Source organism: Mirounga angustirostris, unplaced genomic scaffold (genome assembly GCF_029215605.1).
Source record: "Mirounga angustirostris isolate CCGP_5_RB_7025 unplaced genomic scaffold, mMirAng1.0.hap1 SCAF_7, whole genome shotgun sequence".
Classification (NCBI taxonomy): domain Eukaryota; kingdom Metazoa; phylum Chordata; class Mammalia; order Carnivora; family Phocidae; genus Mirounga; species Mirounga angustirostris.
In genome coordinates, this window is record NW_026991715.1 from 282806 (window position 1) to 354894 (window position 72089).

General features: G+C 37.4%; 3 pseudogenes; all 3 read right to left on the reverse strand.

Annotated features, from left to right (window-relative positions):
- Nucleotides 1-15204: 15204 nt before the first annotated feature.
- On the reverse strand, nucleotides 15205-15770 carry LOC135365280 (akirin-1-like; annotated as a pseudogene).
- A 5078-nt stretch (nucleotides 15771-20848) lies between these two features.
- Nucleotides 20849-21810, reverse strand: LOC123842658 (olfactory receptor 2AJ1-like; annotated as a pseudogene).
- Nucleotides 21811-29337: 7527 nt separating this feature from the next.
- On the reverse strand, nucleotides 29338-36804 carry LOC135365273 (olfactory receptor 2T8-like; annotated as a pseudogene).
- Nucleotides 36805-72089: the final 35285 nt, after the last annotated feature.

The window sequence follows — 72089 nt, forward strand, 5'->3', positions numbered from 1 at the left end:
AAGACAGTTTGATAGGATCACAGTGTGATCCACTTCCCCCTCAAATCCAAGTGACCTGGACTCCACCAGTCTCCCCACTGGCTCCTGAAAGCAGCAGCCCTCCTATAAGATCAGACACCATCCATTTTAGAGATACTAACCTCTCTCCTCCCAAGTCCCCCTCATTTTAACCTTCCCTAAGAGAGCTTTTTCATGGCTCTAATCAGTTCAAGCTGAGGTGATATGAGCACAGTGCCTTGAGCTCCCCCAAGGGGCCATGGCTCTAGGCTCTCTTACCTCCACTACAGTCACAGGCAGACCCCAGCTCATGAGCATCCACAAGGCACTTGAGCTCCCACATCCTGTGTTGAGGTTAAGGGATAATCTCTAGGGAGAAGACAAACCTGGAACCTTGCTTTCCTCCTTCCTTCTGTCCAATGAATGGCAGAAACTCAGCTCTGCCTATTAGAGGTAGACACCTTCCTCCATATCCACAGACACCTGAGTGTTCCATGCGCACCTGTTCCCACCTGTTCCTACCTGTCTCCTTCTCTTCTTTATTCTGTCCATCCACCCCTCCACATGGAGCAGCAAGTAGTAATCTGTGTCTCCCCCAACTTCTGCAGTGCTTCTGTGACTCAGAGCAGAAAGCCCACACTCCAGGCTCCTCACTCCAGTCTGTACGTACCTCACCCACAGGAAATCATCCAGAAGCAGGGAATGGTCCCCTGCTTCTGGCCTCCCTCCAGCCTGGTTCCGTCATCTTGTCACATTTACTCTTCAGAGGTCCGCATCACACAGGGACATGCAGTCAGGAAATACTAGCTCTGGTGACCAGAGTTTGGAAACTTCATGCCAGGGTCCAAACTCAGATTTGCCAGAGCATGTGTGATGGGTCTAGGGACATAAATCATTTTTGCAGAAATACCTAGATATGGACATTACAGCTTATTTTTTCCTTCCTTCGGAATGGGGATGACCTCAGCAGCTGACCTTGATTTCTACAAAACAGGATGTCTGAAAGTGTTGATGGGGATCGGAAGGTTGTGCTCAGGGTCAGCTCTGCATAATTAACTGACACTTTCTCAGAGCTGTGGAGGCCCCTGCCCACCAACTGGAGAATGTGATGACTTATAAGGCACAGTAGTGACGGTAACCCAGGCTGTACATCACAGTCACCCAGGGGTTGTTTCCTGGACTCATTATGAAATAATGGTTTTAAGTTATTTAGGCCTCTGAAAAATATTAAAACTCTCACTCCTGGAGATGACCAAACTTTTACAAGCTCCGCATTTATGTCATCTTGATTGGGAGAGTGCAGGGACATCACCACTTGGATGACGTTGCCTGGGAGGCAAAACTTCCAGCAAGTCATTGATGTACCCCAAAAATCTCTCCACCTCATAGACCTGAGCCTGCTTCTCTCCCCACTACTTGACTTGTTTTTCTAAGGTATCCACCTCTCCTTCCAGGATGGAGCACCTCTCCTTCATCTGGAGGATTTTTGCCAATGAGTCCTCTGTACTCAGGGCCTGGGGTCTCTTCTACAATCCCCTCCAGTGCCCGCACCTCATCTCCTGCTATGGGTTCTATTTGAAACTCTCCAAACTTTTGGTTTGACTCCGCTTTTTGGCTTGGTATCCTTTTCTCTCTCTCTCTCTCTCTCTCTTTTTTAAAGATTTTATTTATTTATTTGAGAGAGACTGAGAGAAAGGGCACATGAGAGGGGGGAGGGTCGGAAGGGTCAGAGGGAGAAGCAGACTCCCTGCCAAACAGGGAGCCCAATGTGGGACTCGATCCAGGGACTCCAGGATCATGACCTGAGCCGAAGGCAGTCGCTTAGCCAACTGAACCACCAGGCACCTGGTATCCTTTTCTCTTGAGGATAATTCTCAAAAAGATGAGGGCTACTCAGGTGACAAGCCACAAGGACTTTAAGCTGAAGTGTATCCCTGGGCACTGGTGACTCACTTGTCCTCGGGTCGCCTTAGTTAAAAGGCTTCCAGTCAGTTTAGTGTTCTAGAGACTTCTTGGCCCAGTGTAGAGCTGAGTTGGAGGAGTCATGACCAGAGGGCTCCCAGCCAACCTGTGTTCTGGGGACCCAATTGTCCTGTGCTCTGTGGGGTTGGAGGGTTTTGGGTCAGAGTTCTCATGCTCAGCCTGATGTCTGAGAGACTCAGCCCAGTGCCAAGCTGAAAGAGAAGGCTTGGGGTCCCAGATCTCCCAGTGGGCCTGGTGTTCTAGGGACTCAATTGCCAGCTATCTCCTTAGTTGAAGAGCCCTCATTTGGAGGGAGTCCAGTCATCCTGTTTCCAAGTGAGTCCTTTGCCCACTGCCAAGCTGAGTTGGAGAGTGTGAAGTTTCCTGTTTGGCCCAGTGTTTTGAGGACTCAATTGCCCTCGGCTTTCTTGGGCTGAAGAGCTCCCAGATAGAGGACTCCCCCTCAACCCAGTGTCCAGGACACTCCTTTGCCCAGTGTGCCACTGGGTTGGTGGTGTCATGCTCTCAGGGCATCTATTGGGGCTGGTGTTCTGGGGACTTTGTTGCCATTTTTTGTACAGCAGTCGAAGACTCCCCTTCTTTGTCCCAGGTTCCAGGTGGCTCCTTTCCCTGGTGCTGAGTTGGGTTGGAGCGCTTTTGGACTTAAGGCTCCTGCTGGGCCCACTGTCCAGATAATATATTTTTCCACTGACAGGTCTGGTTGGAGGGGTTTTGCTCAGAGGGCTCCTCAAAATCCTGTGTTTGAGAACCTGATTGCCATATGCTCTTCTGGGTTGGATAGCTTTTCTTCTGAGGGCTCCTTTGCAGTCTATGGTCCAGGTGATTTATTTATCCATGCCAGACTGTGTTGGAAAGCTCCTAGCCTAAGTGCTCCTGGTGTCCTGGGGACCTGATTACCCCTGTGGTTGGCAGGGATGGTGTCCTCGTGATCTCAGGGTGCTTCTGTTCAGCCTGGTGTCCAGGGGATTCTTGTGCCCAGTGCTTGGCTGTGTTGGAGGGCTCCTGTTCAGACGATTCTACCTCAGCCTGGTGTCAAGGGTCCTCATTTGGGCAGTGCAGAGCTCGGTTGGAGGTTTCATATTCTCGAGACTCCCAGGAGGCCTGATTTTCTGAGGATTCAGTTGTGCTGTTCTTTGTTTCATCGGTGCTCATGCACTTGGCCCAGGGTCTTGGTGATTCCTTTGCCTTGTACAAAGCTGAGATGGAGGGCCCATGGTCCTAAGGCTCCTGGTCACCCTTCTATGCAGATGACATATTTGCCTTGTGCCAAGCTTGGTCGGAGGGGGTTTGGTCAAAAGGCTCCTGGCAAGTCTGGTTTTCTGGGGATTTGACTGCCCTATGGATCTCCCACAATTAGACAACAAAAAGAAATAAAATGCAGCCAAACGAGGAAGAAGTAAAATTTTCACTGTTTGCAGATGACATGATACTCTATACAGAAAACCCTGACGATCCCAGCAAAAATCTACCAGAACTGATCAATGGATTCAGTAAAGTCCCAGGGTATAATATCAAGGTGCAGAACTCTCTTGCATTTGTGTACAGTATAAATGATGCAGGAGAATGAAAAACTAAGAAAACAATGCTGTTTGCCATTGCACTCAAAATAATAAGATACGTAAGAATAAACCTAACCAAAGAAGGGAAAGACCTGTACTCTGAAAACTACAAAATAGGAATGAAATAAATTGAAGATGACAGGAAGAAATGGAAAGATTTTCATGCTCATGGGTTGGAAGAACAGAATGTGAAAATGTTTATACTCCCCAAAGCAATCCACACATTTAATGCAATCCCTATCAAAATACCAACAGCACTTTTCACAGAGCTAGAACAAGCAATCCTAAAATTTGTATGGAACCAGAAAACATCCCTAATAGCCAAAGCAATACTGAAAAAAAAAAAAAAAAAAAAGGAAATGGGAGGCAGCACGATTCCAATCTTCAAATTATATCAAAATGTTTAGTAATCAAAATAGTACGGTACTGTCATAAAAACAGACACAGAAGGGAGGGGCGGAGAAAGATGGTGGAGGAATAGGAGACCTGGATTTTGTCTGGTCCCAGAAATTCAGCTGGATAGGGATCAAACCATTCTGAACACCTACAAACTCGACAGGAGATCAAAGAAAAGAATAGCAACAACTCTCTGAACAGAAAAGCAACCACTTTCTAGAAGGTAGGATGTGTGGAGAAGTGAATCAGAGGCGATATTTGGGAGGATAGATGGTGGGGGAGGGGGCCTCCATTGGCCGCTTCTGGCAAGTGATAGAGCCTTGGAGCACAAAATCGGAACTTTTAAAAGTCTGCTCCACTGAGGGACATAGCTCCCGTGGCTAAGCAGGGGATGGAACCCTCGCTGGGACAGTATGGTCTCAGGACCCTCAGGGTCACACAAAGACCGGGGGTGCCCGAGTGCAGCAGAGCTCCCAGGTATCGGAGCGGGGAAGCCAGCTGCAGAGATGGAGCTGGGGATTGGGCTCTCAGCTCGGGGTTGCCATAAACCATGATCCGCAGCACAGTCGGACCATTGCTTCTCCAGCAGGGACCCAACAAGCGGCAGATCCGGGGAGACTCCCCTTCCTCCTCCGGGAGGAGTGGCGCGGGAGCGCACCGGAGGGATCTGCTGGGTTTGGAGCCTCCACATGGGGTCGGGTGCCAGAGAAATGCTCGGTCACAGGCCAGGTGAGCACAGTGTGCACCCGGACCGGGGAGAAGGGAGTGATTGACCGCTTTTCTCTGGGGGCTCACTGAGGAGTGGGGCCCGGAGTTCTCGGCTCCTATGGGGCAGAGATTGGGAGGCCACCATTTCACTCTCGTCCTCCCAGGCTCTACGGGAAGCTTGCAGGAAACAAATGGTACCAGAGAGCAAACTCAAGCAGATGACTTATCCCAGACTGGTAAGGGCGGGGCACTTCCACCACTGGCAAAGGCATTTGGGAACCATGGCAACAGGCCCCTCCCCCAGAAGATCAGCGAGAACAGCCAGCCAAGACCAAGTTTACCGATCAATGAGAACGGCAGAACTCCAGCGCTAGGGGAATACTGCAGATAGAATTCATGACTTTCTTACTATGATTCTTTAGCCTTTCAAAGTTAATTGTTTTAACTTTTTTTTTTAATTTTTCTTTTTCCTTTTTTCAAACAACATCCTTTCAATCCCTTTTTTAAAACAAATATTTTTTATTTTTCATTTTTAGAGTCATATTCTATCCCTTCAGAGTAGGTACCCTTATTTTTGGTATATATATAAGTTGTTCTCTCTTTAAAATTTTGAGATACAGTTTCTTCTAACAGACCAAAATATACCCTAAATCTCTAATGTATGGCTTTGTTCTAATCTACTGCCTGATCACATTCTCTCCCCCCGTTTTTTTTAAATCCTCTTCTTTATTTTTTTCAAACAACTTCTTATCTTATCAATTCCTCTTATACAATCGTTTAAAATTTTCGTCTTTACACTCATACCCCATCCCTTCATAGTATTAATCATTATTTGTGTACATATACAAGTTTTTCTTTCATTAAAATGTTGGGAGGCACTTTCTTCTAACAGAGCAAAACACTCCCAAAATGTAATGTGCCACTGATCTATGCACCATCCATATCATATTTGATCATATTATGTTTTTGTTTTGTTTTGTTTTTGTTTGTTTTTATCTTTTTCTTTTCTTTTTTTTTTTTTTTTTCCTTTCCCTTTCTTTTCCCCGGTTTCAGGTCTTTTCTGATCTGTTCAGTGTATATTTTCTGGGGACATTGTTACCCCGTTAGCATTTTGTTCTCTCATTCATCTATTCTCCTCTGGACAATATGACAAGATGGAAAAAATCACCTCAACAAAAAGAACAAGAGACAGTGCCGACTGCTAGGGACCTAATCAATACATACATTAGTATGACGTCAGAACTAGAGTTCAGAATAATGATTTTCAAGATGCTAGCTGTGCTTGAAAAAAACGTGGCAGATATTAGAGAAACCCATTCTGGAGAAATAAAAGAACTAAAATCTAACCAAGTCGAAATCAAAAAGGCTGTTAATGAGGTAATCCAAAATGGAGGCTCTAACTGCTAGGATAAATGAGACAGATGAGAGAATTAGTGATATAGAAGAACAAATGATGGAAAATAAAGAAGTTGAGAAAAAGATAAAGAACTACTGGATCACGAGGGCAGAATTTGAGAGATAAGTGATACCATAAGATGAAACATTAGAATAATTGGGATCCCAGAAGAAAAAGAAAGAGAGAGGGGGGCAAATTAGAGCAGAGAACTTCCGTAATTTGGGGAAGGAAAAAGGCATCAAAATCCAGGAGGCACAGAGAACCCCTCTCAAAATCAATAAAAATAGGTCAACACCCTGACATCTAATAATAAAACTTAGGAGTCTCAGAGACAAAGAGAAAATCCTGAAAGCAGCTCGGGAGAAGAGATCTGTAACCTACAATGGTTGAAACATTAGATTGGCAACAGACCTATCCACAGAGACCTGGCAGGCCAGAAAGGACAGACATGATATATTCAGAGCACTAAATGAGAAAAATATGCAGCCAAGAATACTATATCCACCTAAGCTGCCATTAAAAATAGAGGAGAGTTAAAAAGCTTCCAGGACAAACAAAAACTAAAGGAATTAGCAAACACAAAACCAGCCCTACAAAAAACTGAAAGGGGTCCTCTAAGCAAAGAGAGAGCCTAAAAGCAACATAGACTGGAAAGGAACACAGACAATTACAGTAACAGTCACCTTACAGGCAGTACAATGGCACTAAATTCCTATCCTTCAATAGTTACCCTGAATGTAAATGGGCTAAATGCCCCAATCAAAAGACACAGGCTATCAGATTGGATTAAAAAAAACAAAAACAAAAACAAGACCCATCAATATGCTGTCTACAGGAGGCTTATTTTAGACGCAAACACCATCAGACAGAATGTGATGGGTGGAGAACCACTTGTCATGCTAGTGGACATGAGAAGAAAGGTGGAGTAGCCATCCTTATATCAGACATACTAGATAGTAAACCAGAGTATAATAATGATAAAGAAGGACAGTATATCATAATAAAGGGGTCTAGGCCACAAAAAAATCTAACAATTTTAAATATTGATGCCCCTAACTTGGGAACACCCAAATATATAAACCAATTAATAACAAAATTAAAGAAAAACTTTGAAAATAATACAATAATTGGAAGGGACGTTAACACCCCAATCACAGCAATGCACAGATCATCTAAGCAGAGCACCAAGGAAACAGGGCTTTGCATGTCATACTGGACCAGATGGCCTTAACAGAAATGTTGAGAGCACTTCATCCTAAAACAATTAGTAGTAGTAGTAGTAGTAGTAGTAGTAGTAGTAGTAGTAGTAGTAGTAGTAGTTCAGCTGCTGAGCTAGGTCAGACAGCTTTTGGTCTGAGGGCATGTGTTTCAAGGACTGGCACTGTATCCAATGATGTAGCGAGTCCATCTCCCAGTACTTACTTGTTTCATAAAACTCCCTCTCTGCCAGGAGTCTGGAGTCATTGTACACATTTTGCACATCGGGTCAGATGGATATTCAATCATTCATGGTCCCTGTGCTGAGCTGGGTGGGAGGGCTCCAAAGTAGTAGGGTGCTCAGTGCACCGTCAGGATGTGGACTCAGCTTTCTTGTGCTGAGCCGTGTTCTGAACCCAGAGGTGTGGGGCCCAGGTGGCGGAGAATCCTCGGTGCTCTGATTTCCAGTGTCCCGCTCCCATATGAGAAATGGGAATGTGCCCCTGAGTAGCCAGGCCATACTCACAGTGAGAAACTGGTCTAGGAGTTGCCAGGTGCATGGCAGGAGGTGTGGGCAGGTGGCTTGCCATGGGCAGGGACAGAGAAGTGGGCAGATAATTTGAGGAATAGCAGGAAGAGCTGTGGCTGAGGGCCATTTCTCTCCTTAGTGCAGCTTCAGTCTTTCTGAGGCTTTTATAACAGCCCTGGGGTATCACAATGCCTTCTTGTGATGTCACAACTATGTCCTGGCCAATCACCAGGACATTCTCAGGTTGTCCCCATTCGGGTGGCCAGTCATCAGGAAGCTCAGATTGCCAACGATCTATGGATTTCTCAGTGTCCCTGCTGACATCATTGTCTGGAAGCCATGTTTTAAAAGAAAGCAGATTAACTTTCCTTCAAGATGAAAAAATCATATTTGGGATGTATTCATAGTGAAGTTCATGGTGAGGGAGAAAGGACTTCACCAGTAGAAAGCTAAATGTGTCACTCACTGGCACCATTCACTAAAATGCAGACACCGATATTAATGAAGACATGGGCTATTAAGACCTCAGGAAACGTCACACTTCAGGGGTAAGTTGATAACATGGCAGTCGAGTAGATGCTACTCTCCGTTCTTCCATCAAAGCTTAAGTAAAAGTGTAGAAAATGGTAGATATTATGTTTGGTATATCTTCAAACAATAAACCTAAAACTAGAAAGGATAAAGCTTTGTCAGAAGTCATTACCTGCTTGACAAAACAACATTCAGCTCTCATAGAAGGGGGGTGACAAAATCCAGCCTGTCAGGAAGTTCACAGTCTTCATGTCCAGAATCCAACGAGAAAGATCAAGCGGGAGGAGTTAAGATTTATCTCCTCCCTCGAATACAGCTACAGTGTTATCAGATCATTCTGAACACCCAGGACATCAATCAAGTATCTGAGAAAACAAGTGCTGCAGGTCTACAAGTAGAAAAGTGACTACCGTTTGGAAGGTAGGAGGTGTGGAGACGTGAATCTGGTGTGACATAGCTGAGGATACAGGGGTGGGGAGGGGGGCTTGAGGAGGATACAGCAAAGTTTTATAAGCAGTGGAGAACAAAATGGTAACATTTAGAAGTTTGCTCTTTTGGGGGTGTTCCTGGCTTAAACGTGCTTAGTTGGGGAAGCCAGGTTGAATCCTGGGTGTGACAGAGTGGTCTCAGGATCCCTGGAGTCTCATGAAAATGGCAGGTGCCTGAGTATGACAGAGTTCCCAGACTTCTAAAAGTTAAAAATAGAGCTACCTTACGACCCAGCTTTAGGAACGGGAACCCTGCCTGAGAACAGTGAGTCTAGCTGCCAGCTTTCTGCTTTGTATTGCCATAAACTGCTAACCGATTCATGGTTGTGCGATTGCTTTCCTGACATAGGGTGGCCAAAGGCAGCAGCATGGGAGATCCTCCACGAGAGGAACCACACGAATCCATGCTGAACATTTGGAGATTTGGAACTCAGTCCCATGCCTGAGCTAAAAATGCTTGGACACAGGCAGGGTGAACATATGGTTTTGATGGTAACCGGGAAAACAGAGAGATGGATCACAAAGAATGAGAGTTGGACTTCTTCTTTGCTGATTTGGATGCCTTATATTTCTTTTTGTTGTCTGATTGCTGAGGCTAGGACTTCCTGTACTACATTGAACAGCAGTGGTGAGAGTGGACATGCCTGCCGTGTTCTTGCACAGAGGGGAAAATCTCTGTTTTTCCCTTTTGAGGGTGACATTTACTTTGGGTCTTTCCTATATGGCCTTTATGATGTTATGTTCCCCTCTCTCTACATGGTGGAGTTTTTTTCATGAAACGATGCTGTATTTTGTGGAATGCTCTTTCTGCATCTATTGAGAGGCTCCTGTGGTTCTTGTCCTTTCTTTTTATGTGGTGTTTCATATTGATTTTCAGAGGTTGAACCACCCTTGCAGCCCAGGAATAAATCCCACTTGGTCGTGGTAAATAATCCTTTAACTGTGTTGGATCCTATTGGCAGTATCTTGGTGAGAATATATGCATCCTTGTTCAACAGGGATACTGGTCTGTAATTGTCCTTTTAATGGTGGTCCTTGTCTGGTTTTGGGATCAAGGTAATGCTGGCCTCATAGAATGAGTCTGGTATTTTCCTTCCATTTCTATTTTTTGTAATAGTTTCAGAAATATAAGTATTAATTCTTCTTTAACTGTTTGGTAGAATTCCCCTAGGAAGCCATCTGGCCCTGGACACTCGTGTGTTGGGAGATTTTTGATTATTAATTGAATACTTTGTACTGGTTTGGGGTCTGTTCAGGTTTTCTATAACTTCCTGATTCAGTTTTGGTAGTTTATGTTTCTAGGAATGTATCCATGTCTTCCAGATTGCCCAATTTGTTGAGATATAATTGGTCATATTTTCTTATATCTGTTTGCATTTATTGGGTGTTCGTTGTAGGCTCTCCTCTTTCATTCAGGTGTTTACTTATTCGGGTCCTTTCCCTTTCCTTTTGATAAGTCTTAGCAATGTTATTAATTCTTTCAAAGAACCAGCTCCTAATTTCATTGATCTGTTCTACTGTTTTTTTGTTTTGTTTTGTTTATTTTCTTTATCATTGATTTCTGCTCTAATCTTTATTATTTTTCATTTCCTGCTGGATTTAGACTTTATTTTTTTTTCTCCACGTTCTCTAGGTGTAAGCTTAGGTTATGCATTTGATACTTTTCTTGTTTCTTGAGGGTGTCCTGTATTGCTATATACTTCCCTCAAAGCACTGTCATTGCTGCATCCCAATTATTCTCGACTGTCATGTTTTCATTTTCATGTTCTTCCATGTATTTTTAAAATTCATTATGTGCGTTTGACCCATTAATTCTGCAGTAGGACGTTTTTAACCTCCATGTGTTTGTGGTCCTTCTATTTTTTCTTGTCTTTGACTTCAAGTTTCATCACCTTGTTGTCTGAAAATATGCATGGCACGATCTCAAACTTTTTCAAGAAGTTGATGCCTGACTTATGACCAAGTATGTAATCCATTCTGGAGAATGTTCCATGTGTACACAAGAAGAATGTAATTTCTGCTGCTTTAGGATGAAATGCTCTGAATATATCTATTAAGTGCAGCTGGTCCAGTGTGTCATTCAAAGCCCTTGTATCCTTGGTTATCTTCTGCTTAGATAATTCATCCTTTGCTATGAGTAGAGTGTTAATGTCCACCACTATTATTGTATTATCATCAGTGAGATTCTTTAAGGTGATTATTAAATAATTTATACATTTGACTGCTCCTAAGTTATAGGCATCGATATTTACATTTGTTAGATTTTCTGGTTGGATGACCCTTTTATGATGATATATTGTCCTTCTACATATCTTTTAATCTTTGTTTTAAAATCTGTTTCTTCTGGCATAAGATTCCAGCTTTCTTTTGATGGCCATTAGCATGATAATTGGTTCTTACCCCCTCATTTTTAAATCTAGAGGTGTCTTTGTATGTAAAATGAATCTCTTATAGGCAGTATATTGATGAGTCTTTTTTTTTTTGTATAACATTTTTTTAATCCAATCTGACACGTTCTGTCTTTTGATTGGACCATTTTATTCATTTATATTTATAGTAATTATTGAAAAATATGAATTTAGTGCCATCGTGTTACTTGTAATGTTGATGTACCTGTGGATTTTCTCTGTTCCTTTCTGGTCTTTGTTACTTTCGGGATCTCTTTCTGGTCTATGTGTCCCCTTTAATATTTCTTGCAGGACTGGGTTGGTGTACATGAATTCCTTTAATTTTATTTATCTGAAAAACAGCCTAGCTGGATATAGTATTCTTGGCTGCATATTTTTCCATCATAGCACATTGAATATGCCAGTCCTTTCTGCCCTACCAGGTCTCGGTGGACAGGTCTGCTACCAGTCTTATCTGTCAACCTTTGTAGTTTCAGAACTTTTTGTCCCAAGCTGCTTTTAGGATTTTCTCTTTATCTTTTAAATTTGCAAGTTTCACTATAGTATGTCGTGGTGTTGACTTCTTTTTGTTGATTTTGAGGGGAGTTCTCTGTGCCTCTAGGCTTGAATGCCTGTTTCTTTTCTTGCTTTAAGGAAGTTCTGAACTTTAATTTGTTCGAATAAACCTTCTGCCCCCTTTGCCTACTCCTCTTCTGGGACTCCTTCAATACAGATATTATTTCACTTATGGAGTTGCTGAGTTCCCTATGTCTACCTTCATGATCTAATAGTTGTCTTTCCTATTTCAGTCGTGATAGTATGCATGTTCAGCTTCCTTATTTTCCATAACTTTGCTGTATCACTGATTTCCTCTTCTGTTTCATTCATCCTCATTTTTATGGCCTGCACATGAGACTGCATCTCAGTAATAGCATTTTTATTTTCGGCCTGACTAGATTTTAGAATTTTATGTCTACAGTCAGGGATTCTCTTGCGTCTTCTATGCTTTTTTCAAATCCAGCTAGTATTTTTATAATCTTGGTTTAGAGTTCTAGTTCAGATATGTTATATCTGTATTGACTAAATCTGTGGCTACGAGTACTACCTCCTTTCTCTTGTGTTAAATTCCTCCATCTCCTCAAATTCACAACCTAAACTTATATCTAAAGGACATAGAAAAGGAACAGCACATAAAGCCTATAGCAAGCAGAAGAAGGGAAAGGTTTGGATCACAGATATATGATATATAGAAGAAGAAAAGAAAATAGTAGAACAGATCATGAAACTAAGCTGGTTCTTTCAAAGAATTAATAAAACAGATAAACACCAAGGCAGAATTCTCAAAATGAAAGAGAAAGGAATCAAATAACCAAAATCATGAATGAAAGAGGAGAGATCACAAACACCACCACAGAAACACAAACAATTTTAAGAGAATGTTATGAACATTTATATGCCAACAAACTGGTCAACCTGGAAGAAATGAATAAATTCTTAGAAACATGCATACTATGAAGACTGAAAGAGGAAGAAATAGGCAATTTGAACAATCCTAAACCCACAAAGAAGTTGATTCAGTAATCAGAAATGTCCCAAAAAACAAAAGTCAAGGGCCAAATGGCTTCCTAGGGGAATTCTACCAGACATTTATAGAATAAGTTAATACCTTATTCTTCTCAAACTGTTCCAAAAAGTAGACACGGAAGGAAAACTTCCAAATTCATTCTATGAGTGCAGCATTACCCTGACACCAAAACTAATAGACTAAACTAAAAAAAGAACAGGTCATTACCCCTGATGACTATGCATGCAGATATTCTCAATAAGATACTAGCAAATCAAACCCAACAGTCCATTAAAAGAATTATTCACCATGAGCAAGTGAGACTTATTCCTGGGCTGCAAGGGTGGTCAATATTCAGAAATCTATCAAAGTGATACAGCAAATTAATAAAAGAAAGGGTAAGAACCATATGATCCTTTCAGTAGGTGCAGAAAACAAAACAAAACAAAACAAAACATTTGAAAAAGTAGAGCATCCATTCTATGTAAAAGGCTTCAACAAAGTTGGGATAGATGGAACAAAAGTCAACACAGCAAAAGCCATATATAAAGACCCATGGCCAATATCATCCCCAGAATGGGAAAACTGAGAGCTTTTCCATTACAGTCAGGAATAAGACAGGGAAGTCCACTGTCACCAATATTATTTAACATTGTACTGGAGATCCTAGACTTAACAATCAGGCAACAAAAAGAAAATTACAAAACATAATACAAAACATCCAAATTGGCAAGAAACATGTTCAACTTTCAGTATATGCAGATGACATGATAGTCTATGTATAAAACTTAAAAGGCCCTACCATCAAATTGCTGGGCTGATAAATATGTTCAGCAGTGCTGCAGGATATAAAACCAATATACAGAAATCTGTTGCATTTCCAGTAATGAAGCAGCAGAAAGAGAAATCAAGGAATCAGCCTCATTTACAATAGCACCAAACCCAAGATACCTAGGAATAAACCTAACCAAAGAGGTAGAGATTTCTACACTGAAAACTATAGAACACTTAAAGAAATTGAAGAGGACAAAAAGAAATGGAAAACCACTCCATGCTAATGGATTGGAAGAATATTGTTAAAATGTCTATACTACCATTACCAATCTACACATTCACTGCAGTCCCTTTCAAAAATGAGCAGCATTTTTCACAGAACTAGAACAAGTAATCCTAAAATTTGTATAGAACCACAAAAGAGTCTGACAGCCAAAATAATTCTGAAAGAGAAAAACAAAACTGGAAGAATTAGGTTTCCAGATTTTAAGCTCTATTACAAAGCTGTAGTCATTGAGATAGTATTGTACTGGTGCTTAAACAGACACATAGATTAATGGGACAGAATAGAGAACCAAGAAATGGACCCTGGACCAATCTTCAACACATCGTGGGAAAAAAAAAATCTGGTGGAAAAAGAAGACAGTCTCTTCCACAAATGATGTTGGGACAACTGGATTGCATGATGGCAGAAGAATGAAACTGGACCATTTTCCTAAACCATAAGCCCTAATTAATAAAACTGTTCTCTATTCAAACTAGGACAATTTTAATAGAACTTTCCTTTCCAGAAACAATAATAAAGGAAACGAGGTATTTTGTAAAATAGGGTCCTGAACAAGTCACAGTAAATAATAAATGTATACTTAACTTCCACCTCCTCAGAACAGAGGCTACTTTCTGTTGCACAGCCTTGGAAACAAGGTGAAGAACAGTCCGAAAGCAACTTTGGGCAGGGGGTTGCCAAAACAAAGCTCAAGCAGTTGAACATGCTCACTTCTCAGAAGAATTTGGGGGAGCCTGACCAAAGGGTCCAAATTCTGTTTTTAATAACTGATACAAAGGCAGAGGGGCTCCTCCCAAGTAGCAGTGCCACCAGGGGCTGACCCAGCCCCACGCTCACCTGTGTCATGCTCCCAAGCAAACCCTGATGCTCCTGCTGCAGGGAGACCTTTTCTTTTTAGCGGTTCTGTGTCCAGGAGCTCTCTATGTGAATGAGGTGAGCACAGACTCCACATGGGTATTTGAAGGCTTGGAATCAAAGTATTTTTCAACATGGCTAGGCAGAGTCCATGTGTCAAACGGCCCGTCTCCAGTTTGTCCTAATTCCTCACACACACACAAACATATAGACACACAGTCACACACACTTCTTACAGAACCGTGCTTGGGATACCCCATTTGTTGAGTGCCACTGAGGGCATATTTTGCTAAACTGCTGCTCCAGGTATTTTTGTTTGGAAAATCTATCACAGTAGGGCACGGCTGTTTATTGGATGAGCAGAAAAAACGATATGTTTGTGGCAACCAGAAAATTTAAAGGTCTTCCAAGTTGTATGAAATGCAGCTGAAGAAACGTTTACATGTTCACAGGATGCCAAGTTGGAGCTAAAATGTGGTAACACACCAGTTGCAAAAACTGTACAGCAGCCATCTCTTGAGGTCAAACCTGGTACCCACATATGCAAGAAAGCTTCAGGACACATAGCTTGTTGTCCTTGTCCCATATCGTCACATAATCTGATCATGTGTGCATTTCACAAGAGGTTCATATTCTGCTAGTTTGGTATTGAGGATTTGCTCATACTCCTCCCGAATTTTATGTTCATAGTCTTTAAAAGATGCTCACATATTATTCTGACTTGTTGGAGGGGAAAAGAGGGCTGGTCCTTCTTCATCGTGGAGGAACCTGGAGAACTAGGGGCTGTGAGTGCTGAGGAATGAGGCTGACTTTCCAAAGTACAAGCTTCACTCTGATTCAGAACAGCTTCTAAATGTCTCCACCTCTGATAAGGACTATATTCTTGTCTTATGTTCTGAAAAGTTTGTTCTAGTGTTGGAAGGCATGGATTGTTGTGGGGCAGGGTGGGGTGCTGCAGAGTCGGTGGTGGGGTCTGCTCTGGAGAAGCGGTGGCGTCTCTGTGTCCGGGGGGCCTGACCCGGAGTGGGGCCGGGCAGAGGGGTGCAGCTCCGCCACTTTGGGGACCAGGACTCCACAGCCCGGCCTTGAACTCCCTGGGCTGTTTCAATGTCGCCCCACACACCGTGCCTCAAGGGCCAGGGACCAGGGACAGACGTGGAGGTAACTGCAGCCCCACCTCCGGCTCCTCAGTGGAGCTCACAAGCCAGGCCGGCTCCAATCCCGAGGCATGCGCTATTTGTAAAAAAAAAAAAAAAATCGATAAGCTGCAATTTATTAAAATGAAAATCTTATGATCTCTGAAAGGAAAAACTCAAAAATAAACAGCAAGCTCCAGACTCAGAAAATCTTGAAAAAAAGGATCTCTTTCCAAAAGATACATGTGAAAAACAATTGTGTTCTAAATATACAAACAACACTTGAAATCAACAATGAAGAAAATAACTTATTTAAGAAAACAGACTGAGTCCCATAATAAACCATTCACCAAATAAGATAGATTTTAGGGGAGGAGCAAGATGGCGGAGGAGTAGGAGATCTAAATTTTGTCTGGTCCTAGGAATTAAGCTAGATAGGGATCAAACCATTTTGAACATCTACGAACTCAACAAGATATCGAAGAGAAGAATAGCAGCAACTCTCTGAACAGAAAAGCGACCACTTTCTGGAAGGTAGGACGTGTGGAGAAGTGAATCCGAGGTGATATTTGGGAAGACAGACGGTGGGGGAGGGGGCCTCCGTCAGCCGTTTCTGGCAAGTGATAGAGGAGCCGAGCACAAAATTGGAACTTTGAGAAGTCGGCTCCACTGAGGGACGTTGCTCCAGTGGCTAAGCGGGGGGTGGAACCCTTGTGGGACAGTGTGGTCTCAAGACCCTTGGAGTCACAGAAAGACCAGGGGTTCCTGAGTGTGGCCAAGCTCCCAGGTAGTGGAGCGGGGAAGCCGGCTGCAGAGACAGAGCTGAGGAGTCAGCGCTCAGCTCAGGGTTGCCATAAACTGTGATCCGGGGCACAGTCGGGCCACTGCTCCTCCAGCAGGGACCCAACAAGTGGCAGATCCGGGGAAATTCCCCTTCCTCCCCTGGGAGGAGTGGCACAGGAGCCACCTCAGGAACCTGCTGGGTTCAGAGAATCCACACGGGATCGTGTGCCAGAGATAGAAATGCTCCGTCACAGGCCGAGTGATCACGGGGTGCAGCCAGAAACTGGGGAGATGGGAGTGATTGACTGCTTTTTTCTGGGGGCTCACTGAGGAGTGGGGCCCCGAGTTCTTGGCTCCTCTGGGGCGGAGATTGGGAGGGTGCCATTTTCACTCTCTGCCTCCAAAGCTGTACAGAAAGCTTGCAGGGAACAAAAGCTCCTGAGAGCAAACCCAAGCAGATTACTTAGTGCTGCCCCCAGCAAGGGCAGGGTAATTACTCCTTGGGAAAAGACATTTGAGAACCTCGGCAACAGGACCCTTCACCAAAAGATCAGCAAGAACAGCCAGCCGAGGGGCACCTGGGTGGCTCAGTCGTTAGGCGTTTGCCTTCGGCTCAGGTCATGATCCCAGGGTCCCGCATCAGGTTCCCTGCTCCTCCGGAAGCCTGCTTCTCCCTCTCCCACTCCGCCTGCTTGTGTTCCCTCTCTCACTGTGTCTCTCTCTGTCAAATAAATAAATAAAATCTTAAAAAAAAAAAAATCAGTCAGCCATGACCAAGTTTACCAGTCAATCAGAATGGCAGATCTCCAGCACTAGGGGAATACAGCACATGGATTTCATGGCTTTTTTTCCATGATTCTTTGGTCTTTCAAAGTGAATATTTTTAATTTTCTTTTTTTTTTTTTTTGCTTTTTTTTTTTTAATTTTTCTTTTTCCCTTTTTCAACCAACAACTTATCATTCCCTTTTAAAAAAAAATATTTTTCATGTAAGAGTCATATTCTATCCCTTCATAGTAGTTTAACGTTATTTTTTGTATCTCTAGTATATGGCTTTGTTCTAGTCTCCTTCCTGATCACATTCTCACCCTCCTGTTTTTTCTTTATTCCTCTTCTTTCTTTTTTCAAACAACTTATCAATTCTTTTATAATTTTCATCTTTCCAGTCATATTCCATCCCTTCATCGTATTTAACCTTATTTTTGTACATATGTAAGTTTTTCTTTCTTTAAACTTGTGGGAGGCAGTTTCTCCTAACAGACCAAAATACACCCAAAATCTAGTGTGTGGCACTGACGTATGAACCAGCCTGATCATATTTGATCATATCCTGTTTTTTTTTAATCTTTTTAATCTTTTTCTTTTTTTATTTCCCTTTCTTTTCCCCCAGTTTCAGGTCTTTTCTGATTTGTTTAGTGTATATGTTTCTGGGGTCATTGTTACCCTCTTAGCATTTTGTTCTCTCATTCATCTATTGTGCTCTGCACAAAATGACAAGATGAAAAAAATCACCTACTCAATACGGACATTAGTACGATGTTAGACCTAGAGTTCAGAATCATGATTTTAAAGATACTAGCTGGGTTTGAAAAAAGCATGGGAGATATTAGAGAAACCCTTTCTGGAGAAATAAAAGAACTAAAATCTAACCAAGTTGAAATCAAAAAGGCTATTAATCAGGTGCAATCAAAAATGGAGCTCTAACTGCTAGGATAAATGAGGCAGAAGAAAAAATTAGTGATATAGAAGACCAAATGTTGGAAAATAAAGAAGCTGAGAAAAAGAGAGATAACCAACTACTGGATCACGAGGGCAGAATTCGAGAGATAAGTGATACCATAAGACGAAACAATATTAGAATAATTGGGATCCCAGAAGAAGAACAAAGAGGGAGAGGGGCAGAAGGTATATTGGAGCAAATTACAGCAGAGAACTTCCCTAATTTGGGGAAGGAAACAGGCATCAAAATCCAGGAGGGCACAGAGAACCCCCTTCAAAATCAATAAAAATAGGTCAACACTCCAACATCTAATAGTAAAACTTATGAGTCTCAAAGACAAAGAGAAAATCCTGAAGGCAGCTTGGGACAAGAGGTCTGTAACTTACAATGGTAGAAACATTAGATTGGCAACAGACCTATCCACAGAGACCTGGCAGGCCAGAAAGGACTGGCATGATATATTCAGAGCACTAAATGAGAAAAATATGCAGCCAAGAATACTCTATCCAGGTAGGCTGTCATTGAAAATTGAAGGAGAGATAAAAAGCTTCTAGGACAAAGAAAAACTAAAGGAATTTGCAAACGCAAAACCAGCCCTAAAGAAATCTTTAAAGGGGTCCTCTAAGCAAAGAGAGAGCCTAAAAGCAACATAGACCAGAAAGGAACACAGACAATATACGGTAACAGTCACCTTACAGGCAATACAATGGCACTAAATTCATATCTTTCAGTAGTTACCCTGAATGTAAATGGGCTAAATGCCCCAATCAAAAGACATAGGCTATCAGATTGGATTAAAAAACAAGACCCATCTATATGCTGTCTGCAAGAGACTCATTTTAGACCCAAAGAGACCCCGAGATCAAAAGTGAGGGGGTGGAAAACCATTTCCAATGCTAATGGACACCAAAAGAAAGCTGGGGTGGCAATCCTTATATCAGACAAATTAGATTTTAAACCAAAGATTATAAGAGATGAGGAAGGACACTCTATCCTACTTAACGGGTCTATCCAACATGAAGATCTAACAATTGTAAATATCTATGCCTCTAACATGGGAGCAACTACTTCTATAAGGCAATTAATAACAAAGTCTTAAAAAATATTTTTTTTCTTTGCACTAATTTTTAGGATAAAATGCTAAAAATGTTACAAAATGTAACCCTATATGTGTACCTAAAACAAGAAACAATTTTAATACACACATTAAATATGTTGTGTTTGCTTCTAGAAAGGATGAGTACTTTCATTGTACCACAACTAATGTATATATGTAAGTGTATGTATATATATTTCTCACTTCAGTAACAAAGGTTTCAAAACAAACTATTCAATGAACAATGGATATTTCAAGTGGAGTTCCGAAAAGTTTTGTTTTGTTTTTCGAAACTTCCAGATGAGGGCAGAGTGATGCATGTCGTTGTGCTGGTTTGTGATTTAATGTAGTTCTGACATTTTGTTTCCCAAATTCCCTCTCAATTAAGTTTGAAAGGGAGCAAAAACAGAAATTGCTTGTGCCTGCTAGATTGTTTTTGGCCCCTCTACCTCACTTTCTCTATACAGAGGTGTAGCCCTCTCACTCAGACATTCACAATACAAAAAAGATCCAGGGGTACCAGGAGAGGGATGCAATTGATGTATGGAGGTTCTTGCATGCAATATTTGTTTACATCATTGTGCAAGAAAACAGGGATTGTGGATTTCAAATGGAAGTGTTTTCATGATTTAGAACTCATATTAATAGAAACTGAATGTTAGTTCTTAAATAACTCTTAATAAATGTTATTCTTACTAAATAATATTTAATGCATTGAGTATATCAAATAAGTTACATAATGTATTAGTATATTAAAATACATAATAATATATGATTTATTAAATACTAAAATACATTGGTTTATGTTTCTGTTTTATTGAGGTATAATTGATATAATTCTACTGTTCTTAGGTGTACTGCATAAAAATTTGATATATCTATATATTATAAAATAATTACCAAAATAAGTTTAGTTATCATCTGTCACCACCCAGAGCTACAATTCATTTTGTTATGATGAGAACTACTAAAACCTACACTCTCAGCCACTTTCTTATATACAACAGACCATTGTTAACTACAGTCACCATGCTCTACATTACATCACAGGACTTACTTATTTTTAACTTATGTATCATATAACTAGAATTTTTACCTCTTGAACACCTGCACCCTTTTTGCCTATAATTTTTTTATGAATTTTTGATAACTGCTTGTAACCTTGGAATTATAATTTTACTGTTTCATGAAATACAAAAGTTATATGGATAGATCCCATATAACGTGATTGTATTATAAAAGTCAATTTTTATAAGTTCTTAGAATTTTTCATGGGAGGGAACAGTACATTTCTGGATGTATGTATTTATAAAACAAATACCTGTAAAAGTTTTTTTTATTTTCATTGGAGGTTTGGAAAAATCCACTTTCCACTCTTGATGGATAGAAACTTTGATTTTCTTTCTAAAGATATGACTAATGGATAGTCTCTAAGCATTGAATATTGATATAGAAAACACATGCTTCAAGCATTTTTATTACTATCTTTAATGGAGAAAGTGACTTTGAGCATATTTTTCATTGCCTTCAGAACATCTCTTTATTCCTAAAACTGTAGATGATAGGGTTCAGTGTGGGTGTGAGGATGGTATAGAATATTGCCAAATATTTGTCCTGGCCCGGAGTGTGGTATGATTTGGGTCTCATGTATGTGAAAATAAATGGCCCATAGTACATTGTGACCACAATCATGTGGAAGGAACAGGTAGAAAAAGACTTTTTCCGTGCTTCTGATGATTTCATTTGAAGAACAGTAAGGAGAATTTGGACATAAGAAGCAAGGATTAGGGAGGAAGGGACAAGGAGAAAAATTAAGCCACTTACATAAACTCCTCATTCATAGAGTGTTGTGTCCACACAGGACAACTTCAACATGGCAGGGACTTCACATAAAAAGTGATCAATGGCTCTTGGGTCACAGAAGGGAAACTGGAGTGCATAAGCTGTGTGGACTATGAAGTTGACGGTCCCAACAATCCAGTACCCTCTAGCCATGAGAATGCGGACATAGTCATTCATAAGAATGGGATAGTGCAGTGGGTGACAGATGGCTACATAGTGATCATAAGACATTGCCGCCAGGAGAAGACACTCACCACCCAGGAGGGTGAGGCATAGAAATATCTGGAAGCCACAACCTGTGAATGAAATAGTTCTGCTGCCTGACACAAAGTCAGTGACCATTTTGGGAACAATGTTGGAAATATGCAAGATGTCCATGAAAGACAGATGGCTGAGCAGGAAATACATTGGAGTATGGAGTCTTGAGTCCCTGAGGTTAAGGAGGATCATGATTGTGTTTTCTGTTATAGTCATAATAAAAATGATGAATATAAAGGAGATGAAAACTAGACTTGATTGAGAAGAAGAAAAGAGTCCTAAAAGAATGAAATCACTGGTGAAACTGTGATTCTCATGCCGCATCATGAACTCCACTCTTTTCCTAAAATAGAAAAAAATAGAGCTAAAATGCAGTGGCGTAAATCTCAAACTCATTTACATTTAGAAGCATAATAAAATGAGAGTGATGCAGATTTTGCAGTTCAAGTCAACAGACTCTCAACCAGCTTTGGAAGTGGGCTTGGTTTACAACATGGCCATTTATTTGTTTGAATCAACTGATGATATTGGTCTATTGAGAAAGCTGTTAGCTCCATGTAGTCTTAATTCCGTATTCTTAAATGCACTTCAATCTTTTGTCAAAGGTCACTTTTTAAATGAGACCCACCCTGAACAGTGTACTTAAAATCTCAGTAACCCCCGACTTGCCTATTTCTCCTTACTGTGCTGTCCTTTGATGTATTTTTCAAATCACTTTTCATCTTTTACATATTCAATAAACTTATGAACTTCATTTATTTTTTATGGTCATTCTAACTCATCAGAACTTAAACTTCCCAATGTGAAATCGTTGTTTTGCCCTCTGTATAAACTCAATGGCTACACAATGCCTGGTATATAGTAGTTGCTCAATAATATCCTTTATACCTGAATAAATGAATAGCATATGGAACTCAATTTTCTGTCTCATTTTTTATTTGGATAAAGCTTAAAGAAAATGAAATGTATTATTTATACATCTTTCTAAAATAATAAATAATGATATACTATAAAAACTAGCTTAATCTGTATTTATAATTTAATCTGTAATTTGTAAATATCAGCTTTTAAATGTAAAAAATGAAAATTTTATTCAGTTAAAATGAGAATATATTTTAATTTGGCCAGTTTTATTAACTCCTCAAAATTGAATTATATTTCATTAATTCTTTATATAGAGAATCATATTGTTTCCTAAATAATGAAATTGTTTAGATGTGGGTAGTGACTTAAGTGTTCCCTTTACTATATGTGCACAAATTCACTATGTATGATCTATCCCTCAATAAATAGATATACATGCATACATACTTATACACACAGCGAGAATTTAAGGAAACACTGCTGCAAATCATGAAAAATAAATAACATATAAAACAAGTTATTTGCCTTCTTCAAGAACTATTCATAAGTTTGGGGTTCCTGTCTGGCTTAGTCAGTAGAGCATGTGACTCTTGATCTCAGGGTTGTAAGTTCAAGCACCATGAATCTTAAAAACAACAAAAATCTCTTTTAAGTTTGAATGGAATGTGTTTTGGTTTTCCCTTTGGGAAGCAAATGTACAAATATGTCCCTGATAAAATATAAATAATATGTATTTTTCTGTTTTATTGTAGTGATTATTGAGATTCTTCATTATGAAATAAACCTCTACACTCTATTTTGATGGCCTGGAATGTGACCACTGTTTTGCTATAACGTTAGGTATATGAAAAGATTAACCTTTGAATGACGTTGCAGATATATACATGTTTAAGTAGGTCTTGCTGTTTTGACTGGTTTGACCAACAGCTCAGTAAAATTCGGTAAGGACATGGATTGAGATTTAAGGGCATCGATGCCTTCCATGAACTGGTGGATCATAAGTTACTCTTTAAAATCTATGAATAAAAAAAATCAATGAATATTATTGACAACTCAAATTCAATATATCATTATCCAAAGTTGTTGACTTTTTCTCACTGCCAAAAATAATTTTGTCATTCTGGTTTTCCATTTTCCATTAATGATTTCAATTGTTATGCTCATTCTCATTAAAAATCCATACTCGATTTTAGTGTTGAGAAGTGTGGGGGCATCTGAGAGACACAGTCAGTTAAATGCCCACCTCTTGGTTTTGCCTCAGGTTGTCATATCAGGGTCATGAGATCAAGCCCCAGGTCAGGCTGTGCACACAGGTACAGAGTCTGCTTAACACTTTCCCTCCCTTTCCCTGTCTCTCTTTCTCTAAAATAAATAAATCTTAAAAAAAAAAAAAGAAAACAAAAGTATATGTAATGTCTATTTTCTGCAGAACCCCATCACATAGTAGTCCCTGGCCTATTGTAGGTTCTCAGTAAATGTTTGTTCAAGGTATTTTTGACTATGGACTCTGATATCCAAAGTTATCCACAATATATCAATTATATTTACATTTTTAAAGAGTTTGTGCTGCCTCTACAAGAATATTTTGTCTACATTTTGTCTTCAGATATTAGAAGTACTCCATAATAAATTCAACAACTATTTCATCTTCTAGGTTCTGCTACTTTCTTTCCACTTCCATGGGGCACCTGAAGTTCAAGAGCTGAGCTGAGATCGAGTCCAGTGCTTAACCAACTAAGCCCCCCAGGTGTACAACCATCTTTTAAGAATCTTTGCCTAACTGGTCAATCAGGCATCTGGAATATCCTTCCATGATGCTAGAATGATAGATAAAATGATACCTTCTATGCCATCCAGAATGTTGAATGAAATCTGTTCTTGAATCCGAAGAGGTATACTCTAATGGTGAGCTTCCTAACACTATGTTTAAAATTGGGAAGACAAATGTTACATATCCTGTAAAATCTTCCAAATCTGCACTACCCTTATAAAGTTATAGTCTCTTTCTCTCTATGTGACATTAAATATTCTCTGTCTAATAATACTAAATGTAAGTAAAGAGACGTAACATGCAATTTACACCATCCTAACCTCTAGAAGTTTGGAGACTAATTATAGAAGATGCTGTCATCATTAGATACCAAGTCTTTAGCTATAAACACAGTCATATCCCAAACTTGCCTCCCAGGTAAAAGAAAGGCTTCCATGCAGTTTACCTAGTGAATGCAATATGCTCAAATATTTTTTACCCTTTACATTTGTCAAGATTTTGAAAATTCATTATGCAGCACTAATTTGACTTAACTAGTTTGAAAAATACTCTTTTCATTTTTCTGTCACATCTCTCAGGACATGAATAAAACATTCAGAATATCTCCTTAAATTTAAACAGAAGGGAAATTACATTTAAATAGAAGGAAACTATTCAATAAAATTAGTAAGACTACACATCTATTCAATTATTTATATGTTCCTACATTACATCTTTATATTAAAATTTTGACTGTAAGATGAAAGACAAAAATAATAGATCATTACTTCCTGAGTAATATTTATCTTGAGGTGTTTAATGTAGAAATCCTGGGAATATTAAGTCTGATATACATGCTTATATTTATACTAAAAGATAATGCTACTTTGAATATCTTTTATTTTTTCCTTGCTTAATTGTTCTGGCTAGAACTCTCAGTACTATATGGAATAGAAATTTTAAGATGATCATTCTTGTGTTGTTTCTGATCTTAGAGAAACAAAGTTTTCAGCATTTTTAGTATTGATTTATTATGTGGTTTTTTTTTCTATAACTAATGTGTGGAGTGTTTTTATCAAGACAATATGTTGCATTTTATCAGATGTTTTTTCCTGCACCTATTGAGATGATCATATGATTTTTATATCATTTTGTTAAATATATGGTTTATCGTGTTTACTGATTTGTATATGTTGAATCATGTTTATATCCCAGGGATAAATCCCACTTGGTCATTGTGTATGATTCTTTTTAATGTGCTCTTGAATTGGGTTTGCTAGTATTTAATTGAGGCTTTTTTGCAACTATCTTCATTAGGGATATTTGTCTGTAGTTTTGTTTTTGTGGTGTCATTTTCTGGCCTTGGTTTAACAGTAACAGTTCCCTGGTAAGATTGGTAAGATTATTTGCAAGTGTTCCCTGCTCTTCTTTGATTACTGTTTCAGTCTTCCTGTTCTTTCTTCATTTAGATTTTTTATTTCTTTATGATTCAATCTTTGTAGGTTGGATATTTCTAGGAATTTTTTTTTTCTTTTTCTGTTAACAAATTTTTGTAGAGTAACTCTTAATAGAAGTTTCTTATGATTCCTTGTAACTTTGTATTATCTGTTGCTATGTCTCCTCTTTCATTTTTAATTTTGTTTATTTGATTTTTGTCCTTGTGTATCTAACAACAACAAAAAATTTATCTTTTCAAAACCAGCTGTTAGTTTACTGATGTTTTCTATTGCATTTGTATTCTTGATTGCATTTCTTTCTTTCTTTATTTTTTTTTTTAAGATTTTTATTTATTTGACAGAGAGACACAGTGAGAGAGGGAACACAAGCACGGGGAGTGGGAGAGGGAGAAGCAGACTCTTTGCGGAGCAGGGAGCCCAGTGTGGGGCTTGATCCCAGGACCCTGAGGTCATGACCTGAGCCAAAGTATTAGTTTTGGGTCCATGCCTCTTCCAGGAATGAAAATATGCTGTAGTTAATATTGTTGTATAGCAAGAAGTGCAAATGGCAGTGGTTCAAAATAACAATACTAAGTTATTTTCCTCCTAAAGCTTGTTAGGCGAAATTTGACAGACACCTCATTTTTGTGTCAGTTGGGGCATCTCAAGTGGGATCTGGAGATTCATCTCCAAGATAAGTTATATATACTTTATATATAAATATAAATGCATATATATACATCTATAACAACTTATCTGCATAAACTGTTTCATGAACTCATATATTCCAATATGTGAGTAATTCAGCTACACTACCACAAATAATTTTCAAATGATTGCAGCCTAAAGCATATAATTTTACATGGCCTGGAATTGGGTATCTATTTTTACACTGTATTCTTTTAGAATGAATTATGTTTGAGACTGATGTGTGCTGTCATAGTTGGCATATCATTCTCCAGTAATTTAATTTGTTAATTTTAATTGAGAGAATGATGATGGAACAAAGAATTTTATTCTAACATTTCAGTTTCAAGGACCTGGCATTCTCTTTGGGACAAAATCTTGTACTTATCAATATGGAACAGCACTTTTAAAAAAAAAAAAAACCTTGAATATATATAGATATGTTCTTTTGTTTGAGATGATGTGAGATAACTACAGAAATAGACTCAGTAGTTCATTCAGATGTTAAAATTCATATTTTAAGAATTTTGGCAAGAGACCATTTAAATTTGATATTCTTCATTTTAAATGTGCCACTTCCTTAGAATCAAAATATGTAGGGTATAGGTCCTTCTTTTTAAAAATTTTTTTTGTATCCTGCCACATTACTGAATCGCTGGATGAGTTCTAGTAATTTGGGGGTGGAGTCTTCTGGGTTTTCCACATAAAGTATCATGTCATCTGCGAAAAAGAGAGCTTGACTTCTTCTTTGCCAATTTGAATACCTTTTATTTCTTTTTGTTGTCTGATTGCTGTTGCTAGGACTTCTAGTACTATGTTGAACAATACTGGTGAGAGTGGGCACCCTTGATGTGTTCTTGATCTTAAGGGAAAGGCTCTCAGCTTTTCCCCATTGAGGATCATATTCGCTGTGGGCTTTTCATAGATGGATTTTATGAACTTGAGGAATGTTCCCTCTTTCCCTATACTCTGAAGAAAGGGGAATCCTCTCACACTGTTGGTGGGAATGCAAGTTGGTACAGCCACTTTAGAAAACAGTGTGGAGGTGCCTCAAAAATTTAAAACTAGAGCTACCCTAAGACCCAGCAATTGCACTAGTGGGTATTTACCCCAAAGACACAGATGTAGTGAAAAGAAGGTCCATATGCACACCAATGTTCATAACAGCAATGTCCGCAATAGCCAAACTGTGGAAAGAGCCGAGATGCCCTTCAACAGATGAATGGATAAAGAAGACGTGGTCCATATACACAATGGAATATTACTCAGCCATCAGAAAGGATGAATGCCCAACTTTTACATCAACATGGATGGGACTGGAGGAGATTATGCTAAGTGAAATAAGTCAAGCAGGGAAAGTCAATTATCATATGGTTTCACTTATTTGTGGAACATAAGGAATAGCATGGAGGACATTATTAGGAGCAAGGGAAAAATGAAGGGGGTGAAATCAGAGGGAGATGAACCATTAGAGACTATGGACTCTGAGAAACAAACCGAGGGTTTTAGAGGGGAAGGGGTGGGGGGATGGGTTAGCCCGGTGATGGGTATCAAGGAGGGCATGTACTGCATGGAGCACTGGGTGTTACACAAAAACAGTGAATTGTGGATCGCCACAACAAAAACTAATGATGTATTGTATGGTGACTAACATAATAAAATAAAATTTAAAAAAAAGACAAAAAAAATTTTTTTTGAAAATTAATTATCCTAAAACTTGCAACTCAACAGTTGCAGAAAGATTATAAGACTTCTCCCAAGCCATTCGATTTATGTCCCTTATTGAAACACAAAGATGAAGCCTTCAGCCCTAGGACATTCATTGGGAACAAAGATGATTTCTTATCTATATAAGTCAATAGAAAATATTTATTTTAATCTGTGGGAAAAGGGACTTTTTTTATCTTAATTACTATTATGAATAAATCTATTGTCTGTGTTGATTTATGTGGTTAATTCTATCATGTGTGAATTATTTTTTAATTAGTGTTACTTATTTTCAGAGAGAGATGTTCACTTCCACTCTTCATGATTACTGTATGTTTTTTTAAGTAAGTTGTATGTCCATTATGGGTCTTGAACTCATGACCTTGAGATCAACAGTCATATATTTTACTGATTAAGCCAGCCAATGATTGCTACATATTTAAATGTACACAGGTCAATCTGCTTACCTTGTACATAATGATTTTTAACTCACATATACCCTCAGAAAATCCTCTTCTAGCAAAAATTATGACAATATTTCCTACAAGATTTTTATATATTTTTCATATTCATTTAACTTTATTTGAAATTTATTTTATCAAAATTATATAAAACTGAGCTATACATTGCTTTTTTCAAATAAATTATTCACTCTTTAAATAATCCATCCTCAAAATTGCACACACACACACAGAGTTGGTGTTGTTGACACAAAATGAACAAACTTTTTAGAATCTCTAAAAGAAAGGGGTTTTTTTTTTAGTTTTTGTTCTGTTTTTGGTTTTGTTTTTTCCAGCCCAGGTTAGGACAACTTCCTGGGATACCGTCTTTACTAAGGACATAAAACATGAAATGTTCAAATCATTAGGTGAAAGGTATTTCAGAAAGTTATAGACCTTATCTTAGGACTGTAAACTTAGGACTTAGTTTATCTGCAGGACTGTCTGACTTCAGTCTCATGGGAACCAGGGAGGTTCTACACTTAGCCATATGCTTGGAATATGCTCCATTTTAGGTTATTTATAAATGACTCAGATGTACAATTGGTGCCAAGGTCAGAAATTGAATTTGCTGACTCTGGTAATGGTTAAAGTTTGGTTTCCTTGAGATCCAATGAGCAGGGCCCATGCACATTAAAAGTTGAAAATCTCCTTTATTTTATCAATGTCTAGCATATCTTTTACTTACAGTGCCTCAGTCATTTACTCTTATTGCTGAGGTCCAAAGTCCAGAACAAAAATACCATAAGGATGTATGGAATCACGACAAATGTAAATTTTAATGTACTAAGTATAAAATAAATATATTTTTCAATAGTGAAAACTGGCCAAGTGAGAACAAAATATATTGATATAACAAATTTCATAATGGATCCCGTTTGGCTGCTGCCAGTTTATCCAATTCCTCTCGCTATAGACGTCCCAGAAAATGTTTCTCTAGCCATTTTCTCAAAGCCCCCTTGACGTCTTTGTTCCTCACACTGTAGATAAGGGGGTTCAACACAGGTGTGAAGATGGTGTAAGAAGCAGAGACCACCTTGTCATGGGCCACTGAGCGGTAGGATTTGGGCCACACGTAGATGAGTAGGAGAGGGCCACAGAAGAGCCCCACCACAGCCAGGTGAGAGGAGCAGGTGACAAACGCTTTCTTCTGAGCTACAGTGGACCGCATGCGGAGCCCAGCAGCCAAGTGAGACTGTAGGAAGCCAAAAGGAGAGACAGGGATCAAGAGCATCAGGAGGCAACACACATACGTGAAAAACTTTAAAAAGGTAGTGTGGGTACAGGCAAGGTGCGTGAGTGTGGGTGCTTCACAAAAGAAGTGGGTGATTTCTCGAGAATGGCACCAGGCTGCATCAGCCCATCCACCCCTCCCGGAAACCAGGAGCCTGTGGTCACGTGCAAGCAGAGCTTCTGATTCATGAGGATGGGGTAGTGCAGGGGGTGACGTATGGCCACCTAGCGGTCATAGGCCATGGCTGCTAAGAGGAAGCACTCACTCTCTCCCAGCATGGGAAACAGTAAACTCTGGGCTCCACAGCCAGCAGGAGAGATGGACTTGGTGCCCATTAGGTAGTTGGTTGCCATCTGGGGGACTATGGTGGAGACCAGCATCATGTCCACAAGGGAGAGCTGGCTAAGCAGGAAGTACATGGGTGTGTGCCGCTGGGGTCCTCATGGATGAGCACAATCATGAGGGCACTGCCCATCAGGGAGATGAGGAAGATCATGGGAAACAGTAAACTCCGGGCTCCACAGCCAGCAGGAGAGATGGACCTGGTGCCCAGCAGGTAGTTGGTTGCCATTTGGGGGACTATGGTGGAGACCAGCATCATCTCCATGAGGGAGAGCTGGCTAAGCAGGAAGTACATGGGTGTGTGCCGCTGGGGTCCTCGTGGTTGAGCACAATCATAAGGGCATTGCCCATCAGGGAGATGAGGAAGACCATGAGCACCATTGAAAAGAGGAACAGATGGGTCTGAGTGCAGTTAAAGACCCCTAAAAGAATTAAGTATACTGTGTGTTGTCATTTGCATCTTCCATGGTTCCATTCATACCTGGAAGACAAGGAATGAGAGTTGCTTGGAGCTAAGTTTAGGCATTTACTTAAGAAGAGGTGGTCAAATGACATAGAAAGAAAAATGAGACTTGGAGGAATAATTACATCTTTAATCTTTCACTTTGTGACAGGATATTTGCCTTAGCATCCTATCACACTGCTCTGCTGTTATTACACAGTATTTTTTAACCCTAAGATAGTTGCATAACAAGTATCTATCGCAGTACACATTACATTTCTATTATTTCTCTATGTCTTGTTAGTATGCCTCACATAATTTACTCATGATGTTAGGAAATATTACGAAATTCCTGTTTTCTAAAGTTTGTGTACTTCTGTGTTGAAAGAGCCTCATAGTCCCACATTTTAGTCCATATTGATGTGATATATCTCTTAATTATGACTTTTCCATGTTTCTCATATGCTCAAAGTAGTTTCTCAAGATTTCCTTCAGTGCCATGAGGAATTGTTTTAATATCAAAAATACACAAAACTAAATGTAAAACTACTATAACTCAGATTGCAGGTGAGGTACACAAAATGGGTATATTTCTCTATTTTACATGTGCATTCAGCATATGGTTTCAATATACCAGGCTCCCAGCTACCACAGATACTGCTCTGGAGCACCTATCACCATATGGGCCATGTCATCATGGTGTGTACTTGTGATTACAGGGAATTTGTCTCAGTTTAGAGACCTTGCAAGAATTAATTTTTATACCTAATATGTACTCACAGAATGCTGATTTTAATTAAATGTGTGCATTGTAAAAATAAATTTCATAAATGAATATAAACCTAGGGAACATAAAAAAATGTTTTAATTTGCAGCCTTAAACACTTTGTTACCAGTAATCACACATCTTTAAAGATAGGAGATAAATTTATTTATTAACAGATTAAATTAATTAGCAAATTGATTACATTTTAATTATCTGGTTAGTTGGTTAATGATCTAAATGGTTAATTAAGACATGTTCAAATAAGTTTTTGCCCCAAATTACTTTGAAGTACAGCATCACCTGTGAATAAAATAGGAAACATCTCCTTTAATTATAGGGATTAATTGTCTTTTCCCTAAAGCCTCAAACTTTAATTTTTCTTATCTATAAGTATCTATGGTAGTAGAATTAGATGTACATGCAAATGACTTTCTCTTTTATATTTATGTGACATTTGTCTTTTCCTTACAAATTCACTCTTTCAAAGACAGCAATAGATTAATGATTACCAAGATGATTATGTTTGGGATTTATTCATAATCTATACAATATCGACTCCTTATTTCGTTTTTATGTAAATTAATTGGTAAGCAGGGCAAAAAATTTAAGTGGGAAGTATCTTTTGTAAATATTAGCACTGTTTTCAGTGTCTAGCATATATGACCACTAACCATTATATCACTAAATGATATAGAGGTTCTTTTCATCAAAATAGCTATAAATAAGACATTATAATAAGCTTATGAGTTTAGTAAGTTATTAGTTAACTGCTCCATTTTATTACACAATTTATGTATAGCATAACATATTAATGAGTAGGATATTTCTAATTTTCTGTTAATATAATTTATGGCCTCATGCATGCAGCAAGACTTTAGTAAATAAAATAAAGGTAGTACATTTTGGCTCTGAGATAACTGAATCCATAACTTTATAAGTCTCAACAACTGTTGATTTTTGTTTCAGTTCTTCCATGGGATACTATTAGTTATTTTAGGGGCAATAATTAGAGTCAATCACAAAAAGGTGAAAATTAATTTTGTTTAAATTTCAAGTTTATTAATGGTACTGAGCAGAAACTCTTTTAAACTTTTGGATTAATTCTGCAAACTCACTGTTCAGAGGGATCACAACCAACACCAAGGAAATACAAATAATTATAAGAACATATACAAGCAGCTGTATGCCAACAAATTAGGCAATCTGGAAGGAATGGATGCATTCCTAAAAACATATAAACTACCAACACTAAAACAGAAGGAAAGAGAAAACCTGAACAGACCCAAAAGCAGCAAAGAAATTGAAGCAGTAATTAAAAATCTCCCAACAAACAAGAGTCCAGGGCTAGATGGCTTGCAGGGGAATTCTACCAAACATTTAAAGAAGAACTTATATCTCTTCTTCTGAAGATGATTCCAAAAATAGAAATGGAAGGAAAACTTGCAAACTTACTCTATGAGGCCAGCATTATCTTGATCCCAAAACCAGGCAGAAACCCCAACAACAAGGAGAAATACAGACTAATATCCCTCACGAGCATGGATGCCAAAATACTCATCAAGATACTAGCCAATAGGATCCAACAAGATCTTAAAAGGATTATTCACCATGATCAAGTGGGATTTATTCCTGGGTTGCAAGGGTGGTTCAACATTTGCAAATCAAGAAACATGATATATCACATTAACAAAAGAAAAGATAAGAACCCTATGATCCTTTCAAGTAATGCAGAAAAAGCATTTGAAAAATACAGCATCCTTTCTTGATTAAAACTCTCCACAGGGTAGGGATAGAGGGAACATGCCACCATATCACAAAAGCTATATGCCAAAAGCCCACAGCAAATATTATTCTCAATGGGGAAAAACTGAGAGCCTTACCCCTAAAGTTGGGAACATGGCAGGGATGCCCACTCTCACCGCTGTTGCTCACCATAGTACTAGAAGTCCAAGCCTCAGCAATCAGAAAACAAAAAGAAATAAAAGGAATTCAAATTGGAAAAGAAGAAGTCAAACTCTCACTCTTAGCAGATGACATGATATTTTATGTGGAAGACCCCAAAGACTCCACCCCAAAATTGCTAGAACCCATACAGGAATTCAGCAATGTGGCAGGATATAAAATCAACACAAACAAATCATTTTCATTTCTATATACTAATAACGAGACTGAAGAAAGAGAAATTATGGAATTGATGCAATGTACAATTGCACCAAAAACCACAAGATAACTAGGAATAAACCTAGCCAAAGAGGTAAAGGATCTGTACTCTAAAAACTACAAAATACTTATGAAAGAAATGAGGAAGACACAAAGAAATGGAAAAACTTCCCATGCTCATGGGTTGGAAGAATATGCGTTGTTAAAAAGTCTATGCTACCCAGAGCAGTCTACACATTCAATGGATTCCTTTTGAAAATACCACCAACACTTTTCACGGAGCTGGAATAATTAATCCTAGATTTTGGATGGAACTGGTAAAGACCCCAAATAGCCAGAGGAATGTTGAAAAAGAAAATGAAAGGTGGTGGCATCACAATACCTGATTCAAGCTATATTACAAAGCTGTAATCAGCAGAACAGTATGGTTCTGAAACAAAAACAGACTCATAGATCAGTGGAACAGAATAGAGAGCCCAGAAATGGATCCTCAACTCTATAGTCAACTAACCTTCACAAAGCAAGAACCGATATATAATGGGAAAAAGACCGTCTCTTCAACAAATGGTGTTGGGAAAATTGGACATCCCCATGCAGAGGAATGAAATTGGAGCATTTTCTTATACCATACATAAAGATAAATTAAAAATGGATGAAAGAGCTAAATGTGAGACAGGAATCCATCAAAATCCGAGAGGAGAACACGGGCAGCAACCTCTTTGACCTCGGCTGCAGCAACTTCTTTCAAGACATGTCTCCAAAAGCAGGAGAAGGGAAAGCAAAAATGAACTATTGGGACTTCTTCAAAATAAAAATCTTTTGCACAACAAAGGTAAGAGTCCACAAAACTAAAAGGCAACCTACAGAATGGTAGAAGATATTTGCAAATGATATGTCAGATAAGGGTCTCGTATACAAGTTGTATAAGGAACTTACCACTCTCAACACCCAGAAAACAAGGAGTCCAGTCAAGAACTGGGCAGAAGACATGAGCAGACATTTCTCCAAAGGAGACATACAAATGGCCAACAGACACATGAAAAAATGTTCCACATCACTTGTCATCAGGGACATAGAAATCAAAACCACAGTGAAATACCACCTTACACCAGTCAGAATGGCTAAAATTAACAAGTGAGGAAATAACAAATGTTGGCGAGGATGTAATGAAAGGGGAAACCTCTTACAGTGTTGGTGAAAATGCAAGCTGGTGCAGCCACTCTGGAAAACAGTATAGAGGTTCCTCAAGAAGTTAAAAAGAGAGCTTCCCTACAACCCAGCAATTGTGATACTAGGTATTTACCCCAAACACGCAAATGTAGTGATCCGAAGGGGCACCTGCACCCCAATGTTTATAGTAACAGTGTCGACAATAATCAAACTATGGAAATAGTCGAGATGTCCATTGATGGATGAATGGATAAAGACGATGTGATATATATAAACAATAGAATATTACTCAGCCATTGGAAAAGATGTGTACTTACCATTTACATCGGCATGGATGGAACTGGAATGTGCTATGCTAAATGAAATACTTTAATCAGAGAAAGACAATTATCATATGGTTTCATTCATTTGTGGAATATAAGAAACAGTGCAGAGGATCATAGGGGACGGGATGGAATAACAGAACGGGAAGAAATCAGAGAGGAAGACAAACAATGAGAGACTAACTATGGGAGAGAAACTGACAGTTGCTGGAGGAGAGGTGGGTCGGGGGATGGGGTAATTGGGTGATGGGCATTAAGGAGGGCACATGATATGATGAGCACTGGGTGTTATATGCAACTGATGAATTACTGATCTCTACATCTGAAGATGTTGGCTAATTGATTTTAAATTTTAAAACCCTTATATTCATATTTTATTAGATTGTTTGAATTTTTCTTAAAGATTTAAGTAATTTCTTTGCATTTTGTTATTTATGTACATTGTCCTAAATTTTTGTTTATATACTTTGCAAATATATTCCTCAGCCTATTTAAACTACACAGGTAAAAAATTCTGTTATGTCATTTTTGCGTTGATGTTTACGTTTTATATTACATATATTTGGGATGCTTATAAGTTATTATTCATTTCTTGTTAATGGGCTGGATTGCAGAGATTGATTTTCTCACAATAAGTCATCTGTATATTATTCCGATAAAACTACTAGTTTTGATACATAAATTGTTTGAAACTGTGACCATGGTAAGATTGGTATTGTAATTAAACAATCTTTCATCTCTGTCATCAAATATGTGAACCCTACAATATGCATTCTAGAGTTCTCCTCTTTATTTTTTGGTGTGAATAGACAGATCTGCGCCTTTATGGATTTGCTGAATGACAGGAAAGTGATATAAACATTCTTCAATTCAGCCACCCCAGAGTCAGGACATTTTGGAGAAGAGATATGAATTACAAATTGCTTCAATAACAAGAATAAGGAGATAAAACACTAGTCTTCTAACTTACTTGGTATGCAATAGTAAGATTTGGACATGTTATCATCACTCTGAAGTCAGTCTCCTTGTTTCTAGATTCAGGTAATTCATAGTTTGCTAGACAGTTTTCTAGCACTAGCTTCGTTTGTACTGTTGTGGTTCATTTTTTTTTTCAATTTTTTATAAGAACATGATATTTAATTTCTTTCGTAGACTGCTTCCTTGTATGTACTTAGGCTAACACTAAGTGAACTGCTAATCTCCACACATTCACATTTCCTGGAAGAAAGAAGCCATTAAGTGTTGTCACTTAGTGGCAGATGCAGAGCTGGGAATAAAGAGCTGGGACTGAAAATTCAAAACATAGTTATCAAGAGTAGGGACTCTGGTTTTCTGTTTTTGACACTTTCCCCCCCCCCCCAATTACCTTAGCTGTATCCACAGGGTTTGATATTCACAGACGTTTATGAAATAAATGATTATACATATAATTACAAGTGCCAATTGGCACACACACGTTAAAAACTGATGTCCAGTAAGTTTTATCAGCTCTTAAGTTATCTCACGATGATGCGATCAAACCTTTTCATGGCAAGTTCTGATCAATAACCAGCTCATGGGTGCCCAACACATCGGTGGCAAAGCCCAAACTGAACTCCATCCTCTGACTTCATTTGAGCTTTGCTTCCAACAAATTCCACTGAAGTAAGGCCAGAGCAGGTCTTAGTTTCAAACTCACACGTCAGTCCCCATACCCCTTATCTGCCCCTTGTGTCTTCCTCCATTGAATGAGGTCAGTTTCAAAAGGAGTATATGTGGGTAAACAACAGTAAGTCCTGAATGTGAAGAATCCAGCTGAGGGTCTTCGACCAGGGGAATGGGTTATTACCATGGGATTCTTGGGTGGACTTTGAAGGAGAATATAAGGTGGAGGGACACCACTGAGTCTTCCAGGTGTCCCAAACTCCACCAAAGCGAATCTCTCCCAGGTCAAATCCCATCGTGCTGACTGCTCATTTCAAGAGATTTGTGGAGATTAAAATGCAAAGTAGAAAAAGAAGGGGACAGTCTCGGAGTTTGCTGAATGAGGTGAGGGCCAATATATATGTGATGTGAAGGGGCAAAAAGAGGCGTCAGGAAGGGTTGCAGGGATTCAGAGCAAAGGGGATAGTTGCTGCCATCCATGGGCCAATATAAAGCACTGTGGTTCACTTTGTGCTCTATTCTTGTATTTGAAACTATCAGCTAATGCCCATGCTTAAAACTACCTTTAAATATATTTTTTCAGATGATAAGTTACTTTAATTATGATTTTGAAGGCCCTGTGTCGATTTATGATTGAAGAAGAAATGACTTTAAGCTAACAGCATTTTAAATAAAAATTGTGATAACGTCAGACATTTCATTCATTCTATCTTATGTTTCCAAATGAAAAGTCATGTTAAACGTCTTTACAACAAACACTTCCCCAGCAGGAAATTAAAGCTCAGAAAGTTATGTGACTTATTTAATAATGCACATTTTGAAAATTAGAGAACTGTTAGCACTATTGTTCTCCCTGATCCTTCACTCAATACAATGGTTTTCTCAAACTTTATGAGTATAGAAGTACAGATTTGAGGACTAGACTTCTTGTGCTTGAATACCTATTCTACTGATTAGTAGTTGTGTAAGTTTAGATAATTTAAATTTAAATCTGTTTTAATCTCAGCCTTATTATGTGCAAAATGGAATGCAATATAGAATCCTTCTCTTTAAGAGATAATACCATAGCACGACACAATACAATATCTCTACAAAGATTAGCCTTAATATTTTTCTTACTATTATATTTATTAGCTATAAGTAGATATTTCCCACCCAAACATTTTCAAGTAAAATGAATATTTATTTGAAAACTAACATGTCATTTAATTATACATTTTTTTAAAGTCTAGGAATAGTTTCAGTGACATAATATTTACAGTACGTCTGGATTGGAAAATGCATTCAATCCACCATTTATGAATTTCTTAAAACCTAGAACACACACATAACTATGGTAATTCTAATAATTCTAAGGCAATAGGTTCTTGATTATTAATTTTGAAAGTTTCTTCTGTTTTAATATAACATTTTTTAAAAATTGTACTATAACATGGAATTTGATACAAAAAACAATGCCTCCCATTTTAAAAAAAGTAAGCACAAATATTAAAAGATAAAAACTTACTCTTTGGTATTTCCTGTCAACAATTTAATTCAATTGTGAAGGTAGATTTACAATTCAAGAGTATATCTAATCATATGTGTTGTTTTATTGCACATTAAAACAGGAGGGGAGGTGGGTAGGGGGATGGTATAACCGGGTGATGGGCATTAAGGAGGGCACTTGATGTAATGAACACTGGGTATTGTTTGCAGTTGATGAATTGCTAATTTCTACCTCTGAAACTAATAATAAAACAGGATAAAAATCATGTTATTTTATATTCTGTTTGTATAAAATCTATGATTACACAGAATCCAATATCCTTTTAGATTCATTCTTTTATTTCTATCCACGCTTCAATGTGGTTTTCTCAGAAATAGCAAAGCTTCCCCATTCCCATCTGTATGTTCTATGTTAAATGCCTCATGGACCAATATTTCGGGCTGGTCCTTTTCTCAATTAGATCCGAAACATTAAAGCTGAATGACCCTGATTCTCACGTACATGCTACATGTGTAGCAAGTCAGACACAATGAGGACGATAAAAAGTTGTAGAAGATAGTATTCCAGACTATGAGAAACCCTTAATATGCAATGTCTCATCCAATATAACAACAACTAAAATGAGTAGACACTAGTATTATTTTGGAATTGCACATGAAGTAGCTGAAACGTGAGAAGATGATTTGTATCTGGAAAATCAAGGGGGAGAAACCAGGTACCAAGGAGGTAACATCAATCCCAAACCCTGTTTCTGGAAGTTAACTTCCAAAGTTCATATTAGTTCTCTCAGTTTTTTATCCTAACTATAATATTGATAGTGAGAAGGTTGACATATTAACAAACAAAATAAAATACATAATGGACTCTCAAAGTCATAGGCTACACTAAATGGTTATCTTTCATGTAACTGATAAATGGATTCAAAAAAGTGAACTATTTTTTATGCTTTTCTGGATGGATCCATTCCCAGGCTTGGTTCGCCTACAAAATAGATCTCATTACAAATGGGAAATACAGAATAAGTATATTTTTTAATAAATCTGTGAGTGCATTAAAACACATAAAATAACTGTAGGAATGTTGACTGAACCAAGGGAACACATGAACTCCTGTCCTCTCTACAGTTCAAGCTACATTAAGGACCCTCTCCGTAGGTTCCAGGTCATCCACAATTCCAGCAGGGAGAAGTGAGGTGGTGAAGTGCCATGAGCTTGTGCTTCAGTCAGAGCACAATTCTAAGATGTATTCCAACAACTGCAAGTTCTGTGAAGTAAAGCACATTCTTACATCCTCTGGGTCTCAAGTTTGTGTTTTAAAAGTATGTCCTTAAAAATGCATAAAAATAAATAAAAACGAGTCATTAATTATATGGTTAATGCAAGAAGAAAGTAAGATCGTGTATAGTGAGTACTTAATTGAGCACTTGAAATTAGCAGGTATCAGTAAATAGTAGCTACGACTGCTTTCATGTACTCAAATAATTTTTCCTAGGGGAAACGGATGAATAGAGGAGGTAAATGATGAAATCAAATACATCCACCTAATTTGGGGTTCGAGCAGGAACCAAATTTCAAGTTTCTTGGAAAATTCATCATATATTCTGCATAATTCATATTTGGTAGAGAGATTTACATAATTATAGAAAATGTACATTCTCAGAGGAAATTAAAGAAACAGATTAAACAAAATAATTATTTTGATATCTTTATGACTGGATTTATTTTTTCTTTGTAACATAAATTACCAGTTAGAATATGGTAATAAATAATTGTAGGATAATAATGAAAATTGTCTGTATTTCAGTTTGAAAATTTTAAGTGAGAACAGTAAGACTACCATTGTCCCTTGGAATCACTGATATATGTTCTTCCAGATATCATTCTAAAATATAACCCAAAAGAAAATGAAAAACACCCTATTTCCACAAAATATTTTTCACATTTTTTTCAATGAGTAAGAAGAAGTTATATCATGAAAGTGTTAAAATTACCACTATGCAACATAATATAACAGCAAAATGGCATTAAATTGAGAGAAGCAAATCCATGTTTAAAAATTTATAAAATCTTTTTGACAAAGAGTAAAAGAGAATAGTTATGGGGTCATTGAGTGAAATCCTCATATTTGAATTTCTCTGTTTTTCTATGGATGCTTTTCCATGGATTATTACTCCTTAAAATTACAGAACTAAATAGACAAAACCAGAAGCACTAGAGAACATGTTTTATGCACCCAGTTTCAAAGTCCTGGAACTCACCTGTTTCAGCGGAAGCCACCATAAAGAGGTGTCTAATGGTCCATAGCTCCGGCACCCAAATCACTATTAGGAATTCAGAAAGTGCTTCCGTTCTCATATAAAGTGTGTGTCACCTGGCTAAAACCTAAGGAGTTCTGAGTTCCAGGCTCTGGAAATGCCTGTAGGAAGGTATTTAAAGTAATACAGATGACCAAACACCTTCTCCATTTATTATCTCCATGTGGCTTATTTTAAAATCTCAGGATAGTTGATCCCTGAAGAAATGTCCTGTTTGACTCACATAATGCTAAAACCAGGATATGACGAACCTAAAAGTGGCAGCTGCTGCATAATAGTCTTAAAGGAGGGGACGTATGCAAACTAACCAGGAATGCCTTCAATCCTGCCAGCCTATATTTTAGCAATAACCAATGCGTCAAGAAAATCTGGTAATTACATAGGGGACAGAGTGAAATATATCCGCCCCTTAAAAAAAATCTTCCAAAAAGGGAAGACTAAATTCAACCTTTATGTTCTTCAAACTTTCAGATATATGATTTGGGATAAGTTACATGTGCAACCTAAGCTCCAGCTTAATCATCTATAAAAGGGGGATAATAATGTCTCTTTATAGTGTTATTTATTGAGTTAAATTATACAGTGAATAGGAAGCACTATATATATCAAATATACATTTGCTTTCTTCTTTCTTTTTGCTCAAGCAGAGATTTGTTTTTTTTTTTTTTTAATTTGATTGATAGATAGTAATAAGGGAAGGAAATAAAAAAAAATATACCTGGCAACAAATGCTTTCATAAAAGTTGGAGATCATCAAAATGGTTTACTAATGACCAAAACATAACTATTCAGTATTACCTTAAGTTAATTAAATTAAATTCATTAATTTTAGAATTCCCCAAAACAATATATAAAGGGTTTTTTAAATTTTATCTTTATACAGGTATTTACCAATAGATACAGTCAATGAAGTGAGACATGAGGGGGAAAAATATATATATATATATATTACATGTATATATATGCATATATATATGACATACATATATGAATCAAAGGCTGGCAATTCTGGATAAGTTATTTAAATAAGAGAAAACAGCAATATTGACTAATAATGATATAAATAACAGCACTAACAATTTTCAAAAGTATATTTATTGAAGAATTACTGAGTGATGTGCACTGTGCTTAAAGGTGTATTTTCATGATTCTACTTAAATAGGACTAAGGAAAAACCCTCTATTACATAACTCAACAGCACCCTATAGTTCACTGCAATCATTATAAACTTTCACTTCTTTAATTAATTAGTTGTAATACATTTTAAATTTTTATTGAAGTGGTAATTAATTTTACTGGAGTGTACAAATGGAATGAAAAACATGAAAAATTTATAGTAATACAGTAAGATACATTAACCCAAAAAATCCACCCACCAAATATTATAAAAATGGTCTAATAAAATGAGGAATGAAAGGGGAGAGATCATGACTAACACCAAGGAAATAGAAACAATTATTAGAAATTATTATCAACAACTGTATTTGAAGAAACTGAGCAATCTGGATGAAATGGAGGCCTTCCTGGAAACCTATAAGCTGCCAAGACTGAAACAGGAAGAAACTGACAACCTGAATAGGCCAATAACCAGTAACGAGATTGAAGCAGGGATCCAAAACCTCCCCAAAAACAAGAGTCCAGGGCCTGATGGATTCCCTGGGGAATTCTACCAAACATTCAAAAAAATAATACCTAGTCTCCTGATACTGTTTCAAAAAATAAGAAACAGAAGGAAAGCTTCCAGACTCATTCCATGAGGCCAGCATTACCTTAATCCCCAAGCCAGGCAAAGACCCCATCAAAAAGGAGAAGTTCAGACCGATATCCCTGATGAATATGGATTCCAAAATCCTCAACAAAATCCTAGCTAATAGGATCCAACAATACATTGAAAGGATCATCCACCACGACCAAGTGGGATTTATCCCCAGGATGCAAGGGTGGGTCAACATTCACAAGTCAATCAATGTGACAGACACATTAATAAGAGGTCTATATAAATAAATAGAATATTGTTCACCCGAGATAAGCAGCCCCTAATTTCATAGTTGACCAGGTATTATAAGAATACCTTGGTATTGCTTGGAGCTGACCTTGTTGTTCCTCTATTAAAGATACACAAGGTCACAGAAAGCCATGGTGACCATAAAAATGGAAAAATGGGGCAAAAAGATGTCTGCATTCTATTCAGTGTACACTGTGGATATGTTGGTTTATATGGCAAAGTAAAGTCCAGGTTACAGATGGAATTAAGGTTGCTAATCACTTGACTTTAAAATAGAGAGATTATGCAGGATAGCAATGTGAACCCAAACGAATCACGAGGGTCTTTAAATGTGGGAGCAGGAGACTGAAGGAATCAGAGAAATGACAGTGTGAGGTTTCAGCTCAATGTTGCTGACCTCAAAATTCAGGGAAGGAAGGCACCAGCCATGGAGCTCAGGAGATATCTAGAAAGTGAAAAGGCAAGGAAACTATTCTATTCTAGATTTTCCAGAGGAAATGCAGCCTGACAATGACTAGATTTTAGCACAGTGAGACCAATTTCAGACTTCTGACCCCATGAAGTGTAAGGAAATAAATTGGTGTTTTTAAAGCTAATAAGGGTACTGTAATGTGTTCTATCAGCAATAGGAAACTAATACCATCAATATTGAATATTGAACACAGCAACTCTGGGACCATGATGGACCACGGCAAAAACAAGACCCTGCCCGATCCTGTGTGAACACAGACACAACATGAACATCACCCAAGTCAAAAAACTACTGAGCATTTCCCTTTCCTACAAACGAATGACTGTGGCTTTGTTACCAGTGACTGTGTTAGCCTTGCTCTGATAGGGTTCACCTATGTAAGAGTTATTAAGACAGCCAGTCATAGAACTCCTCATGCTTGCATGAGCAAGCATGGATTTGCTTCTCTCAATTTAATACCAAAGCAAACCCCACTTCCTAAAAGCCTTGCACAATCACCTAACACAAACCTAAACATTATATATTCTTTCCATAATTTTCATCCTGAGATGTCCTATGATTCCCCTAAGATGGGTGCTCCCCACACTACAATAATTAATAGGGCCATTTTTTAATTGGGTTTATTAATAGGGAACATAGTCACTGATATTGTAATTCTGTTGTTTGGCGACTGATGGTAACTGCCCTTGCGGTGAGCATAGCAGCATAATATTTAAGCTTGTAGAATCTCAAGCTGTGGAATCTCAAGTTCTTGCACCTAAAACCAATGCAACATTACGTTTTGACTATACTGAAATAAAATTAAAAATAAATAAAGCCATCTCTTTTTATTCCCAGTATATTTTTTATTATTAATTTTTCCATTCTACTCTAGTTAATATACAGATCCTATGGTATCTGTTTTCACTGACCGGCTTATTTCACTTAGCATAATACACTCAAGCTCCATCCATGTTGTTGCAAATGGCAAGATCTCTTATTTTTTATGGCTGTATCATATTCCGTTTTTGGGGTGCGTGTGTGTGTGTATTATAATATATATTATATATATATATGTATATATAAAAATGCATGTATATTTATATGGTATATATGTATGTGCATGTGTGTTTACATACGTACCACATCTTATTGATCTACTGATCCACAGATGGACCCTTGGGCTGCTTCCAGAATTTGGCAATTGTCAATAATGCTGCTGTAAACATAGGGGTGTATATACCCCTTTCAATTAGTGTTCTTGTATTGTTTGGGTTAATACCCAGTAGTGTGGTTACTGGCTTGTACGGTGGTTGTGTTTTTAACTTTTTGAGGAACCTCCATACTGTTTTCCACAGTGTGTAGACCAGTTTGTTTCCTCATCAATAGTGCAAGAGGGTTCCTTTTTCACATCCTCACAAACACTTGTTCTTTTGTTGTGTTGTTGTTGATTTTAGCCATTCTGACAGGTATGAGGTGGTATCTCATTATAGTTTGATTTGAATCTCCGTGATGATGATGATATTGAGCATCTTTTCATGTGTCTGTGGGCCAATGGGACGTCTTCTTTGGAAAAATGTTTGTTATGTCTTCGGTCCATTTTTAATTGGATGATTTGTTTATTGGGAGTTGAGCTGTGTAAGTTCTTTTTGGAAATTAACCCTTTATTGGATAGCTGTTTGCAAATACCTTCTCTGATTCTGGAGGTTGTCTTTAGTTTTCATTGATTGTTTCCTTTGCTGTACAGAAGCTTTGCATTTTGAGGTAGTCCCAGTAGTTTATATTTTATTGCCCTTGTTCAGGAGATCTATCTGGAAAAATGCTGCTAGGGGCGCCTGGGTGGCTCAGGCGTTAAGCGTCCGCCTTTGGCTCAAGTCATGATCCCAGGGTCCTGGGATTGAGCCTCACATCGGGCTCCTGGCTCAGCGGGAACCCTGCTTCTCCCTTTCCCACTCCCCCTGCTTGTGTTCCTGTTCTTGTTATCTCTTTCTCTCTCTCTGTCAAATCAATAAAAAAATCTTGAAAAAATAAACTTTTAGAAAAATGTTGCCGCAGCTGATGTCAGAGACATTACTGCCTGTGCTTTCTTCTAGCATTTTTATGTTTTCAGGTCTCATATTTAGGTCTTTAATTCATTTTGAATTTATTTTTGTGTATGGCATAAGAAAGTGATCCAGTTCATTCTTTCCCATGTAGCTGACCAGTTTTCCCAGCACCATGGTTGAAGAAATGTTCTTTTGCCCACTGGACATTCTTTCCTGATTTTTTGAAGATTGATTGACTATAAAATTGTGTTTGTTTATTTTTTTCTATTATGTTCTGTTGATCTATGTGTCTGTTTTTGTGCCAGTAACATACTGTCTTTATTAAAAAGCAATGTAATATAATTTAAATCTGGAATTGTAATATTTCTCTTTCAAAACTATTCTGGCTATCAGGGTCTTTTCTGGTTCCATTTAATTTTAGGACTTTTTTGTTCTAGTTCTGTGAAAAATACTATTGGAATTTTGATAGGATTGCATTACATGTATAAATTGCTTTGGGTAATACATTTTAACAGTGTTTGTTCTCCAATCCATGAGCATGGAAAGCCATTTCATTTCTTTGTTTTGTCTTCAATTTCTTTCAATGTTTTATAGTTTTCAGAGTAAAATTCTTTCACCTCTTTAGTTAGATTATTCCTAGGCATTTTATTGTTTTTAGTGCAATTGTAAATGGGATTGTTTTCTTAAATTCTCTTTCTGTTGCTTTATTATTAGTATGTAGAAATGCAATGGATTTCTCCACATTGATTTTGTATCTTGTGACTTTACTGAAGTAATTGATCAGTTCAAGTATTTTCTTGGTGTTTTTTTCTCAGGTTTTCTATAGACAGTACCATGTTACCTGCAAATAGCAAAAGTTTTACTACTTCCTTACCAATTCAGATGCCTTTTATTTATTTTTGTTGTCTATTTGCTGTAGCTAAGACCTCTAGTTCTATGCTGAATAAAAGTGGTGAGGGTGGACATTGCTGTCTTGTTCCTGACCACAGAAGAAAAATCTCAGTTTTTCCTCATTGAGTATGGTGTTTGTTGTGGGGTTTCATATATAGCTTTTATGATGTCTCTATATATGTTACCTCTAAAGTTACTTTGTGGAAGGTTTTTATCATGAATGGATACTGTACCTTGTCAAATGCTTTTTCTGTGTTTTTGAAATAATCATGCGATTTTTAACCTTTCTCTTACTGATGTTATGTATCATGTTAATTGATGGGTAAATACCGAACCACACTGGTGTCCTCGGAATAAAATGATATTTTTAATGTATTGTTGGATTGTGTTTGCGAGTGTTTCGTTGAGGATTTTTGCATCTATGTTTATCAGAGATATTAGCCTGTAGATCTCTTTTTTAGTGGTTTATTTATCTGGTTTTGGTATCAGGGTAATATTGGCCTCATAGAATAAATTTGGAAGTTTTCCTTTTCTTCTATTTTTTGGAATTATTTGAAAGGGTTAGATGTAACGGTTTTGTTTTGTTTTTTTTTTTAATTTTTGTTAGAATTTACCTATGAAGCCAACTGGTCTTATAATTTTGTTTCTTGGGAGTTTTTTATATTACTGATTCAGTCAACTTGTTGAAATCAATCTATTCAAATTTTCTATTTCTTCCTGCTTCAGTTTTGGTAGGTTATATGTTTCTAGGAATTTATCTATTTTTTTCTGTTTTGGCTAATTTGTCAGCATGTTGCTTTTCATAATATTTTCTTATAATTGTATTTCTGTGGTTTTGTTATTTCCCCTCTTTCATGTTTGATTTTTGTGTCCTTTCACCTTTTTTTTTTTTTTGAAGTGGGTGGCTAGAACTTGGTCAATTTTTAAAAATATTAGAGTTTGTGAGAGAGTGGGGGAGGAGAAAAGGGAGAGGAAGAGAGAGAATCTCAAGCAGACTTCTCACTGAGACGGAAGCCCCACACGGGTCTCAGTCTCACAACCCTGAGATCATGACCTGAGCCAAAATCAAGAGTCAGACACTTAACCTATTGAGCCACCCAAGTGCCCCTAGAACTATCAATTTAGTTGATCTTTTCAAAGAACCAACTCCTGGTTTTGTTGATCTGTTCTATTGTTTATTCATTTTCTATATAATTCATTTATTTCTGCTCTAATTTTTACTGTTTCCTTCCTTCTGCTACTTTTCGGTTTGTTTGAATTCTTTTTCTAGTTCCTTTAGGTGTAAGGTTAGGTGTTTATTTAAGATTTTTCTTACTTATTGAGGTAGGCCTGTTTTGCTATAAACTGCCCTCTTAGAACATCTTTTGCTGATGTATTTTGGACAGTATTGTCTTCATTTTCTTTTGTTTCCAAAGACTTTTTAAATTGTTCTTTGATTACTTGGTTGACCCATTCATTGTTTAGTAGCATGCTATTTAACCTCCATGTATTTTTGGACTTTCTGGAATTTTTCTTGTGTTTGGTTTTGTTTCTTTCTTTCTTTGTCTATTTTTCTTGTGGTTGATTTCTAGTTTTATGGCATTGTGGTCAAAAAAGATGCATGGTGTAACTTTGATCTTTATGAATTTGTTGATGCTTTTTTTGTGGCCTAATATGTGATCTGTTCTGGAGAATATACCATGTGCACTTAAAAAGAATGTGTATTCTGCTGTTTTAGAATGGACTGCTCTGAATAATTCTGTTAAATCCATCTGGTCGAGTGTTCATTCAAAGCCATTGTTTCCTTGTTTGTTTATTTATTTATTTATTTATTTAGAGAGTGGGGCAGAGGGAGAGGGAGAGGGAGAATCTTCAGCAGGCTCCATGAGTGGAGCCTGACACGGGGACTTCCTCTCACAACCCTGAGATTATGCCCTGAGCCTAAATCAAGAGTCAGACACTTCACTGCCTGAGCCACCCAGAAGCCCCAACTTGTTGATTTCCTGTTCGGATGATCTGTCCATTGATGTAAGTGGAGTTGTAAAGTCCTCTACTCCTATTGTATTACTATGAATTAGTTTCTTAATGTTTGTTTTTAAGTGCTTTATAGATATGGGTGCTCTCATGTTGGGTGCCTATTTATAACTGTTATATTTTGTTGTTGGATTATCCCCTTTACCATTATATAGTGCCCTTTTTTGTATCTTGTTACAATCTTCATTTTCAAGTCTATTTTGTCCAGTATAATTATTGCTACTCCAGCTTTCTTTTGACACCATTTTCATGATAGATGTTTCTGCATCCCTTTCCTTTCAATCTATACGTATCTTTAGGGCTAAAATGAGTCTCTTATAGGCAGCATATAAATGGCTCTTGTTTTTTGTTTTGTTTTTTTTTTATCCATTCTGACAGACTATGTCTTTTGACTGGAGCCATTACCTCATTTACATTCAAATAATATATATACATACATACATTATATATATTATATTTGTATATGTATTTATTTATGTATTTAATAATAATTAAATACATATGTATGTATTTTTATCACTTGTTTTGTGGATGCTTTTGTATTTTTTTCTCTAATGCTTTCTTCTCTTGCTTTCTTTCATGGTTAAATGTGCAATAACACATTTTTGGTAACACAAATATTTTAAAAATTGCTTAACTATCATGAACTTAAATCATTTTCATATTTTTTCAACTAATACTTTTATAATTGGTAACTTTTTCAGTAAATAATTCTAATTATGAAACGCATCTTTGGTATAATAATGTTAATAGTATCCCTTATCACAGTAATTTGGAATTATGAGCACATTAGAAAAAGTGAAAAGGAAATTAAAAAATCAATGACCTGATGATATAAGATGAATGTACTCAAAAAAGGAGTTATGGAAACTATTTGCAGGTTTTATACACACTTATAACACACAAATACACATCCACAGCATTATTGCCTATTGATCATAACCCATTCAAAAACGTTATATGCTTAATTAACAAAAATGATGTAATCTAAAATGGAAACATCCCAGCAGTTAAGGTTGTGTATCTTACTTGGCTTTCAGCATATTGACTATCTCACTAAATTTCTGAATCGGCATATGCCTCCATACCATTTCCCTCAGCCAAGTAAAAGATCTAGCCTATACCCTACCCTTATTCTCTCCAAAATATAATGATAAAAACTTTTCTTAATATAGTTCTTTTATTATTTAGAGACTAGTACCTGGATGTTCTGGGTATAATCTGAAACTTTACTTGCAATACAACTTTCAGACTGTGGTTATTCAGCCACTTGCCTTCTTTTAGCTGACTTGTCTTTGATCGTCAGACACGTCAACCACAATTGATTGCCCATGAAGTTCTAGCAGTATTAAATATACTTTAAATTTATGTCAAATTGGGGCACCTGTGTGGCTCAGATGGTTAAACATCTGCCTTTGGCTCTCAGGTCATGATCTCAGGGTCCTGGGATTGAGCCCCACATTGGGCTCCCAGCTCAGCAGGGAGTCTGCTTCTCTTCCTCCCTCTGCCTCTCCTGTTTGTGCTCTCTCACTCTCTCTCAAATGAATAAATAAAATCTTAAAAACATTCTGTCCAATTAGTATACATATGTACATATATATGTATATTTATATATATATACAAAGTGTGTAAAGTTTATATAAGTAAATAAAGTTTAAATTAACCTGTCAAATTAGAATATATATGTAAAGTTTATACAGATTTATTTATATAAATACAAATAAATTTTACTATATGCATAAATAATATATATTTTTCTTTACAAAAAGGACATAGTTCTTAGGCCTTTTGTTAAAAATATCCAAAACTAAACAGTTTTTCTCTCTCCTCTTATTCCAAAAGATAATACTCTGCTAAGTATCAACAACATTAAATGCTGTTAAAACTTTTCATAAATTTAAAGTGCTCATTTTAGGCTACGTCACCTATAATGGATTGTAAGTACATAAATAATGGTATTTTACTTGATAGATGTAGGAAAAGAGAAAAATGAGTGTTTAGCTTAGAACCACCTAAAAGGCATCCTGAATCTCCTTTCTACACAAAGTAAGATTTCCCTACCAACCAGCCTCTTCTTCTTCCTCCTCCTCCAATATCCATAGTCAGTCCCCTGGTTTGGGCGAAATTCCAAAGGAAAGTTCAATTGGCATTAATATAAAATAAATATATTTAGAATTAACAGCTTTCATACTATACTCACCAACATATGTAAACAAGTCCAGACTCCAATCCTAAAGGAGTCTAAGTAAATGCAGTTCCAGCGCATTAAGGATAATGGACTTTAATATGAGTTAAAAAAATTAAAATCACATCCACTTAAAGTGTGCTTTATGCCAAAATCAGAACATCTGTCAGCAAGAGAAGAAACACTATTCCCATGTTTATTCACAACCTTGGTAGATTTGGGAACTAGTTTACTACTCTTAGATCCATAAATTGAAAGTCACAAATTTCTACTTAAACAAATTGTCAAATAAGCAATTAAATTTGTAATTGTATCTATTATAGAGAGCCACTCCTGATTCTTTTCATCATCCACAAATATTTTTGCATTGTTGCCCTCCAATTTTCCTTTGAATTTTGAATTAAACTTTTATTTTTAAAAAATGGTACCTTTTTTTTTAAATGGTAGCTTTTATTTAAATGTATTAAGTAACTTATTTCAAGAAATGAAAATTAGAGAAATATAACTGAAATCACTGGATATAAAACATATGATTAATCCTTAACATTATCAGAAAACAATGAAATAATGTTTTCAAAAATAAAATTGTTGGGGTGCCTGGATGGCTCAATTGATTAAGCATCTGCCTTTGGCTCAGGTCATGATCCCAGGGTCCTGGCTGGTGCCCTGCATTTAGCTCCCTGCTAAGTGGGGAGCCTGCTTCTCCATCTCTGCTGCTCCCTCTGCTTGTGCACTCTCTCTCTCTAATAAGTAAATAAATAAATAAAATTAAAAAAATAAAAATTAAAAATAATTATTTTAATTATTTTTAATTTTTATTTTTTTAAAGATTTTATTTATTTATTTGACAGAGAGATACACAGTGAGAAAGGGAAGACAAGCAGGGGGAGTGTGAGAGGGGAAGCAGGATTCCCACTGAGCAGGGACCCAACGAGGGGCTCGATCCCAGGACCCTGGGATCATGACCTGAGCTAAAGGCAGACGCTTAACCACTGAGTTACCGGGAGCCCCCCAAATAATGTTTTTAATAACCATTACTGTTGTGGGGTTATACAACTTACAAAATCTTAATTTAATTTAATTTTTAATTTTGTTATTTTAATTTTTTTCTTTTTCAGAGAGAGACAGAGGAAGAGGGAGAGAATCCATGCTGGGCATGGAGCCCAACACAAGGCTCTATATCAGGACCCCGAGATCATGACCGGAGCCAAAATTAAGAGTCAGACACTTCACTGACTGAACCACCCAGGTGCCCTTAAATATTTTATTTTAATAGAACTGCATATATTTAGCACCATGTATTTGCATTTTTGAAAAACTATACCTATTTTACAACCTCTGATCATTCTAAAAATATTGTTGAATATGAGTATTGCTAAGTATAATGTAAAATTCTGATGATAAAATGAGGAAGAAATGTATATGTTTCCTACTCCAGTTAGGAATACAAATATCCTGGGGTGCTTGGGTGGCTCAGGTGGTTAAGTGTCTGACTTGGGGTCCTGGGATTGAACCCTGACTTGGGCTCTCTGATCAGCAGGGCGTCTGCTAGTCCCTCCCCCTCTAACCCTTCCCCCACTCCGCTCATCCCACCCCTTCGGCCCCTCCCACTGCTCGTGCTCCCTCTCTCTGTCAAATAAATAAATAAATAAATAAATAAATAAATAAATAAATAAATAAATAAATAAAATCTTAAAAGAAAAAAAGAATATAAGGATCCTGGAGGTCATGTTCTCTCAGGGAGAGGACACACTGGGCTACTACTTAATCTTGATTCTATGTTACTTCACCAAGATGACCCACAACCGCTTTGTCCTCACAGACTTGAGATGATTTAAAGTCAATATAAGACCAAATAAATCTCAAATGCATACTTCTATATTCTTTTTGCCGAATCACTTAAGTAATATCACTATAACCTAGCAGTTCAGAAGTATGCCTATAAAAATATAGGCATGTAAAAATGCAATTTAGTCTACGTCATCATTGGAATGAAACACACACTTTTACATATAATGTCTCAGACTAGTGGCAGGTTTTACTTCGAACTGTGAGTTGTAGTAAACTCATCAAGGCACTACAATTTCTTCTAACTTCCTTCAATGGAATCAGCAGGCTAAACAGTTACTGGATGGCTGAAGTGTTGTTCCTGTGGATGGTAGTTCTTTGCCTTCACAAAACCATGTCTTTGATAAAAAAAATAATAATAATAATAAAATTTTTAAAAAAGATCTAGTCTTGAAAGTATGTTTTCTACCAGATAAACAGACATATAAATTTTATTTCATTAAATAAAGCATTTCAAATTCATTTCCACTGATATATATTTCCTCATATAATTGAAATATTAATCAAGGAATGAAATATGGATGCGCAAAATTAGATATAAAAATGATTTCCTGCTACCGTTTTAGTGTAGTACTAAGAAAGTCACACCAATTTCTTGAATATATTTTTAATAAAATTATATTACTTGAGGATCATCTATACCAAAGAGTTAGATAGAAAGAACCATGTATACTCTTTTTTTTTTATGATGTATTCATTTATTTTATAGAAGGAAAAGCAACGTGCATGAGCCTGGGGGCTGGGGTAGAGAAAGAGAGGGAGGTTTTGTTTTGTTTTCAAAGATTTTATTTAATTGAGAGAGAGTGAGAGACAGCACGAGATGGGGGAGGGTCAGAGGGAGAAGCACACTGGATCCTGGGACCCCGGGATCATGACCTGAGCTGAAGGCAGTCGCTGAACCAGCTGAGCCACCCAGGCGCCTGAGAGGGAGAGTTTTAAGCAGGCTCCACAGTGAGCTCAGAGCCCAGTGGCGGCTCCATCTCAAGACCTGAGATCCTGACCTGAGCTGAAACCAAGGGTTGTATGCTTAACCGACTGGGCCACCCAGGCGCCCAAACCATATGTATTCTTAATAATTAAGCTATTCAATGAGCGGCACTGCTGCAAAGAAACAGAACAATAAATTGAAAAAGAAAACTTTTAGAATCTATAATTTGAAACGTGTTAGCGACTATTACCACATGATGAATTTGTAAGATTGTTGTTATTTTTTTAAGTTAGACAATGAGCCTTCTATCATTAGTGTAAAAATTCAGTTGAAAGTAGAATTTAAACATAAAAGTAACTTTTTCAACCATAATGTAAGACTTTTAACATCTTAAATGAGCTCACTGCCTAATCATGGTGAAACCTCATATATTGTTTGCATAAGAACTTTAGGGAAAATTCATCTCTAGGGCACACGTAAGTGCATTGTCTTCGTTGCAGATGATTTTTGTTAGATCTGCTACCATCACAAAAAATAAAAATAAAAATAAAGAGAGTCAGGGTGAATTCTTAAAATATATTTGTTCAAATGGAAAAAAAAATCCAATAACTTTTAACTCATAGGCTTGCAAAAATATTACTTAATTCTATTTTACCTTTAAATATGTATATAGACCAGAGGATGTACATGAATCAGGAGATGTTTTGTGTTAAACATAGCAACATTTTTTTCCTAAAAATAGTCTGAAGAAGATGAACATGGTTATGGAGGTAGGAGACTCACCTTTCTGAAAGTCCACAGGTTGAACTCTAGTGTAACCAATCAGGGTTCTTTGTGCCCAAGTTCATAAACAAGAAGTTAGATAATGGTGTGGCACTCACTTAATATCATTCCATAGAATCAAGATCTATTAATCTTGGAACATTAAAGACACATTGAATTCTAACCAATCTCTGTAGGTAATTCTATGAGATAACATAAGGCAACCCCATTGTCAAGGAAAAGCAAACATACGTTTATATATTAAAATATATTTATTATAAAATATATTTATGTACTTGATAAATATTATTAAACATTTTTATATTTAATATAATATGAAATATAAAACATGTCAATTTCATATATGAATAATGATTATATATAAATATAGACTGTATATGCGAGAATAAGGAGCAAGATGAGGTAGGTTACAGTTTTGAGGAAATATACACATGCTTCTTCCAGCTTGATCTTAATGGGATGTAACTTCCTATTAAATAAGTACATATGTCTTATCTTCCTTTCTCCCAACTACAATATGCAATTTTAAAAAAATGGTAACATGTCCTATCACTTTCCTATAAAATACCTTATAAGAATTTCATAAAACAAAACAAACAGAAATCTAACAAACAAAATACCTCCTTTAAGGAGACAAGCATTAACAGTTTTAGACAAAAACATTGACACTTGAATCCAAACATCTGATTTTAAAATAAGGAGAAATCCCTTTGCTGTTTAGCACTTGCCTAAAACCAATCACTAAGGAAATATTTCTAGAATATTAAAGGGCCAATCTAGGTTTGAGAACTCCGGCTCATGCACTGTTTTGGAAGATCTCCCTAAGGAAACAAATACAAACAAATACTAATACAAAATTCACATGTCTTTGGAAAGAGTCTATGCAAGTGAGAGGTTTCAAATATTCAGTTTCCCGGGTGCCTGGGTGGCTCAGTCGTGAAGCGTCTGCCTTTGGCTCAGGTCATGATCCTGGGGTCCTGGGATCGAGCCCCACATTGGGCTCCCTGTTTAGAGGGAAGCCTGCTTCTCCCTCTCCCACTCCCCCTGCTTGTTCCTGCTCTCACTATGTCTCTCTCTGTCAAATAAATAAATAAAATCTTAAAAAAAAAAATTCAGTTTCTTTAGCTCCAAATCTGCCTGTGATTTCAGTTGAATAAGTTTTAATCCTGTTTATCAATTCATTGTTTTTATTTTCACTTGCTGTTTTGTTAGAAAACTATAGTAAGTGTATTATGTTAGAAGAAAGTAAATTATTTATAATCGTTATGTGAAAATTAAATTTGAAATTTTGCCCGTGGTATAAACACGGAGATATGGCCTTAGGAATCCATACATGGAGCCTGTGGTGGAAGTGACTTGTAGAGATGGAGGGGACCTGGGGAAACCTGGTTTACTCTGTCCAGATGGGAGAACAGGAACTTAATGTTTGCTTTATTTACTCAGAGGTTTACTCTGAACTTTCTATCGTGTCTCATCATAGCACCTAATACTGAGGGTGACTTTTAAGAATTAAATTATTAAATTATTGAATTATTATTTAAATTATTATTATTTTTATTTTTATTTTTATTATGCACCAGAGTGAAGCTTGTACTTCGGAAAGACAGCCTCATTCCTCAGCACTCACAGCCCCTAGTTCTCAAGGTTCCTCCGGGATGAAGAAGGACCAGCCCTCTTTTCCCCTCTGACAAGTCAGAATAATATTTGAGCATCTCTTAAAAGACTATGAAGATAAAATTCAGGAGGAGTATGAGCAAATCCTCAATACCAAACTAGCAGAATATGAACCTCTTGTGAAATGCACACATGATCAGATTATGTGACGATACGGGACAAGGACAACAAGCTATGTGTCCTGAAGCTTTCTTGCATATCTGGGTACCAGGTTTGACCTCAAGAGATGGCTGCTGTACACTTTTTGCAACTGGTTTGTTACCACATTTCAGCTCCAACTTTGCATCCTGAGAACATGTAAACATTTCTGCAGGTCCCTTTTATACAACTTGAAAGACCTTAAAACTTTCTGGTTGCCACAAGCATAACTTTCTTTTCTGCTCATCCAATAAACAGCTGTGCCCTACTGTGATAGATTTTCCAAACAAAAATACCTGGAGCAGCAGTTTAGCAAAATATGCCCTCCGTGGCACTCAACAAATGCGGTTTCCCCAAGCACGGTTCTGTAAGAAGTGTGTGTGAGAGTGTGTGTATGTTTGTGTGTGTCTGTGTGTGTATTTTCAGTTATTATGTATATTGTGAAAATATTTTTTTGATCTTGGGGGTTCTGTCTGTGAATTTGATGCACGACAATTATAGTTAAAAACATTTGCTTGGTCTACAGAAGATCATTAATTTTTTGTGACTATATAAGTTGTCATGGTGGATTGTTTTATGTTGTAGGTGTTATTCTTAAATACAGGGACTGTTTCCAGGCACAGAATATGAATCATAAGTTAGGATGGACATTAGGGGTGATTATGAGGACGTAGCAAAGGTCCGGGGTCCTAGGTCTTCAAATGCGTGGTGAGGAATTAGGACAAACTGGAGACGGGCCGTTTGACACATGGACTCTGCCTCGCCGTGTTGAAAAATACTTTGATTCCAAGCCTTCAAATACCCATGTGGAGTCTGTGCTCACCTCATTCACACAGAGAGCTCCTGGACACAGAACCGCTAAAAAGAAAAGGTCTCCCTGCAGCAGGAGCATCAGGGCTTGCTTGGGAGCACGACACAGGTGAGCGTGGGGCTGGGCCTGCCCCTGCTGGCCCTGCTACTTGGGAGGAGCCCCTCTGCCTTTGTATCAGTTATTAAAAACAGAATTTGGACCCTTTGGTCAGGCTCCCCCAAATTCTTCTGAGAAATGAGCATGTTCAACTGCTTGAGCTTTGTTTTGGCAACCCCCTGCCCAAAGTTGCTTTCGGACTGTTCTTCACCTTGTTTCCAAGGCTGTGCAACAGAAAGTAGCCTCTGTTCTGAGGAGGTGGAAGTTCAGTATACATTTATTTTTGACTGTGACTTGTTCAGGACCCCATTTTACAAAATACCTCGTTTCATTTATTATTGTTTCTGGAAAGGAAAGTTCTATTAAAATTGTCCAGTTTTATTAATTAGGGCTTATTCTGAAAAATTCTGAGTTTAATTCAAGTGTATGCCAGTTCCTTCCAAAGTAAGGTAATATTCAGAGACAGTGTTCTTATCACATGGCTTAGAGAAATTCTGGAATATTCTTACTCAAAGATTCCTTATTAATGAAAGTCTTTGACTTAAATTTAACCAAAAACTGCAACATTATTCTTTGTACATTTTCATTATATACTGTTAACAAGCTTAGTTGCAAACAAATAAAATACTTAAGCTATTTGTTAGAATAATAGTAAGAATTTAGGCCTTGGGACCTATGGCTGTCATTGGTGAAGCGCATGATACTTGATCTCAGGGTTGTAAGTTTGAGCCCCATGTTTGGTGTAGAGATTTCTTTTAAAAAATCTTTAAAAAATAATTTATGTGTTCCTATTGTATCTAATGTTCATTTTCACACTCAACATCATCTAGGTTTCTCCGATGTTATCATCTACACACTTGGTAGTTTTACATTTTACATTTAGGTCTACAATGCATTTTGAGTTAATTTTGGTCAAGGATATAAAATGTTTTTCTAGATTTATTTATTTACATCAGGATGTCCAGTTGTTCCAGCGTCATTTTTTTTTTCTTTTTCTTTGGATGGGCCTAAATAACTCCGAGGAAGTGTAGACCAGTTATGGTTCCTACTGTGGTCTCAGGCCCTCCCAAGCCTTGCTGCAGGACAAGATTTGAGAAGGGAATTTTGTCCTTTGTGTCATCCTGGTGCCTGTCCTTAATTTACTGATTCGTTCTGAGACCCAGAGCACTGGTGTTTTAATCCTGTTTCTGTCGCTAACCATGTGATTTTGGCCAAGCCACTTTATCTTTCTGGGCTTCAGTTTCTTTTTCTGTAAGAACAAAACAAAGATTGGACTAGGTTGCTAAAAGCCTCTCCCTGGAGCTAGAGTGTCACATATTGACTCCAAGCCTTCCTGTAATAGGCTAAGACTTAGCTGGGGAGGGTTGTTGAGGATCGTATTTGAAAATAAAATTGCCTGAAGTAGAAGACAAATACTTTGTCATCAGCTTGTCTTATATTTCACTTTTCATTGGATAAAAACAAAACAAAACAAACAAACAAAGAAACTTGTCATTTCTAGTGAAATAGACATTTACATTCCTGTTCAGAGAAAAAAAGAAAAAGGCCACCTCAACTAACAAATGTTTTTACAGTGTATATTCACTTAAAGCAGTACAGAGTGGATTAACATGTGGCTGTTGTATTTACATTATTAAAAGCTATGTATATATGTATCAGCTTGGACTTGTTTTTCAGTTTCTCCAGTATATTATCCAAAAAAGTTGAAGCTCAAGAAGTGGTTTAAATAAACTTTCTGCTAGCTTTCCTTATCATGAGGGAAAAAGAGAATCTTGCGTCTAGACTAGACTGAACCCGTCTTCTGTCCTACGATGCAAAGCATTTTCTGCACCTCCTTCATAAGCACTGCTCGCTTCCCTCTCCAGTCACAGAACAGTGTGCTTCCCCACCGGGTTTCCATCCAGTCATCAGATTCATGATTTCTGGCCTTTTATGCAGCTTAGGGAAGCCAGTTTGCCGCTGATTGAAAGTTTATAATCTCTCTTTGGGGCGACCTGTTTAGAGTCATGGTGAGTTCCTGGTGTTCCTCTTCTTTCTTCTCAGCCCCAGAATCTGGCTTACCAGACAGCATTTAGAACCCAGTGCAGATGTGGGATGAAGAGGACCTTTGCATCTAGATGCATGGCTGTATGGCCCTGGACACAGATATCTAGTGGCCAGAGCACGCCAAGGCAAGGTATTGGATTCTGAAGTTGCCCTCAAAGGCTAGGGTCACCCAGTCTGGATGCACCCAAAGGAGCACCTGAACCAGCCCAATCCCAAAGTGTTTTTCTAGATTTATTTAATTAATTTCTTTATTTACATCAGGATGTCCAGTTGTTCCAGTGTCATTCTGAAAAGACAATATTTGGTTCATTGGCTTGTCTTTGTTTCTTTGACAAAAATCAGTTAACTATATTCATGTGAGTCTTTTTCTGGGTCTTTTTTCTTTTCTTTCTTTTTTTTTTTTTTTTGTCATTGATGTCTTCATTTATTCTCACACCAGACAGGCAGTCATGATTTATTCAGCTTTGTAGAAAATCTTGAATTTGGATATCACTCATCTTTCAACATTCTTCCTTTTCAATATAGTGTTGGCTATTTTAGGTCTTTTTCCTCCCACATAAGTATATAATCACATTGTCAATGTCCGCAAAATAACTTGATGGAATTTTCATTGGTATTTCTTTAGATCTATAAATCTAAACAAATAGAACCAATATCTTCAAATTAAGTTCTCCTATCCTTGAAAATGAAACATCTCATCATTTATTCGGTTCTAATTGCATTCATCAGAATTCTGTACCATTTTCCATAGAGATCTGGTACATATTGTATTACATTTGTACCCAACAATTTTCTTTCTTTTTCTTTCTTCCTTTTTTTCTTCCCCCCCCTTACTGCTAATGTAAATGATATTGTGTTTTCCATATCATATTACACTTGTTCATTGATGGCATATGGCAGGGTTGCAGTTGGTATTTTAAAATTTTGTCTTGCAAATTTGGTAAATTACCTATTATTTTCACGAGTGCTTTTGTCAACTCTTTTGGGTTTTCTATCCAATAAATAGCTCAAGTATGAACAACAGCGTTTTTACCTTTTCCTTCTACATTTATATACGTTTCTTTTCTGTTCCTTGTCTAATTGTATTTCTTATTACTTTCTGCACACTGCTGAAAAGGAGTAGTGAGGGAACATATCTGCCTTGCTCCTGATCTTAGTGGGAAGGCTTCTAGTTTTCCACCATTAAGTATAAATTTGGCAGGAAGTTTCTTGTAGGTATTTTTTTTTTTCAAGTTGAACTGTTACCTCTATTGCCCCAGTTTACTGAGAGGTTTTTAAATTTTATTTAATTTAATTTTAATTATTTATTTGACAGGGAGAGACACAACGAGAGAGGGAACATAAGCAGGGGGAGTGGGAGAGGGAGAAGCAGGCTTCCCGTGGAGCAGGGTGCCTGATGTGGAGGCACCCCGAGAGTTTTAATTTTTGAGTGGGTATCAGATACTGTACAATGGATTTTATGTATTAATATGGACTTGTGATTATTTTATAATTTAGTCTGTTGATGTAATGAATTGCATTAAATGATTTTGGAATGTTAAATCGATCTTTCATACCAGGAATAGATCCACATCATTGTGGTGTATAATTCTTTTTATACATTGTTGCATTCAATGTGTAATAATTTTTTGAGGCTGTTTGCACCTATGTTCATAAGAGACACTGATGTGTAGTTTTTTTCTGTCATTGTTGGAATTATAATGAGGTAATGGTGATATCACAGAAGGAATCAGAAATGTTTCAGTTGCTTTTATACTCTGAAAGGAATTGTAGATAATTAATTTAATCTGTTCCTTCAAAGTTTAATAAAATTTGCCAGGGAACCCACCTGGGCCTGTGTTTCTGTTTTGGGAGGTTATTAATTATTTATTCAATTTATTCAATAGACATAGACCTGTTCATTTTGTCTATTCCTTCTTAATGAGTTTTGGCAAATTGTGTCTTTCAAAGAATTTGCCCATTTCCACTAAATGATTAAATTTCTCACCATAGAGTTATTTATAATACTCTTTTACTATCCTTTTAATTTCAATGGGAGCAGTAATCATGTCCCCTCTTTTATTTCTGCTATTAATAACTTGTGTCTTCTCTCTCACATTTTACTTAATTAGCCTGATTAGAGTTTTATTAATTTCATTAATCATTTTTGTAAGTATTTATTTAAATTGTACTCAGTTAACACAGAGTGTAATATTACTTTCAGGTGTACAATATACTGATTCAACACTTCCATAAATCACCTAGTGCTCATCCCAACAAGGGCACTCCTTAATCCCAATCACCTAATTTCAAAGAATATGTTATTTTTTTTTGCATTTTATTGATTTTCTCTATTGATTTCACGATTTCTCCTCTAATTTTTATTATTCCTATCTTCTTCTCTTCTTTTTCATTACAATGTATTTAATTTGATCTAGCATTTATATTTCCTGAGATGCGAAAGTAAATTATTGATATTAGACTTTTCATCCTTAATACATGCATTCAACACAACACATTTCCAAGTAAGCACTGTGCCTCTGCATCCCATAAAATTCACTAAGTTTTGTTTTATTTTTATGTATTTCAACAGTTTAGGGGCAACTGGCTGGCTCAGTCAGAAGAGGATGTGGCTCTTGACCTTGGGGTGGTGAGTTCAATCCCTATGTTGGTTGTAGAGATTATAAATAAGTAAACTTTAGAAAAATATATGTTTCTTGAGATTTATGTGTTTCCCCATGTTATTTAGACATGTGTTTAATGTTTAATTTAGCTTTCTGACATTGATTTCTAGTTTCATTCCACTATGTTCGGCCAACAGACACTATATGACTTCTATTACCTTTGTAAAGGTGTATTTTGCAGCTCAGAATATGATCTATTTTGGTGTATACTCCATATAAGTATCAAATAATGTGTGTGCTAATGATATTAGAATAAGTCTATACATGTTCATTATGTGCAAAGTTGTTATTTTAATTCCAAATTTTTATTTAAATTCTAGTTAGGTAACATATATGGTGAAATTGATTTCAGGTGTAGAATTTAATGCTTCGTCACTTACATGTAACACCCATAGCTCATCGCAACACCTATATTCCAATAATGAATTTAGCACATCCCCCTCCAAATCTCTCCATCAACCCTCAGTTTGTTTACTATATTTAGCAGTTTGCTAAATATAGTATTATGGTTTGCTTCCCTTTTGCTGTTGTTGATGTTGTTGTTGATGTTTGTGTTGTAGTTTTAAAAAGGTTTTATTTATTTATTTGACAGAGAGAGGCACAGCGAGAGAGAGAACACAAGCAGGTGCAGTGGGAGAGGAGAAGCAGGCTTCCCGCTGAACAAGGAGCCTGATGTGGGGCTCGATCCCAGGACCCTGAGATCATGACCTGAGCCGAAGGCAGGCACCCAACGACTGAGCCACCCAGGCGCCCTGTGTTGTAGTTTAATACCCCTCTGTTTATCTGTTTTGTTTTTAAATTTCACATGTGAGTGACACCATATGGTATTTGCCTTTCTCTGACCAACATAATTTCATTAGCATAACACACTGATGTTCTGTTGACTTCATCGGAAATGGCAAGATTTCATTCTTTTGGTGAATGTGTTATGTAACATCTTTGCATATTTATCAGTTGATCGACATTTGGTCTCTTTCTATAATGTCACTATTGTTGATAATACTACTATAAACTTGGGGATGCATGTGCCCTTAGGAATATGTATTTTTGTGTCCTTCAGCTAAATACCTAGCAGTACAATAGTTGTGTCATTGGGTAGTGCAATTTTTAACTTTTTGCCGCACCTCCATACTGTTTTCCAGAGTAGCTGCACCAGTTTGCATTCCCACAAAGAGTGTCAGGGCTTCCTCTAGCTCCACATCATCGCCAACATCTGTTGTTTCCTGTTTTGTTAATTTTAGCCATTCTGACATTTGTGAGGGGGTATCGCATCTTGATTTTGACTTCCATTTACATGAAGTTGAATGCTGTTGTGAGTATTTTCATCTGTCTGTTAGCTCTCTGTATGTTTTCTTTGGAAGAATGTCTGTTCATATCTTCTGCCCATTTCTTCACTGGAAAATTAAATTTTGGGGTCCTGAGTTTGTTAAGTTCTTTATGGACTTTGGATGATAATTCTTCATCTGTTAAGACATTTGCAAATACCTTCTCCCATTCTGTAGGTTGCCAGTAGTTGTACTGATTGTTTCTTTTAGGGTGCAGAAGCTTTTACCTTGATGAAGTCCCAAAAGTTCCTTTTTGCTTTAGGTTCCTTGCCTCAGGAGACATATTTCATGATAAATTTCTATGACTCATGGCAAAGAAGAGACTGCCTCTGTTCTCCTCTAGGTTTTGGATGGTTTCCTGTCTTACATTTAGGTATTTCAACTATTTTGAATTTATTTTTGTGTATGGTTTAGGAAAATGGTCCAGTTTCATTCTTCTGCCAACATGCAATCCAGTTGTCCCAACATCATTTGTGGAAGAGACTGTCTTCTTTTTCCACCGGATATTTTTTTCATGATGTGTTGAAGATTGGTCCAGGGTCCATTTCTTGGTTCTCTATTCTGTCCCATTGATCTATGTGTCTGTTTAAGAACCAGTACAATACTATCTCAATGACTACAGCTTTGTAATAGAGCTTAAAAATCTGGAAACCTAATTCTTCCAGTTTTGTTTTTCTCTTTCAGAATTATTTTGGCTATCAGAGTCTTTTGTGGTTCTATACAAATTTTAGGATTACTTCTTCTAGTTCTGTGAAAAATGCTGCTCGTTTTAGAAAGGGACTGCAGTGAATGTGTAGATTGGTCATGGTAGTATAGACAGTTTAACAATATTCTTCCAATCCATTAGCCTGGAGTGGTTTTCCATTTCTTTTTGTCCTCTTCAATTTCTTGAAGTGTTCTATAGTTTTCAGTGTAGAAATCTCTACCTCTTTGGTTAGGTTTATTCCTAGGTATCTTGGGTTTGGTGCTATTGTAAATGAGACTGATTCCTTGATTTCTCTTTCTGCTGCTTCATTACTGGAAATGCAACAGATTTCTGTATATTGGTTTTATATCCTGCAACACTGCTGAACATATTTATCAGCCCAGCAATTTGATGGTAGGATCTTTTAAGTTTTATACATAGACTATCATGTCATCTGCATATACTGAAAGTTGAACATGTTTCTTGCCAATTTGGATGTTTTTTAATTTATTTTGTAATGTTCTTTTTGTTACCTGGTTGTTAAGTCTAGGATCTCCAGTACTATGTTAAATAATATTGGTGACAGTGGACTTCCCTTTCTTATTCCTGACTGTAATGGAAAAGCTCTCAGATTTCCCATTTTGGGGATGATATTGGCCATGGGTCTTTATATATGGCTTTTGCTGTGTTGACTTTTGTTCCATCTATCCCAACTTTGTTGAAGCCTTTTACATAGAATGGATGCTCTACTTCTTCAAATGTTTTGTTTTGTTTTGTTTTCTGCACCTACTGAAAGGATCATATGGTTCTTAACCTTTCTTTTATTAATTTGCTGTATCACTTCGATAGATTTCTGAATATTGACCACCCTTGCAGCCCAGGAATAAGTCTCACTTGCTCATGGTGAATAATTCTTTTAATGGACTGTTGGGTTTGATTTCCTAGTATCTTATTGAGAATATCTGCATGCATAGTCATCAGGGGTAATGACCTATTCTTTTTTTAGTTTAGTCTATTAGTTTTGGTGTCAGGGTAATGCTGCACTCATAGAATGAATTTGGAAGTTTTCCTTCCGTGTCTACTTTTTGGAACAGTTTGAGAACAATAAGGTATTAACTTATTCTATAAATGTCTGGAAGAATTCCCCTAGGAAGCCATTTGGCCCTTGACTTTTGTTTTTGGGGACATTTCTGATTACTGAATCAACTTCTTTGTGGGTTTAGGATTGTTCAAATTGCCTATTTCTTCCTCTTTCAGTCTTGATAGTATGCATGTTTCTAAGAATTTATTCATTTCTTCCAGGTTGACCAGTTTGTTTGCATATAAATTTTCATAACATTCTCTGAAAATTGTTTGTGTTTCTGTGGTGGTGTTTGTGATCTCTCCTCTTTCATTCATGATTTTGCTTATTTGATTCCTTTCTCTTTCATTTTGAGAATTCTGCTTTGGTATTTATCTGTTTTATTAATTATTTGAAAGAACTAGCTTAGTTTCATTGATCTGTTCTACTATTTTGTTTTCTTTTTCTCTATATCATATATCTGTGATCCAATCCTTTCCCTTCTTCTGCTTGCTATAGGCTTTATGTGCTGTTCCTTTTCTATGTCCTTTAGATATAAGTTTAGGTTGTGAATTTGAGGACATGGAGGAATTTAACAAAAGAGAAAGGAGGTAGTACTCGTAGCCACAGATTTAGTCAATACAGATATAAGATATCTGAACTAGAACTCCAAACCAAGATTATAAAAATACTAGCTGGATTTGAAAAAAGCATAGAAGACGCAAGAGAATCCCTGACTGTAGACATAAAGTTCTAAAATCTAGTCAGGCCGAAAATAAAAATGCTATTACTGAGATGCAGTCTCATGTGCAGGCCATAAAAATGAGGGTGAATGAAACAGAAGAGGAAATCAGTGATACAGAAGACAAAGTTATGGAAAATAAGGAAGCTGAACATGTGTACTATCATGACTGAAATAGGAAAGACAACTATTAGATCATGAAGGTAGACATAGGGAACTCAGCAACTCCATAAGTGAAATAATATCTGTATTGAAGGAGTCCCAGAAGAGGAGTAGGCAAAGGGGGCAGAAGGTTTATTCGAACAAATTAAAGTTCAGAACTTCCTTAAAGCAAGAAGACAAACAGGAATTCAAGCCAAGAGGCCCAGAGAACTCCCCTCAAAATCAACAAAAAGAAGTCAACACCACGACATACTATAGTGAAACTTGCAAATTTCAAAGATAAAGAGAAAATCCTAAAAGCAGCTTGGGCCAAGATGTTCTGAAACTACAAAGGTTGACAGATAAGGCTGGTAGCAGACCTGTCCACAGGTATATTCAATGTGCTACATTGGAAAAATATGCAGCCAAGAATACTATATCCAGCTAGGCTGTTTTTCAGATAAACAAAATTAAAGGAATTCATGTACACCAACCCAGCCCTGCAAGAAATATTAAAGGGGACACATAGACCAGAAAGAGATCCCGAAAGTAACAAAGACCAGAAAGGAACAGAGAAAATCCACAGGTACAGCAACATTACAAGTAACACGATGGCACTAAATTTATATTTTTCAATAATTACTATAAATATAAATGAATAAAATGGTCCAATCAAAAGACAGAAGGTGTCAGAATGGATTAAAAAATGTTATACAAAAAAAAAAAAAGGACTCATCAATATACTGCCTATAAGACATTCATTTTAGATACAAAGACACCTCGAGATAAAAAATGAGGGGGTGAGAACCAATTATCATGCTAATGGCCATCAAAAGAAAGCTGGAATCTTATGCCAGAAGAAACAGATTTTAAAACAAAGATTAAAAGATATGTAGGAGGACAATATATCATCATAAAAGGGTCATCCAACCAGAAGATCTAACAAATGTAAATATTGATGCCCATAACTTAGGAGCAGTCAAATGTATAAATTAATTAATAATCACCTTAAAGAATCTCACTCATAATAATACAATAATAGTGGTGGACATTAACACTCTACTCATAGCAATGGATGAATTATCTAAGCAGAAGATAACCAAGGATACAAGGGCTTTGAATGACACCCTGGACCAGCTGAACTTACTAGATGGATATATTACTAGATATATATTCAAGACTTATTCAGAGCATTTCATCCTAAAGCAGCAGAAATTACATTCTTCTTGTGTACACATGGAACATTCTCCAGAATGGATTACATACTTGTCGTAAGTCAGGCTACAACTTTTCCCTTTTTTTTTTTTTAAAGATTTTATTTATTTATTTGAGAGAGAGAATGAGAGAGAGAAAGAACACAAGAGGGGGGAGCGGGAGAGGGAGAAGCAGACTCCCTGCCGAGCAGGGAGCCCGATGCGGGACTCGATCCCGGGACTCCAGGATCATGACCTGAGCCGAAGGCAGTCGCTTAACCACCTGAGCCACCCAGGCGCCCAGGCTACAACTTCTTGAAAAAGTTTGAGATCGTGCCATGCATATTTTCAGACTACAAGGTGATGAAACTTGAAGTCAAACACAAGAAAAAATAGAAGGACTACAAACACATGGAGGTTAAAAAGGTCCTACTGTAGAATTAATGGGTCAAACGCACATAAAGAATTTAAAAAATACATGGAAGAAAATGGAAATATGGAAGAAAATGGAAATGAAAACATGAGAGTCGAGAATAATTGGGATGCAGCAATGACAGTGCTTTGAGGGAAGTATATAGCAATATAGGACCCCTTCAAAAAACAAGAAAAGTATCAAATGCACAACCTAAGCTCACACCTAGGGAACGTGGAGAAAAAATAAACAATAAAGTCTAAATCCAGCAGGAAATGAGAAATAATAAATATTAGAGCAGAAATCAATGATAAAGAAATTAAAACAAAACAAAAAAACAGTAGAACAGATCAATGAAATTAGGAGCTCGTTCTTTGAAAGAATTAATAAGATTTCTAAAGCTCAAGTAAGACTTATCAAAAGGAAAGGGAAAGGACCCAAATAAATAAACACCTAAATTAAAGAGGAGAGCTCACAACGAACACCCAATAAATGCAAACAGATATAAGAAAATATGACCAATTATATCTCAACAAATTGGGCAATCTGGAAGACATGGATACATTCCTAGAAACATAAACTACTAAAACTGAATCAGGAAGTTATAGAAAACCTGAACAGACCCCAAACCAGTACAAAGTATTCAATTAATAATCAAAACTCTCCCAACACACGAGTGTCCAGGGCCAGATGGCTTCCTAGGGGAATTCTACCAAACAGTTAAAGAAGAATTAATACCTATATTTCTGAAACTATTACAAAAAATAGTAATGGAAGGAAAATACCAGACTCATTCTATGAGGCCAGCATTACCTTGATCCCAAAACCAGACAAGGACCACCATTAAAAGGACAATTACAGACCAGTATCCCTGTTGAACAAGAATGCATATATTCTCACCAAGATACTGCCAATAGGATCCAACACAGTTAAAGGATTATTTACCACGACCAAGTGGGATTTATTCCTGGGCTGCAAGGGTGGTTCAACCTCTGCAAATCAACATGAAACACCACATAAAAAAGAAAGGACAAGAACCACAGGACCCTCTCAATAGATGCAGAAAGAGCATTCCACAAAATACAGCATTGTTTCATGAAAAAACCTCCACCATGTAGAGAGAGAGGAACATAACATCATAAAGGCCATATAGGAAAGACCCAAAGTAAATGTCACCCTCAAAAGGGAAAAACAGAGATTTCCCCCTTTGTGCAAAAACACGGTAGGTATGTCCACTCTCACCACTGCTGTTCAACGTAGTACAGGAAGTCCTACCCTCAGTAATCAGACAACAAAAAGAAATATAAGGCATCCAAATCAGCAAAGAAGAAATCCAACTCTTATTCTTTGTGATCCATCTCTGTTTTCCTGGTTACCATCAAAACCATATGTTCACCCTGCCTGCGTGCAAGCATTTTTAGCTCAGGCATGGGACTGAGTTCCAAAACTCCAAATGTTCAGCATGGATTCATGTGGTTCCTCTCATGGAGGATCTCCCATGCTGCTGCCTTTGGCCACCCTATGTCAGGAAAGCAATCGCACAACCATGAATCGGTTAGCAGTTTATGGCAATACAAAGCAGAAAACTGGCAGCTAGACTCACTGTTCTCAGGCAGGGTTCCCGTTCCTAAAGCTGGGTCATAAGGTAGCTCTATTTTTAACTTTTAGAAGTTTGGGAACTCTGTCACACTCAGGCACCTGCCATTTTTATGAGACTCCAGGGATCCTGAGACCACTCTGTCACACCCAGGATTCCACCTGGCTTCCCCAACTAAGCACGTTTAAGCCAGGAACACCCCCCAAAAAGCAAACTTCTAAATGTTACCATTTTGTGCTCTGCTGCTTAAAAAACTTTGCTGTATCCTCCTCAAGCCCCCCTCCCCTCCCCTGTATCCTCAGCTATGTCACACCAGATTCACATCTCCACACCTCCTACCTTCCAAACGGTGGTCACTTTTCTACTTGTACACCTGCAGCACTTGTTTTCTCAGATACCTGATTGATGTCCTGGGTGTTCAGAATGATCTGATAACACTGTAGCTGTATTCGAGGGAGGAGATAAATCTTAACTCCTCCCGCTTGATCTTTCTCGTTGGATTCTGGACATGAAGACTGTGAACTTCATGACAGGCTGGATTTTGTCACCCCCCTTCAATGAGAGCTGAATGTTGTTTTGTCGAGCAGGTAATGACTTCTGACAAAGCTTTATCCTTTCTAGTTTTAGGTTTATTGTGCGAAGATATACCAAACATAATATCTACCATTTTCTACATTTTTACTTAAGCTTTGATGGAAGAAGGGAGAGTAGCATCTACTCGACTGCCATGTTATCGACTTAACCCTGAAGTGTGACGTTTCCTGAGGTCTTAATGGCCCATGTCTTCATTAATATCGGTGTCTGCGTTTTAGTGAATGGTGACAATGAGTGACACATTTAGCTTTCTACTGGTAAAGTCCTTTCTCCCTCACCATGAACTTCACTATGAATACATCCCAAATATGATTTTTTCATCTTGAAGGAAAGTTAATCTGCTTTCTTTTAAAACACGGCTTCCAGACAATGATGTCAGCAGGGACACTGAGAAATCCATAGATTGTTGGCAATCTGAGCTTCCTGGTGACTGGCCACTCAAATGGGGACAACCTGAGAATGTCCTGGTGATTGGCCAGGACATAGTTGTGACATCACAGGAGGGAACTGTGATGCCCCAGAGCTGTTATAAAAGCCTCAGAAAGACTGAAGCTGCACTAAGGAGAGAAATGGCCCTCAGCCACAGCTCTTCCTGCTATTCCTCAAATTCTCTGCCCACTTCTCTCTCCCTGCCCATGCAAGCCACCTGCCCACACCTCCTGCCATGCACCTGGCAACTCCTAGACCAGTTTCACACTGTGAGTATGGCCTGGCTACTCAGGGGCACATTCCCATTTCTCATATGGGAGCGGGACACTGGAAATCAGAGCACCAAGGATTCTCCGCCACCTGGGCCCCACACCTCTGGGTTCAGAACACGGCTCAGCACAGGAAAGCTGAGTCCACATCCTGACGGTGCACTGAGCACCCTACTACTTTGCAGCCCTCCAACCCAGCTCAGCACAGGGAACATGAATGATTGAATATCCATCTGACCCGATGTGCAAAATGTGTACAATGACTCCAGACTCCTGGCACAGAGGGAGTTTTATGAAACAAGTAAGTACTGGGAGATGGACTCGCCACATCATTGGACACAGTGCCAGTCCTTGAAACACATGCCCTCAGACCAAAAGCTGTCTGACCTAGCTCAGCAGCTGAACAACTACTACTACTACTACTACTACTACTACTACTACTACTACTACTACTACTACTAATTGTTTTAGGATGAAGTGCTCTCAACATTTCTGTTAAGGCCATCTGGTCCAGTATGACATGCAAAGCCCTGTTTCCTTGGTGGTCTGCTTAGATGATCTGGGCATTGCTGTGATTGGGGTGTTAAAGTCCCTTCCAATTATTGCATTATTTTCAAAGTTTTTCTTTAATTTTGTTATTAATTGGTTTATATATTTGGGTGTTCCCAAGTTAGGGGCATCAATATTTAAAATTCTTAGATCTTTTTGTGGCCTAGACCCCTTTATTAGGATATACTGTCCTTCTTTATCATTATTATACTCTGGTTTACTATCTAGGATGTCTGATATAAGGATGGCTACTCCACCTTTCTTCTCATGTCCACTAGCATGACAAGTGGTTCTCCACCCATCACATTCTGTCTGGTGGTGTTTGCGTCTAAAAAAAGCCTCCTGTAGACAGCATATTGATGGGTCTTGTTTTTTTTATCCAATCTGATAGCCTGTGTCTTTTGATTGGGGCATTTAGCGCATTTACATTCAGGGTAACTATTGAAAGATAGGGATTTAGTGCCATTGTATTGCCTGTAAGGTGACTGTTACTGTAATTGTCTGTGTTCCTTTCCGGTCTATGTTGCTTTTAGGCTCTCTCGGACCCCTTTCAATATTTTTGTAGGGCTGGTTTTGTGTTTGCTAATTCCTTTAGTTTTTGTTTGTCCTGGAAGCTTTTTACCTCTCCTCTATTTTCTATGGCAGCTTAGGTGGATATAGTATTCTTGGCTGCATATTTTTCTCATTTAGTGCTCTGAATATATCATGCCTGTCCTTTCTGGCTTGCCAGGTCTCTATGGATAGGTCTCTTGCCAATCTAATGTTTCAACCATTGTAGGTTACAGATCTCTTCTCCCGAGATGCTTTCAGGATTTTCTCTTTGTCTCTGAGACTCCTAAGTTTTTCTTTTAGATGTCGGGGTGTTGACCTATTTTTTATTGATTTTGAGAGGGGTTCTGTGTGCCTCCTGGATTTTGATGCCTTTTTCCTTCCCCAAATTAGGGAAGTTCTCTGCTCTAATTTGCCCCTCTCTCTCTTTCTTCTTCTTCTGGGATCCCAATTATTCTAATGTTGTTTCGTCTTATGGTATCACTTATCTTTCGAATTCTGCCCTCGTGATCCTGTAGTTGTTTATCTTTTCCCAGCTTCTTTATTTTCCATCATTTGTTCTTCTATATCACGAATTCTCTCATCTGCCTCATTTATCCTAGCAGTTAGAGCCTCCATTTTTGATCACCTCATTAAGAGCCTTTTTGATTTCGACTTGGTTAGATTTTAGTTCTTTTATTTCTCCAGAATGGGTTTCTCTATCTTCCATGTTTTTTTCAAGCACAGCTAGTATCTTGAAAATCATCATTCTGAACTCTAGTTCTGATGTCATACTAATGTCCATATTGATTAGGTCCCTGGCAGTCAGCACTGTCTCTTGTTCTTTCTGTTGAGGTGATTTTTTCCACCTTTTCATTTTGTCCAGAGGAGAATAGATGAATGAGAGAAAAAAATACTAACGGAGTAACAATGTCCCCAGAAAATATAAAATGAACAGATCAGAAAAGACCTGAAACCAGGGGAAAAGAAAGGGAAGGGAAAAAAAAAAGAAAAAGAAAAAGATAAAAACAAACGAAAACAAAAACAGAATATGATCAAATATGATCAGGATGGTGAATAGATCAGTGCCACACATTACATTTTGGGAGTGTTTTGCTCTGTTAGAAGAAAGTGCCTCCCAAAATTTTAATGAAAGAAAAACTTATATATGTATAAAAATAAGGATTAATACTATGAAGGGATGGGGTATGAGTGTAAAGATGAAAATTATAAAAGATTTTATAAGAGGAATTGATAAGAGAAGAAGTTGGTTGAAAAAAGAAAGAAGAGGATTTAAAAAAAAGGGGGAGGGTAGAATGTGATAAGGCAGGAGACTAGAACAAAGCCATACACTAGAGATTTAGGGTATATTTTGGTCTGTTAGAAGAAACTGTATCTCAAAATTTTAAAGAGCTAACAACGTATATATATACCAAAAATAAGGGTAACTACTCTGAAGGGATAGAATATGACTCTAAAAATGAAAAATAAAAAATATTTGTTTTAAAAAAGGGATTGAAAGGATGTTGTTTGAAAAAAGGAAAAAGAAAAATTTTTTTAAAAGACAGTTAAAAAATTAACTTTGAAAGGCTAAAGAATCATAGTAAAAAAGTCATGAATTCTATCTGCAGTATTCCCCTAGCGCTGGAGTTCTGCCGTTCTCATTGATCGGTAAAC